Raw genomic sequence first — 68,278 nt, 5'->3', positions numbered from 1 at the left:
AAGATGATGCGGTCTTTAAAAATCGTTATTTAAAACACGTTAATCTGCTTAATTTCCGTGCTGGGGCAAAATTCCACTGTCGTTATCAGGCTGAGAAGATGGGGCCACTTGGAGAGTCTCAGGTTTGGTCTTCATCTCATTATGGGAGGGTGACAGCATGAACCAGTGCAGGGCAATGGGCGGCAGGGGTGAGGAGGTCCAGGAACTTGTGGAGGTTAGGTTAGGTCAAGCGATCCCAGGAAACTGGTTGGTCCAGACAAGGGAGAGGAGAAGAGGACAAGGAGGGCAGACAGCTGCCTGGGAGGCAAACCGGTGGCCAGTCGCTAGGGGGCATCCTCGCGTCAGACACCAGGAGCTCACGGGAGAGTGGCCACTGGGGGGCGCCTGCACACACCGGCCCGGGAGCACTCTCACCCGCACCGGAGACCACTGCGTGCGGCCCATGGGGGGCGCCATCCGGGCGCGCACGGGGGCGCCACAGAGAGGCGCAGTTGCTGCTGACTCGGGATGGTGCCCCGGTGCGGAACACACGCCCACGCCCGCGGGCAGAGCCCAGGGACCTCCGCCGCCACCCATGCCTGTACCCTCCTGTTGTTGTTGGTTCTACGCGCTGGTAAGCCACACCCCGCCCCCCACTCCTCCATCCCGCTCACTTCCTCACTCAGCCCTGTCAGCCTCATCTGATCCACGCTGTATCCTTCCGCAGGTTGCTTGGGCTCAGGGCAAGCCCTTGGGACCCTGTCCACAGCCGACCCCGGGGTCCCCTGCGCTAGCGAAGCCACCTGTCCTTCAGACCCGCCTCGCCTTTCCCAAGAGGACATGACCACCGTCCAGACACAATCACCTGTTTCTGAACCCGACTTTTACCATAGTAAGTACCACAGACTCCAGGGGGCAAGGAAGGTGTCTGAGGAATTTTACCCCACTGTAAGGGATAGGAGAGGAAAGGGCAGAGGAGTGGTGGTAAAAGAGACTTTCCTTCTTTATTGAGCGGTAACTGCCGGCCACTTCCTTGCTCAGCCTAGAGGAACAGATCTTCAGGGATGAGGTAGGAGGAGGAGGCAGGAATGTCAGAGGAGCCTTGTTTGGATGGGCTTCCCGTTCCCGCCTCCATGAGCTGGCAGTGGGGCTGGTGGCTCCTCTAGCCTCAGGTTCTTACTTGGCCTGCCCCTGACCCAGGCTCCCAGCCAGAGACCTTGGGAATCTTCAGCACAGCTTTCAGGTGTCTGTGGGGCCTGTCTGTAAAGACGTTCTCTTGAGCAGTGGCGTTCAAGCATGTTTAATTGAGACTCACATAAGAAATACTTATCCTGGCTCCGCACTCGTAGCTCATTGATTAGGGCACCAGCCACATACACCGAGGCTGGTGGGTTCCAGCCCGGCTTGGGCCTGCTAAACAACGACAACAACAATAACAACAACAACAAATAGCCGGGCATTGTGGTGGGCGCCTGAAGTCCCAGCTACTCGGGAAGCTGAGGCAAGAGAATCGCTTAAGCCCAAGAGTTTGAGGTTGCTGTGACCTGTGATGCCACAGCAGTTTACCAAGGGTGACATAGTGAGACTCTGTCTCAAAAAAACAAAACAAAACAAACAACAACAGCAACAAAAAACAGAAATAATTACCCTGGGACTCCATGCATGCCATTCAGCTGCCACAGATAGTCTCACAAACAGGACCTAGCAGTTCTCTGTGCATGCTGACATCCTCTTTCCTATGTTAGTCTTTAAAAATCTGGTCATAGCTCACTTATGTTGATTTTACAACCCACTGGAAAACATCTAGGGGCAGGACTGTTGGGATGTTGAATGTATGCATCTTCAGTTCAGAACAACTGCTTTCCAAGGTGGCTGCAGCAGGTGACACTCCCAGCAGCAGTGGATTCTGAGTTGCTAATCCTTACCAACACTCAGAATCACAGACATTTAGTTTTTGCCAGGCAGGTGGTACAGAGCAGAATCTTATTACGATTTGAGTCTGAATTCCCTGAGGACTGACCAGGCTGGGCAGCTTCTGTGGTCATTTGCTCCTGGGGTTTCCTCCTTGAAATATGCCTGTTCATATATATTGCCCTTTTTTTTTTTTTTTTTGTTGGGCCATCTGTTTTCCTCTCAGTGAATCAAAGGAGGGGTTCCCAGAGGAGGGAGAGGCATCTGCCTTAGCTGAAGCTGGGTGAGGATGGAACCAGATGGAAACAGATGAGTTTGTGAAGGGTCTGGCTGGAGCTGAGTGACTGCTGGGCAGGACAAAGGGGCAAGTGGTACACTGGGCTGGTCAGCTGGGGATGCTTTAGGGCCCAAGCTATGGGAACTGGGAAAGAGATAGCTGGGCAGTGCTGAGCCCCTCCCGAGGCTGGAGACCCCAGTCCACTGGTGGACAGCATCATTCTGTGGTAACAAGTGGAAAAGGAATACCGTTGCATTGGTGTGGGCTGGTGGCTGGAGAAGTAGGAGGTCAAGTCAAACAGATAGGGGTATAGGGAAGGGCCCATTCCTCAAAAACCTCTTATGTTCCTCCTCAGCCTGCGGCTTCTCCCACGAGCAAGACCCCACCCTCAGGGACCCAGAGGCTATGGCTCGGCGGTGGCCATGGATGGTCAGTGTGCGGGCCAATGGCACACATGTGTGTGCAGGCACCCTCATTGCCTCCCGGTGGGTGCTGACTGTGGCCCACTGCCTGATCCAGTGAGTTGGGGCCCTGTGGGGATGGGTGGGTAGAGAGGCCCGGTCACCCCCCAACCTCCCCAGCTAGTCTATCAGTGGCAGAGGTGGCTGTGCCCGCTATGGAACCCCACAATCCCAGCCCCATCTCACCCTGGCTCCAAGCGAGTGGGGGTGGGTCCTGCAAATTCTTTTCTGGGAGCCAGTCTTTTGAGTGTTCCCACCCTGTGCTTTCCTTATCTGGCCCCCCAGTCTTGTGCATTCATTCCACAAATAGGGAATGGAGGCTCAGAGGCCATTTGTCTGGCTTCTCGCCTCCTCTCCTGAGGAGGAAGGTCCTAGTGCTTTCATCCACCCCCTTGCGTCCCACTTCCTTGTTTCCTCCTTTTTTCGATCAACAGTCTCTGACACTCCCTTGAGCCAGGCCTTGGCCTGTGCACTGGGGACAGAGAGAGAATGGACTATCCCTCTCAGCTTGATAGGGGAGAAGACAGATGTTCACAGAGGAGTTTGGTCTGTGTGGGGACAAAAGAATGGGTATGCTGATGTTCCAGGGCCGGGGAGGGCCATGAGGGTGATGTCTGTGCTGGCTGAGAGCTGACCCTTGGAGAAGCATGTTCCAGGCCTAAAGGTCAACACAGAGACTCTAAGGGAAAGGCAAGGATGGCAGTGAGAGAGCCAGGCAATAGCTGACTGCGCAGGGCCTCTGCTCCTCCAGGTCATGGGGCATGGGATACCAGAAAGAGTCCAGAGTTTGCAACCAGAGCAAACTGGGTCCACATCCCAGCTCTACATCTTCCTACCTGTGCAGCTTTGAGTAGTACACTTAGCCTTGCTCTGAGCCTCAGTTTCCCCCTTGATAGAATGAAAGGTTGTGAGGATCAGACCACACAGTATGTGCAGGGCCTTGTTCATGTCTGTTTTGAGAAGGCTCGGGGTGCTGGAAGCAGGTGGGTGGCCTCCCTGGATTTGTTCAGTGGGCAGGAAGGGAGGGGCTGGAGGCAGGGGCAGGATGCCTGGAGCTGACTGCAGACTCCCTCATGGTTCCCCTAGGCATGACGTTTTGTATTCAGTGAGGATAGGGAGTCCGTGGATTGATCAGGTGACACAGACTACTTCTGACGTCCCAGTGCTCCAGGTTATTGTGAACAGCAAGTACCGGGCCCAGCGGTACTGGTCCTGGATTGGCCGGGCCAACAACATTGGCCTCCTCAAGCTTAAGCAGGTGCTCCAATACAGCAAGTATATCTGGCCCATATGCCTGCCTGGCTTGGACTTTGTGCTGCAGGAGCATGCCCTCTGCACTGTGACGGGCTGGGGACTTCCCAAGGTTGATGGTGAGTCAGAGCCTTCCCAGATTATGATGGGTGGGAAGAAGACTGGGGTGCAGACCAGGGTGCCATCAGGGTCAGATACTTCTGAGCACCTTCCCCAGGGAGCCCACTGCCTCCAGGACTTTCCTGTTAAGCTCGTACCTCTGAGGTCTCCTTTCTCTCGAAGGTTTCAGTAGTGAACACATTACAGCCACTTAGGCTGCAGAGTACTCCGATTGCTCTCGAATCCTCAGCAAGGCCAGGGCATGTAAACAGAACTTCCTTGGAGGCTGAGAGGACACAGAGTAATAATCTGCAGTCCACATACAACCCCAGGGCATCCTCAAATTGCAGTAGAGGGCAGGGTTCCATGTCTGGAGAATGCTTCCAAGCAGTGCCCTCATGGCTCACTAGGGGCAATCTGCATGTAGAGGTTGGGAGTCACTTGGGATCTATTCATGGTTCCTTCCTCCCCTCAGTGGGCCTCAATCCCTTGTCACCCCAATTTAGGAGAGAGCAGGAATATTCTCTCAAACACATCCAATGATTCATTTCCTGATAGACTGTAGGAATGCCCCTCCCTTCAGGGAGCCCCCAACCCATAAGAGAGAATGCCCTGCTTTGTGGCTTCAAGGAACCATCTTTTTATTTTTATTTTTATTTTTATTTTTTGTAGAGACAGAGTCACACTGTACAGCCCTCGGGTAGAGTGCCGTGGCGTCACACGGCTCACAGCAACCTCTAACTCTTGGGCTTCCGTGATTCTCTTGCCTCAGCCTCCCAAGCAGCTGGGACTACAGGCACCCGCCACAACGCCGGGCTATTTTTTTGTTGCAGTTTGGCCGGGGCTGGGTTTGAACACGCCACCCTCGGCATATGGGGCCGGCGCCCTACTCATTGAGCCACAGGCGCCGCCCTCAAGGAACCATCTTACTCCAAACAGCCCATGAGGGCTTCAGCCCATATGGGAGAGGTGGGGGTGACTTTCCAACTATGCTGTGGCCCTAACCCCAGCCCTAAACCTAACCCTGGCATGGCCTGTCCGTGCCATGGAATAGCTGGGAACAACCCAAAGTCTCCTGTCTGACAGGAACTCAGGCCAGAGACAGAGGCACACTGATGGGGGAGAGGAGAAGAGGAAGCAGTGCCTGGGACCCATGGAGGGGGTCTGGGAAAGCCAAGTTTGGGGAGGCTTGAAGAACAGGAGAGATTTAGACCTGAGAGAGGCTTGGCAGGTGTTTGGGATAGAAGGAATGGCAAAAGCCAAGATGTTGAGGTGGGAGTGGAGGGGATGCTAGGAGGACTCAGTGGGTGGGCTCTGCAGGAAGCCAGAGCAAGTCCAGCATGGCCAGGTCACGAGGGCAGCCTGCTCTGGGATCTCTGTATCAAGGGCCCTAGGGGTACCAGGTAGAAGGAGGGTGTGCAAGGAGAGATCTCCATGGCCACTGGGTGGCAAGTAGAGGGGGCTGGGGAAGTGGGAGAGAGCGGAAAGAGAATGAGGATGAGGCTAGTGGCATCTTAATGGGGCCCTGTCGCACAGGCATATGGCCCCAGTTCCGGACCATTCAGGAGAAGGAAGTCACCATCCTGAACAATAAGGAGTGTGATGACTTCTACCACAGGTTCTCAAAAATTCCTTCCATGATTCATGTCATCAATTCCCAGATGATTTGTGCACAGGATGTCAACAGGGAACAGTTCTGCTATGTAAGCACATCTCCCCTGCTCACTTACCTCCAAGGGCACCTGGCCAGGATGGGGGACGGGGGAGCTTAGTGACGGGACCTGAGGGGTGCCGGTCAGAGATGGGTGAGGGGCAGGGGAGGATGCGATGAGAGAGGTGGGGTTTAGGAGTGGACATAGAGGTTGGAGATGGGAGGGTGGAGGGAGATGGAGGGTGGGTGCTAAAGAGGGGAGATGAAGCCCTTCGAGAGAGATCTCCTGGGTCCAGAGCACCTCTCACTTGTGTTGACATTGGGGGGCTGTGGAGGACCTAGTGTGAGGGCAGTTTGCTTGTCCCTGATTGGGTTACATCTGCCTCTGGCCTCACCTGGCCTCCCTGACCCTTTTTATTCCACCTTTCCCGCAGGAGATGTCTGGTGAGCCTTTGGTCTGCTCTATGGAGGGCACGTGGTACCTAGTGGGAGTGGTGAGCTGGGGTGCAGGCTGCCGGGAGAGCAAGGCCCCACCTATCTACCTGCACATCCCCTCCTACCAACAGTGGATCTGGGAACTGCTCAATGGGCAGCCCCTGGCCATGATGGCCCCCTCCAGGGCCCTGCTCATAGCACTTCCACTCCCGCTTAGCCTCCTTGCTGCTCTCTGACACTCTGTGTACCCTCCCTGGTGTGTCCTCCCTGGTGTGTACCCTCCCTGGTGTGTCCCCTCCCAGGTTCCCCTGCCCTTGTGCCCAGCATGCTGCACATGCCGCTCTCACAACCGTACCTTGCAGGGCAGAGACCAGCTGCTCAATTAAACACTTCTGTCTCCTGTGCCTCCTCCTTCCTGGGCCGTGGAGGCCCCTCACTGCCTGGGCCTGCTCTAGTGGGAAACAGGTGAACCAGAGGGGGGTGGGCAGTTTATAAGTGCAGAGCCCCTAGGATCCGCCTCCATCCAGAGGTTCAGGGTGGCTCCTGCAGAAGGTGGAGAGAGTGTGAAGGGGTCAGATGATGGAGGGCTTAGAACATATTTCCCAGGCTGAAGCTGGGGCTGCCAAGAAAAGGTTAGAGGCTGGGGTGAGAGTGTAGCTCTGGCTGGCCTGGAAGGTGAGTGTATTCTTTCTGTGATTCACTGGTGGGAGTCAGGTTCTCCTTGACCAGGGGCTAGAACCATAGTGAACTTTGACCTTCTAGCTCTCTTCTCAGCCTGGAGACTCAGGCAGGTGCCCACTGGGATCAGACCTTACTTTACCATCAGCAGCTTGTCTATCCAGAAAGGGCTGGTGGAGGCCCCAAGATAGAGCCCAGGCCTGGACTTTCCTAGTCTTTACCAACTTACTTCTGTGTGACCTTGAATGGCTCCTGCCCCTCTGTATTTCTGCTGCCTGGGTACAAAGAGAGTTCTGGCCTGTCTGGTAGAATCACTTTTGTCCACCCTTCATGTGGGAAGAGAGTAGCTGGCTGCTATATTCTGGTGGCAGAGTACTTAGCTTTCCTGGCAGGGACTTCTTCAATCTCTCCCTCTCTCTGCCCCTATGACCCCATGTCAGGCTCCTTCCTCATGTCAGCCTGGATCACTCTCCTCCTTACAAAGTGATGATCCAGGTCCAGGTCAGGAGCCAGGTTTGTGTCCCCAGCACTGGGCTCAGACAATCAAAGGCCTATTGAGAGCCATAGGGTCTGGTAGGGGACCATTGAGAGCAGCCTTGTCATCTTAGCACCTAGAGAGCAGACAGCTCTTCTCCTCTCCCCAGTCCTGATGCCTGCCTTGGATGGGCTGAGGGAGCTGCAGCTGCCCCTCAGCCTCTTGGCCACTATTTCTCCCTCAGTCATATTCTAATTCAGGTGGAGAAGCGCCTGGTCTGAGTCACCTATCACCACTCTCCACAAACATGCTCTAGGGAGGGAGCAGCATGAGGGGTCATCTCAGGAGGTGGTTTTATATGGGTCTGAGAAGGAACTCAGCTTTATTTACAAATCTCTTGCAGGCTGTTTTTGCAGCAGGCTTCCCTGGCTCGGAAACCTCTGGTGTCTCCTTAGTCTTCCGGCCCAGGCCTGAGCGTCTCAGTTTGAAGTTCAGTGCCTCTGTGCATCTTCCCTCCCCTAGGCGGTGTCTGGGCCTTTGTCTTCTGGTCAGAAATACTTCTTTTAGGAGCTCCTCATGGGAAATGGTTGAAGAAGCTGCTAGGAAGCTGGGGGCTGTTATATTCAGCTAGCGGGAGGCTAATTGTGCCCCTGTCCTGATTCCCACGAAACCTCCCACTTCAGGGGCCACCAGAATAGCCTGAGGTCACCCTTGTTCTCAAATGTTCCTTGATTTCCAAGAGGAGGCCCAGGCCCTACCTTTCTTCCCTGCTCCCTCTGGCCCACCCCACATCCCCCAGCTTGAGCCTGAGCTCCTGTACCTCATGCTGGGCCTCCCAGCAGTCTCAGCTTCATCACAATGTGTGAAAGAGGGGATCCCATTGCCTTGATCTTGATCTCTGCAGTGCTGGGGGTTCTGTTTCCAGGCCTACCTCTGCTCACTTCCTTGGGCTGGAACCCCTGCCAGGCTTGGGGCAGTGTCCTCACCGTCAGGGCTGCTACCTGCCTTAACTGAAGTCCCTGCTCTTATCACAACTCCCCCCAGCAGGCCTCTCAGCCTTCTTAGGGCCAGTCTGGGTGTGGCCTCACAGCCCAACCCAAGTAGTTTGGCCATCCCCTGCCAGAAGGGAAGCCCACATCCTGTTTTACCTGCTAGCCACTGATGCCCCTAGCAGAAAAGGTAGGAGGCAGGCATATCTGGGTGGGGAGAGCAGTGTGAGGCCATTCTGCATCTGCAGAGGGACAGTGGCCCAAGGCCCATGTGGATGGGGTGAAGGTAGTGGAGTCTAGGCTGGGAGGCAGGACACCCAGTGTGGTCTTGTTTCTACACATGATGGGCTGTGAGGATGTGGCCATGGGCCTTCCCCTCCCTGCTCTGACTACAGCCTCTGTGGTCTGCATATAAACTTGGAGTCCAGGGTGCCTGGACCCTGGCCAGATCTTGAGCTCCAGGGCCTGCCAGCCCCAGTGGCCACCTCCAGGACGCTCCCCTCATTTCTCTCCTTTCTTCTTCTTGGCTGCATTCTTCTCATCTTCCTCTACCTTGATGGCCACTGTGTCCACGCTGTCCTTCTTCTTCTTCTTCTTCTCTATGGGGGAGGGGAAAGAGGTCATGCAGTTGTGTTTTGAGCCCCCTCAAGTGGGTGGGTCCCAGAAGCTTCCATATCCTGCTCTTTACTTCTTCCTTCCAGACCTCTCCTACTGGAGAATAGGCTCATTGTTCTGCTTTCCTCACTCTGACTGATTTCTGTGCTCTGGTATCCTTGGATGGGGCTGGGGCCCCCTCCTGAACCTGTTGTCACTCCCTTATAGTGGAGGGGAAGAAGGCGGAGCAGGTGACTCTGGGCAAGAACGGACTGGCTCAGCAGGATCAGATAGCTGCTGGGTTGGGGGAGTGGGCAGGGCCCGCTTACCTCCGGGGATTTCTGTGAGCTCATTGAGGGGCGGCACGGTCTCTAGCTTGTCTGTGTACATCTTGGCTGCCTTTCGCTGTAGGTACCGGGCTTCAATCTCCTTCCGGGTCCGTGGCACGCGGCAGTTGAAGACACAACACAGGGTGATAACTGTAGGGAGGACAGAGCAGGTTTGGGTGGGGTATGACTTCTGGAGGCTCACCATCTTGACAAAACCACTCTGAACCCTGGGGCTGCTCCAGTGGCTTTCCTGGGCTGGCCTGACTTGGTGCAGTTGGGCAGGGTCCTGCGAATTTTACATTGGCTCTGTAAATTATGTAGTAGGTCCTGGTCCTGAGAGTGTTTTTGACTAGACTGAGAGTTGCCGGGGCGGTAATGCATTGTGATTCAAGCTCTGTAGAGCTTATCCCACCCTGGTGCTCATGTCCAACCCAGGTCTCTGGCTTGCCCCTGGTGTAACCTGAAAGTAGGACTAGAGCTGCCTCAGACTTCAAAGTTCATGGATGTGTCCTCCCTAGCCTCCCTGCGGACAAGGGTAGACTCCTCTGGGCTGGGGAGGGAGCTGGTGAGAGGACACAAACCCTGCCCTGTAGTGTTTGTCTTAGTTATTTCAGAAGCGGGTTTTCCAGGGGAGCCCAATTGCACAGGACATGCCCGTCTAATGATGGGCAGGGCAGGTTAGGGCTGCTAGAACCTGGCTGGACTTAGTTTATTTTTCTAAGGCCTCCACAGTCTGGCCACCTTGGCCCTAGCCCCAGGGGAGGGGGTGGGGCTGGTTCCTATTATAAATCAGATGAGCAGACATAACTTCCTGGCAGACTCCTGGGGGCAGGAAGGCCCAAGCAAGACAAGCCATTTTGGGGAAGATGGATCGGATCTATGTAGCCTGGGCTGGAGTACCCTCTGGGATCATTTTATGCAACCAAGGCAATATCCCTTCAGGCAAATATTGTGGTTCCACTGAGTCTTGCTCAGACTTACCAAATGGAAGAAGAATAATGGCTGGATGAATGGGATGGTCTCAAAAGCCTTGCTGCTAGGAACAGGACTGGAGTCCTGTGTGAATAGATTGGGGAGCCAAGAACATCCACACACACACATTGGGGGTGAGGGGTGTTGCATGAGGGCCCAGCAGTAAATCTGACTGTACCCCTCTCTGTGAGTAGACCTGAGCAGACAGCAGGCCTTTCTTATCCAAAGAGCCTGGTCCTGGGCTTCTCCAGACCTGTGTGTGTGTACCCGAGACCCAAAATTTGTCCCCCACCCTGATCTTCCCAGTTTGAGCCACTTCTTCTAGCTACCTCACTAAGTACCTCCTTAGGGTCATGCTCTACAGGCTCCATGCAGGTGAGTCCCAGGCCCTAGGAAGCAGGGGCTTCACAAGGATCTCAGCAGGCAGTTATCGGCAGCCAGAGCAGGGCTCAAATACTGCCCCTCACTGCAGGTCCGCCCCACCCAGCCTGGCCTGGCCGCTTTTCTTCAAAGAAGGGGAGAAACAAAGTGCTTTGGATTGAGTTCCCAGGCCCAAGTAGAGGCTTTGGATACAAGTCCCCAATAACATCAGAGGAACCCCATCTAGCCCCAGCCCTTTGCTCTGCAGGGTTCTGAGGGTGATGCTCCACTAACAGTCTAAGCCCAGACTGGGAAGTGGGAAAGATGTTTCCTCCCCAGGAGATGTTATCCCCAGTGCCTAGTGCTATGGGGAAAGTAACAACTGCTGACCTTAGGTTTAGAGGCCTTTGGGACTATTCCTTACCCCTTCTAGGAAATGGAGTTAGAGGATGGTCTGCCTGGGTGACAGCCAGGTGCCTTTGGGTCTGATACTGTGCAACTTTCTTGTGTGGTCCCAGGCACTTCCACCTTCTGGGGCTGAGCAGAGCCTGAGAGAGGTGTTATGTGTCTTAAGGCCCCCAGTATCCTTGCCCTTGTTCCCTGGGGTGCCCCAGAGCTGCTCCCTAGCCCTGCACCCTAGACTACTCCTGTGGCTCCTGTACGGCAGGTGACTCTCCATCCCTATTTCTTGGGGCTGTGGGTTGTCTCCCTCTCTGGACACCTGGGCTGAGATTGTGGGCACATCTGTCTGTCTGTGGGGTCTCCTCTACGATGCCTGACTGGTTCTTGGCCTCAGCTGGGAACAAAGGACAACCTCTTCGTCAGATGGGGACAGAGTGTGCAGAGGGGATGCTTTCTCTTGGGAGGGCACTTCTGGTGCCAGAAGAAGCACATGCAAATCAGATGTCATGTCTTCCTTGGAACCTCTCACATCTGGATGGGCCCTCTGTGGGCCACCCAGCCCTCCAGGGGACCTCATCCTGGCACAGCTTCAGCTAGAACTTACTGGTAAGTGCAGCTTTAGCCTCCCTAGGGTGCCCTCAGTAAATATCTAGTGGGGGTCATGGGAGACCTTGTTTGAAGGCGATGTTTCTTCCAGCCTCTGCTCACGTCATCCTCTCTGTCTGGAATGTCTTTCCAGCTTTCCCACCTGCCAAAACCCCACCCCTCTTCCCACCAGTCTTCAGCTCAGAGGACCCTCTTCTATAATGCCTTTGCTGAAGAGTGAGCTGCTGCTCCATTTACTGTCCATATCCTCCCATTCATGCCTGTGCCTGGTGGGAACCTCTGTCATATGGCTTTGTGCCATGGCAGCCTCCCTGATCTGGCTGCATTTCATGTAACTTTCTGTCCCCTTCCCCAACTCCAGATCCCATTCTAGGAGGTGGGCTAAGGGGAGCAGGCTAAGCCTGTTTCTGCTCCAACTTTGCATTAAGAAGCTCCCAGATCCCACGATAGGAATGGTTCTCCTGCTCTTAATTGAGGCACGTTGAGTCATTTCTGGAAAATGGCATCTGACAAGGCTTCAAAGCCTGGGAGCCACATGTACTTGGTGTCTGGGGAGCCCCTGGTGGAGAGTGGCCTTGCTGGAGCCCCTGGGTGTAGGGCTTTTAAACTGACCAAATTGCAGGAAAAGCATCAGGAGGCCAACCATAGGGAAAAATGACATATCTCTGTCCTTGCCCTGATTCAGTAGAGTTCCCTGTAATTACCATAATTGCCATGTGGCTGCCTCCCTGGGTCCAGCAGAATACTTAAGGTCACCACTGGGCTGTCAACCCTCCTTGGGGATGTTATATGGATCAGGAGGTGCCAGAAACCATGGCAAGCCTCCTGTGGGCACCTGGCCTGCTTGCACTGCCCGGAATTGCTGTTCTGAGCCTTTAGGAATGGTGCTGGCAGGGATGTGGGGTCACATCTGGGGGTGCTGTGCTCTCACTGCAGTGTGGCAGAGTGAGCAAGGAGCAGCTACTCACTGATGGACAACACGAAGAGCGAAAAGATGCCCACCACGTGCCACAGGCGCATGTCCCAGAACACCACCGTCTCCTTGGTCAGCGGGGGCGGCTTGGGCTTGGGCGGGGCCGTGCTGGGCTGTGGGTCAGGAAAGAGGGGAGTGAGCCAGGCAGAGGCCAGCAAGTTGGGACAGGGCCAAGAGAGGCCCATCTTTCAGCAAGGGCTCAGTCCAAGCATTTCAGAATTTCCTAAAATCTGTCTTAGACATTCACTACCAACATCTTAGACCTTGGGAAGTTTCAGATTTGGAACAGAACTGAGAGCAGAGCCTCAGATCACAGACCTAGGGACTTGAAGTGGGAGGGTGGTTGATGCTTAGGGAAACAAAGGCCCGGAGAAGCAAATGTGGATGGCCTGTCCAGCCAGGTTCAAGGTGCTATTGGATATCTCCTCCCATTCTAGTCCTAAGCCCCACACAGGCAGGTGAGGTCTCAGGACCAAGGCCAGAGACAAAGGAAGGCCTGTACTGTGCTGGTAGACTGTGTTTGGCTCTCCTGCCTCCCCAGTGTGGACTGGGAGGGGAGCTAGGAGTCAGGAGCCCATAGCTCTGCCATCTGGCCAGACCCTGTGCTGAGAGAGTAGGCCAGGGCAGTCACAGGACTGGACTAGATAAATGTCTGCGATGCAGTGGTGCCACCTGGAGACCTAAAGGTGTAAGTGTTGTTGCCACAAGCCTGAACCGAACCGAACCAGCCACCTACCTCTTTCCCAGCCAAAGGTTACCCTGCCCTGAGGGACTGAAGGACCCTGCCCCAGTGTATAGAGGACATGGCTCTTCCTCAGGGTTTAGGAAACACGGCGCTGCCCTAGGTCTTAGGGGCCATGGCTCTACTCTGGATGTCTAGGGGATGTGGTCCTTATAGCCCTATCCTGAGTGTCTAGGGGACACAGCACTGTCCCAGTCTGAGGGGATATGGCCCTGTCCTGGATATTTAGGGGAGAGGGCCCTGCCCCATGGAATCTGAGAAGACCTGTCTGTGACCAGAGAGGGGTATGATCCCATCTCTGTCATTAAGTTTGTCTAAGAAGCAGAGATAGGGGTTAGTGCTCAGAGGGCGAGAGGATTCTGGGGCATCTGTGAAAGACATTGTCCCTTAATTAACCAAATAAGGACAGGCATGAGGAGTCCCTTCTGGCTCTCTGGGAAGGTGAGGCAACCTATAGCTCAACTGTCCAGCCATTCTCCTCCTCAGTCCATACACATGGATTGGGCATCTATCATGAGCCAGGTGCTTCTGCATCTAATGAACTCAACACTCAGAGAGGATCAGCCAACTGCCCCAGGTAACCAGAGGCTCTGTGCACCTGGGATTGGTACATCTCCCTGGCTCTTTTCTCCCCTCCATGGAGAACTAGGGTGGGAGCCTTCTTCCCTTTGGATCTCAGTTTTCATGTCTGTAATTGGAGTGGGGTAGGTCCAGGAGTTGCTCAGCAGCTCTCTCTACCCAACCTGATGGGAAAAATGACATATGTCCCCTGGGATCGGACACATGTACCTGGGGTTGGGGAACACATAGAGTTTGGCACAGTGTGGTTGGAACACACTGTGTGGTCAGGCACATGTATGGTGTTAGGGTCAGGGCCTGGCAGTGGCAGAATTCCCTAGTTCTAAGGGAATCCCTGGGATTAGAGTGTGTTGGCCCTGGAAGACTTGCGGGCCAAAGAAAAGTCCTCAGATTCTGAGCTATTACCTGCTCCTGGACGATAGCAGGTAATAGTCATCTCCTCTGGTGGGCCCTACTGGGGGCCTGAATTCTGAAGCTTGGAGGTCCCCACGTCCTTCAGAGGGTAATTGTGATGCCTGCAGAGCTGGGTTGGGTGGTGACCTGGACCCCAGCCCTGCCCATGTCTCCAGGGTTTCCTGAAGGGCTAGGGCCTTGCTCAGGCTGTAGGCACATGGCAGGCAGATGGACTCTAATACAATTGCCATTGATGAGCTGGGAAAAGATGGGTTTCTGGGGGTGGGGGTGAAGAAGAGTCCTTGGCTCAGAACTGACTTGACCCCCACACCCAACCTTCTGCCTGTACCCAGGCCAGCTCAGTTTCTGCATCTGAGGGCTCAGGGCAGCCAGTAAGAGGTCCAAGTATACCCCATGGGCCTCAAGCCAGCTTGGCTCCCCTTACAGGGACATTGGAGCTGACACCTGACTCTAGCCCAGCCTACTGATCACACCCCTGGTCAGCAGCATCAGGGACAGCCTACGCTGGGGTGCAGGGCTCTGTCCCCCATTCCCTTCAGACCCTTCAGTTTAGGGCTGTGCCCCCCACATCCTCTCTGGCTCTGTCCTGCCTATCCCACCCTGTCCTCTAAGCACTATCCCTTAGGTGTCCCTGCTGCATTTCTGTTTCCTGCTCTCTCCACTCTGCCCCTGCCTACACAGGCTCCATCCCCACTTCTCCCTACCTCTGGCCCTGACCTTCTCCCTCTGGCCTCACACTACAGAATTGCAGGTCTGGTCCACCCCTCCCTCTGTGGCTTCCCTTCTCTGCTCAGCTCTTCCCCTCCCAGCCTTTCCTGGCCCCAGCCAGGTCCTTCCCTACCTCCCCAGCCATCCTCTTCACCTCTTTCTGGGCTATCACGGCAGCTCCTTTTTCTAAACCAGAGCTCATCATGACTCACCCCTGCTTAGAAATCTTCTATAGCTCCCTGTTACCACAAGGATCAAGTCAGACACCCCCCCATTCCTCAAGTCCCTGGGTCTTGCCCTGCCCACCCTTTCCTTTCTGGAACCATTCTCCACATAGCTGCTCCACATAGCAGCTCCATCCTGCTGCCCCCACCCTTGGAGTGTTCTCACCTCCTTTCCAAGGCTATGTCTTCCCCATTAGACACGGATCTCTGGAGGATTCTTGGAGGTAGAGGCTGTTTCCTCCAGAAGACCCTAAGTTCAGGGTCTATATCTGTTCCATCAAACTAGAGGTCAAGGAAACCAAGGGCTGTGCACCCCCTCTCCCCCACAAGACTAGAGGATAGGGGCTGAATGTTCCCCATCAGTCTGGGCAGGACTGTGTCCCCAATCAGATTGGGAATCCCTAAGAACAGGCTGAGTTTCTCCTATCAGACTAATGTTCCAGAAAACAGGGACTGCTCTCTCTCCCCAGACCAGGGATCCTAAGAATGGGGGCTGAGTCTCCCTCACAGCCTGGCAGCACTTGGGGCAAGGCTGTGTTGCTCCACTAGACTGGGTCTAGAGGAAGAGTAAGGGATAATGCCCGCTCCCGATCAGAAAGGCGCACCCCCAATCCTCTGCCTTGGTGACAGCTACCCCTAACCCCTCCAAGCGGTCTCACCTCCACCAGCTGCCCAGCGACCCCTGCAAGGCAGACCCCCAGCGCGGTGCCGCCCAGCGCCCAGAGGGGCCCTGTGCCTCGCTGCAGCCCTGCCATCTTCCACCCGCTGCGCCTGCTTTCGGGAGCCCAGTGATGGCTCGGCGGGGCGGGCTGCCTGGTGCAGCCCTCTGGCCAGCCAGCGCTCCGTGGCGGTGGCGAGCTTGGTGGTGAGCTCTGGACATTGGGTAGCCGGCAGATGTGAAGGCATCTTTTATTCATCATGAGTGTCAGGTTCCTGGGCCGCCCACCCCCAACACTGTGGATGGAGGGCCCGCCCCCTCCCGAGAGAGACTGGACTCCAGCCTCCTCATCTCCCATCCCAGGGATACTGAGATGGGAGAGTAGGAGGGAGGACAGCTTGGGGTCAGGTCCTTAATCAGCAGGTCCCCTTCCCTTCCCAATTCAGGACTCAGTTTCTCCAGCTAGGAGAAAGGGAGGGGCTGGAATCTGCTGATCTAGAAGGCCCTTCCCATTCTGACGTACTGAATTTGAGAAATGTACTGGACTTGGGTATGGGGGGGCATAGTGGGCAGGTTGCCATGGTGACAGGCGCTTAGGGATGTCCTGGGCTTTCTGGCCTGGCTTCCTGCCCAGAGGCAGCTTTGGTCACCCTGGACACCAGAGCTGGAGTGGGGGATGGGGAGCAGGGTATGGTATGGTTAGAGCCACCAGCTGCCAGTGCTACAGAAGGTTCCTGAAGGAGCCAGCATTTTCTGCCCTGCAGGAGAGGATGAGCCACCCCTGGAAGGGCTAGAGGACCATTTTCTGTCCCTGGCTACCCCAGCCTCTGTCCTTGTTTGAGTCCTGACTCTGGCTTCAGTCTGAGCTAAGACCCCAACCTCACACTAAAGTTGGCCCCCATTGCACTCTGACCCCAATTTGAGCCTTGACAACTCAGGAATAGAGAGTTCTGGGGAGCTGTGGAGACTTGGGGGAGGAGATGAACACTTGGGAACAGGAGCGGGAGGCCTGAAAGGGGGAGACTTCTCTCTCCTCTCCTTCCTTTCATTATTATTATTATTAATCTCTTACCTGCTGAGTGCTAGGGGAAGCAGCTCATGTGTTGGACCACTGCACACTTCATCACCAAGAATATCAGAGGAGACCTGCTGAGGCGGGGGGTAGCCTGGTTCTCCTTAGCAAAGCCTGCTCTCAGAATTGGGGACCCAAGTGGGTCAGGAACCTTGTAGGGCTCCATAGATGGACAAGGTCTAAGGCAGGCTGCATCAGGGAGCAGAGGGCCAGCTGCGGATATCTGCAAGCATCAGGGCTTGGAGATTACAGAGTAGGCAGGAAAATGGGAGAGCTGCTGGCAAAGGATGGATGGCCTAGGGGACTCACTGAAGAGACCCTTAACAATGGGCAGCAAAGTCTGGGGACTGAGTGGGTTGGGCTAACCTGCCCTCCCAGGGCATGCCCTGGCCAGGCAAACAGGTACTTCACTAAAGTCTAAATCACTTGCTACAGCTCTCCACCCACCACTTCCTCATGCCATCCGTCATAGGCCAGGCTAGGGAAAGCCACACTGACCAGCCAGGGAGGTCACCCTCAGGACATGGGGGTCAGAGAGGCCAGACAGGGTGGAGATTAGTAAGCCTGCCAGGAGCCTGGGGCAAACCGCTACTCCTCTCTTTCTATTTCTTCATCTATAAAATGGGGAAGGGAAGCCTCCCGTCAAAGTCCGGTGTGGGGATCACAGGAACTAATGAATGTGGAGGTGCTGGCTCTCAGGGCTGCTCACAAGGCTCCCATTCTTAGCTCAGCCCAGGAGATGGGTATCATTATTTTCTGTAAAGTTCATTGCCTTTCCATCCATCAAGAGATAGGGCAAGCCTCGTGAAGAAATCTGAAAGAAAATACAATCAGGTATGTCCCCATTGTCCCCTGAGATAGCTTTTGTTCTATATGGTTGCTACTTGGCAGACTCTTGAACACAGCTGATATCTCACCATGTATCATTTCTCATATACCTTTATATCCAGAGCTTTTTACCCAAAACAAGACCCTAAATTCACCCTTCCTCTCTCCAATGTCAAATGTTTCCACACAGGGTTCAAAGTCAAACTAACTCAGACCTAACAGGACATCCCAACAGTCTTAGTGCAGCTTTAAGCTTTAATAACCTTAGCAGTATAAAACTACAGATTTACAGAAACACTGCGTGAAAGTTTATTTAAATTTCCTTTTTTGCCATTGGTAGATGGCAAATGTTGACTGAAAAAAAATTAAGTTATCCAAAATTTATAAAACTAGCATAAAGAACATTTAGATAATTAAGCTTCAAAATTATGTTTCTTATAAATCTGTAGCTTTATTCTTCATAACTTGTGAAGTTAGTAAAGCTTCAAACTGCACTAAGTCTTCTGGGACATGATCGTATTGACAGCTGTGAACCCTCAGGCAGGCTGTTAACCTCGCTGAGCTTCAATCCCCCATCGATGTCACGAACCTGCACATTACAAGCCTTCATTAATGCTAGTTGTGATAATTATTGTTGTCATTATCATTAAAGTCTATGTAACGTTAAACTGGATCAAAACCTAACAATAGCACATTCAATCAGTGCTGTGTTGTTGACAACTTGGGATGTTTCCACTTCTCCAATATTAAACAGCATGTTGAGATGAACACCCTGAGATGAACATCCGGAGATGAACATCCTGAAAGCTAAAGTCTTTTCCAGCTTTGAGGATGTTTATGCCATTTGGTGTGACTCTTCCTCTCCTCTGTTACTCATGAGGAATTGAAGCACAGACAAGGGTTGTGCATTGCCTAATATCACACAGGAACTGGGGCTTTCAACTCAGCATTCTGCCTCTAACCCAGAGCACTGCCCTCTTCTAATACTGTTTTTGCTTCTTAGGTGGCCTCTACATCCACCTGCACTCCACCTGCAGTTGGCCACATTACTCCTTCCAGAGTCTCACAGCTCCATGAAGGAGGGACAGGTCTGTGGTGGGCAGCTCAAGACCTTCAGGTCCTCTAGCTTCCTGGAAGATAGTGTCCCCTCCATGCCTGGTGGCATGAATGCTGGACTGCAGAGCCCTGCTTGTCCCTCCTGTGCTATTTTTAGCTCCTGTGTGGTTTTCCTTCAGGGCCTAGACCCAGTCCAGGGGCCCTAGATTAGAAGTTATGGGCAAGGCAGTGAGCAGTGGTGAGGGGAACCCCATGGACAGCTCTTTCTTAGAGCTTGAAAGCCTAAGATGGAAGGTTTAGCTCTGAAAGCTGAGGGTAAGGAGTTTAGATCACTAGTCTAAAAGTTAGGCTAGGAGCCAGAGCATTAGGGCCTCAGCTTGCAGTGGGGTGGGAGTTGGACAGGCTGGAGCCTGCTGGGAACTGGCTGTCCCTGATCTTGTTGGCCCCAGGCCCTGCCCAGAATAGCTCCATGCATAAGTATGTGCTTGTGTACTGAGGCAGTGGCGTAAGTGGAGTGTATGTACATCTTGCACATGGCTTTGTGTGTGTCTGGGCATGAGTCTTAGTGTCTCCAGAATCACAGGCACCATCGACATACATGAGTGTATATAAGTCTGGAGCAGTATGTAAGTCTGTATCCTTGTTGACAGGCACATGATAGGCACATACATATGTGCCCATGAACAGGGGCACCAATGGACTTGTGCAACATGGAAGCTCTGCCAAAGGGTCCAATAGGAGATGGGTCCATATGGCACAGGTGTGTATACACACCACCACATCCCCTGGCTGTGTGTGTGTGTGGAGAGGGGTGGAGTGGTGCAGGTGGGTATGTACACATCTGTGGTGGGACCAGGCAGGGGCCCTTGACTGTGTTTCAGGAGATTGATGGCAGGTGCAGAGCTAGCCCCTGCCACAATGACTTGGAATAGAGGCTGGGCAGGTCTTGCTCCATTAGGCAGATAGTAAAACTGGGCTTGTGATCCTGTGAGGTCTCCCAGGGAGTGTGGGAAAACTGGTCCTGCGCCCAGGGCTCAGTCAGTTGTCTAATTCCCTAGATGTGGCTGAACAGGAAGTCTGGGCTCTGGGGAGGAAGCAGAGGGAGCCCTTCCCTTCCTGCTGCAGTCAGGCAGCACTGTCCTCCCCTCAGCTACACATACAGATGCTGAGACTGAGGTCCAGAGACACCTGGCACAAGTTCAGATGTGTCCTGCTCAGGGCCCTGCCTGCCTGCCCCCCATTTGTCACAAGTGGTGAGGTCATGAACTCTTCATGAGGCCAGGGCCACTCTCCAGCTCTTGCCTTCCCTCCTAAGCCCCAGGGACCCCTGGCTGTCCACACTCATGTTCTCGGGAACCCATCGATCCCCCTGCTAAAACCCTGCTCATTTGTGAAGGAGCTCCTCAAACCCACCAATGCCCTTCCTCCCAGAATCTCAGCCTTGTGGAGGAAGTGCAGGTAAGACCATCCACCAGCAGGAACACTAAGGCGCAGAGAGGTCATACATTGCCCACACACACACAGCAAGAAGAAGGTGGCACAAGGCTCATACTGGGCCTCTTTCCAGAATGTTCTGCTGACTTCCACTGCCCTGCAGGCATGTGGGATCCCCACAGAAAAGATCTCGCGGGGCCTGTTTAGAATGTGAAGGCTCAGTTCCATTCTAGCTGCTGGGGTAGTGGCTCTGGCTGGAATGTAGACCCAGGGAGACCACATGGCCCAGCATATAGTCAAACAGGCCATCTGGGCTGTGAATGGGGGTGGAGGGTTGTTGTCCAGAGCCTGAGGGTGGAGGGTTTGGGGATGCTCTCCCAGAGGGCCAGATGGAGATCTTGGGAGCTAGGACTGACACTAAGTCCTGCCTCCTCTGAGACAGGCCCTCACTTCCCACCCCCAGCAATACCTCTGGTAGGCAGGGGCCAGAGGACTAAGGCCTTCAGGGGATAGGAACCTTCAGGCTGTAGTGGGTGCAGGAGTGGGCAAGAAAGCAATGCTGGAAAGGGGGCCTCAACTAGGACAGGGGCCTTGGCAGTGTGGGGAGGGATAGAGAGAGAGGCAGGGGTAGAGTTCTTCAGAGTGAGAATGTGGGAGACCAATGTGGGGCCAGAGGCTGAGGTCACCTGGGGCCTGTGATTACCCAGGGGAGGGGTGCAGAGCTGAAAACCCTCCCAGCCTGGAGGTAGGAGGCAGCCTGACAGACCTCAAGCTGGTGACAGACAACCCAAGTCGTGGGGGGTTGAAGTTGGGACCCCCATTTCCTCTTCTGGGGCCCTCTCCAGTCTAACAAGATGGCCTGTTGGTCAGGGGATGCTTCCCACTGCCTCAGACCCGAGAGTAGCGGCTGCTGGGACACCCTTTCTGCTCTTCCAGAGCCTGCCTCTGGACGGCAGGCCTCTCCCTTCAGTGTTCTCAGGTAGGAAACCCGCAGAAGCGCTGAGGGAGGTTGCTCCGTCCCTGGTCCCTGGAAACAAGAGGGATGAGTGACAGGGTTTGCTTGTTACAGTTTGAACTATGGTCCCTCCCCACCGGGTGGTCAGTCTTGGACTGGCCATTGGCCACTCTTGCCAAGGTCACAGGCCTTGGCACCGAAGGCCGCTGGCCGGCTTCATGCTCTGCGGGCAGAGGGACTTTCTCAAGGTCACGCAGCAGACTGCGGATGGCCAACCCAGGGGGCCGCAGGGCCACCTCAGTTTACACTTCCGATTCACGAACCCAGCCAGCGCTCTGCTTGGGACGGCCTCTGTGACTCAGAGAGGACGGGGTAGGTCATGGTCATGGGGCTGCCGAGCGTTAGAAGCGACTGGCATCCGCCAGGATGAGAACCAGGGGCCGTTTCCAGGACTCTGCCCGGCCTCCCCGAAGCCTCGCGGGTGAAGGCAGGCGGGAGAAGCTAGCCTGTGTGTGGGCGTGGGAGTGCGGGAGGGCGGAGGGACTGAGCCTCATCTTCGCCCTCTGCGTCCGGAGCTGAGCCTCCGGAGCCTTGGGAGCCCGGAGATGCCAGAGGGAGACCTCGGGCGGCGGGGCAGCAGGACGCCGCGCACCGCCCCCTCCGAGGCGGGACCTGGGTTCCCCCACCTCTGAGCGACACCCCGAGGCGGGGCGCCGGGACGGGGCGGGGCGGCCCAGGGGCCGGCCGGGGGCGGTTTGGGGCTGAGGCGAGTGACAAGCGGCAGGGGCACTCCCGGCGGTGGAGGCGCACCGCACAGGTAAGGACCGCGACAGAGGTCGCGCGTCTGTGGGCGGAGCCCTGCGCTCCACGCTCTCCTGATCCAGGGGGGACTTGGCTACGCAATCGCTCGGCCTGCCGCGTCGCGGTCCCTCCGCCAGTCTTCGGTCCCTGGTGGCTCTCGGGCCATCCGAGTTTGTGGGAAGATCCCCTGGGCCCCAGGAGGTTTCACAGCGACATTCTTCCTGTTCCCTGTCACCTGGCTTGAGTTTAGGGGCAGCGCAAGGACAGCACCCAGGGCATGAGCGCAGTGCTTAGGAGCCTGGCCTGAGCCGCGGTGCGACGGCCACAGGGCCTCAGCTAGCCCGAGAAACTGCCAGGAGGAGGTGGCTCCAGCTGGTCACGGCGCAAGGGCCGAGTGGGAAGCCAAGAAACTGATGCTGCCCGTTTGGGAAGGGAAGGGCGCAGGCAAATGCCTGGAGGCCGGACCTGGGTCGAGTCTTTGGGAGAGGAAGGGAAACTGGGACATATGTATGACTGGAGAGAGGGTGGGGACGTCTAGGACAAGAAGCTTACCCTGTTTTCCCGAAAATAAGACAGTGTCTTATTTTAAGGTGTGCTCCCAAAGATGCGCTAGATCTTATTTTCAGGGGACGCCTTATCTTTCCTGTAAGTAGGTCTTATTTTCAGAGGATGTCTTATTTTCGGGGAAACAGGGTAGATTCATGGAGGAGCAGAGGAAGGGTGCTGGGAAGAGGAGGAGCCTGAGGGACAGGTGTGACAGGTCAGCCCCCCTCCTTTAGGCAGTCCCCCTCTCCACTGTCCACCACCAGACATGTTCAGTTGATTACAGAGGTCTCCAGGGAAGCCCAGGAAAAATCCTTCACAGCAAGCAGAACTTCCTTGTTTACCTGTCCAGACCAGGAAATACCAAAGTGAGTTCCATGACAGGGCGCGGCTGAGGGGCTTGAGGGGCCAGTCCTGGGAGAGGGCAGGAGGGGCCCCAGTGACCCTGCCTGGAGGGACTTAGTGTGGACAGAGACTAGGAATGCAGAGGAGAGAGCAGGTCTGGCTACTGGTTAGATCACAACAGGGACAGTATGCTGTCTCACCTGGGCATGCCAAGACTGGTCAGTTCTGTCCTCACCCTACCCCACCCATGGTGAGCATCAGGGCTGCCTGGGGACAGCTAAGGGGCTGGGCCTTGCCAGGAACTCACTCTGTGGCTCTCTGTGCCTCTCTGAGCCACCTAACTTAGGGGAGCCTGGTGGGGCTGGGAGCCAGACGCCTGGGTCTGAGCCCTGCACATGGTCCATAGGTAGTGTCTCTGGGTACCTCCATCCTTCCTGGTTCTGTTTCCCCTTCTGTACAGTTGCGTGCACCCTGCCACTAAAGAACCCTTGAACAGAAGGGAGGGAAAGGGTGAGAAAGCCATGACCTTGAACCGAAGGAAGTGAGATGGTAGTGGGGAGGGGAGTATTCCTGTAAGGTTCAGCACCTCCTCCTCTTTCCCCACAAATGTGTACACTCATGCACACTCTTGCACTTTCATGCCTGGCCTCACACCTGCACTTATACTCTCCTCATCACTTCCAGGATGAAGCCCAAAACTTTCTAGCCTGGGGACCAGGGCCCCTGAGGCCACCAGACCAGACTCCCAGCCTCAGCTCCACCCTTCCCTCACCCACAACGTCACCATCCATACTTAACATAGTTTACCAGACTTAGAGATTCTTTGGGGACATGAATGTCGAAGGGCCCCCCAGAGTTGGTGTTTGCCAAGTTGGATCTAGAGGACTCACCCCAGTGGTCCCAGCCTGCTTTTGGGAGTTGGGTGGGGAATCTGAGAAGCAGGTACTCACACCCAGAGAAGCTCCCTTCCATCAGTTTGTTCTTTTGAGGAGCAACTAGAATAGTTTGAGAAGCTCTGATCTGGGAACTTTTAGAAGGGTGACTGAAGTTTGGAGAGGAGCAGGGCTGTAGGTAAGCTGAGGCATGGCCAGGGCTGAACAATCAGATGGGGGGAGGGGAGGAGACCAGAAGCCTCTCCTAGGGGAGCAGCTAAGGTGTTGGCCATGGGTTCTGGGGACAGACTGGGCAGTGAGGGAGAAAGGGAGGGAGCCCCAAGTGGAGAAGCTCTTTCTAGGGGCAGAGAGCTCCCCATCTAGGGTGTGGCACTGGCTAGGATGGGGGTACCTGGCCCCCAGGTGAAGATGGGGAATGTTGATGTTTAAGGCGTCCCAGCAACAAGTTATTGATAGCAGTATCTTTTTAACTTGCACCAATCTGGTTACTGGTCTGCACCTCCCATCCTTGCCTCACCCTCCTCCCCATCTGCCCAGCAAACACTGGGTGTCTTCACCCTTCAGCTCAGACCCCAGCTGACTGCTAGCTTTGGGTAGAAAGGTCACCCTAAAGGGTCTTTCCATTCCATCAGTTTCTGGGGACATACGTGAGGGTTAGGTAGGCCCAGACCATGCTTGCTGCACCCCTAATCCCTTGGCTGTGCTCTCCTAGTCTGCCTGAGCTGATCTGGAGCCTCCTGTGTCCTGGGAGGCTAGGGCTGCTTCAGGGGCCAGCAGAGAGAGAGAGTATGGCTATAGCTGGGCGCCCAGAGGCCTCCCCTTCCTGCCTCTCCCTCTAACAGCCTCACCCTCCCGAAGCAGCAGCAGCAGCAGGAAAGGTGGGGCAGGAATGCCTGGGTCTGGGCCAGAGTTCTGAGGCGCCTGCCCAACTCTGCTCCAGAGCCAATTCTCTGGGAGTTGTAGGCTCTGCCTGGGGCCTGGGATACTCCATGGCATCCTTGGAGAGGGCTGGGGTGAGAGGGCTGAGACTCCTTCCTGTTTGCTCTTTGGGATCTGCCCATGTCATTTGCCATTATTGGCTGTCCTGATATGTCCCCTGCCTCACCTAGGTGGGCTAACTCCAAAGCCTCAGAATGTCAGATCAGGGATAGGCAGCCTGTAGCTCTCCACCCTCAGATGTCTTGTCAGATCGTTTGGGCAGATGAACCCTTTTGCTGAGTGACAGCCCCAGAGTCTAGTGGGAGGGGTTTTGTCTGAGTAGAGGCTGCAGCCTGGTTGGGGTGGGGGGTGGGTTTGAGCCTGGACCCTCCAGGCAGGATTCCTAGGTGATCCCTCTCTCCAGGGCAGGAAATCCTAAGGCTCAATCCCATCTGCTTAGCCCAGTGGCCCCCACCTCTTAAGTGGGACCCATCTAGCAGGCTCAGGCTGGTTGGTGGTGGTGGGGGCAGTCCAGGCTCCCATCCACACTGACTCCTGTCTCGATGCCCAGCACCATCTTCTCTGCAACAGTCATTTGCTTCTTCCCACCAAATCTGACTTTGGACTCCACTACACCTCGCTCTGAAGTCCTCCATGACTTTCCATGGTTGACTGAGGCAAGATCTAGCTCCTCTGCTGGCCAGTTAGGGTGCTGCGTGGTGGACTACCCTTAAAGGCTGGGCTGTCACAGCTGTGAGCCTTCAATCTCACGGATCCCCCACCTGCGTGCCATGTCCTCCCTTCCTCTTCATTTCTTGTCTATCCTTCATTGCTCTAGCAGGAAGCTGCCAGATTCCCCTAGCCCTCTCTTTGCTTATACAGCCCTTTTGGGTAAAGGGAGCCCTGAGCCATCATCTCAAAGACAAGGCTGAGTCCTCCGACAGCATGTCCTTGTTCCTAGAGACTGCAGAGTCCCTGTCCCTGAGCAGAGACTCAGTGGAAAGGAGGCTAAGGTCAGAATACCACTAGATATTGCCCTGGGCACTAGGGATCCATGGTGAGTGTTGGGAGCAGGCAATGAGTAGGTCAAAACTGAAGAACTTGAGGAGCATTTACACTTTGGGGCAGAAAAGGCCTCTTCCCTTAGAAGTTCTGAGACCTTTTCCCATTCCTTCAGGCCCCTCTCAGCTGAGCTTTGGCAGAACAGGGCAGGGGTCAGTGGCTAGTCCAGGAACTCCCCTTTGAGGTTACCTGTGTTCACTGCTCAGTTTTTTGTTTTTTTTTAATTGTTTGAGATTCATTGAGGGTACAGGAATTAGATTATACTAATTGCATTTGTTAGGTAAAGTCCCTCTTATAATTGTGTCTTGTCCCCCACTGCTCAGTTCTGATGAGGGTGGGCACTCAGCCAGAGAGGATGGGCACTGACCCTACACCTGCCATTGCCTTCTGGCTGTAACCTGTGTCCTCCTAGGAAGCCCTCAGGAGGGCACCCTGGCAATGTGCAGCCCTGAGGAGGCAGCCCTGCTGCGGCTAGAGGAGGTCTTCTCAGCCACCCTTGCCCGTGTCAACAGCCTTGTTCTCCAGCCCCTGCTCTCTGCCGGTGAGTGAGTCTAGGCTCTCCAGTGGAGAGGGCAAGGGACATAAGAATGATCTCAGGGACAGGAGTCCTGCCTTGTTGGATTGTCTGACACACAGCTTTTTTCAACCTTGAACAGGAGTGGTGATGCTTGGTCTCAGCATCTCCTGATGGAATTGGGGCCCTGGCCTCCAGTTGCTGACTGCTCCCTTCTTAAAGGGACCTTGAGGGGTCAGGTTATGAACCTGTCTTGGCCCCTGCCTATGCGTAGACATGAAATTCCTCCTCTCCCAGGCCACAGGCCTGGAAATAGCCCTTTGCCTGAATTCTCTCTGGCTCCCACCCAGGCCATCTGGTGGTACCGGGAAAAGCCTGACTAGAAGCTGGGGATCTAGGTTTTGCTTCCAGCTTGAGTCTCACCTGTGCAGTCCCCTTGGGCAGGTGCCTTCCACTTGGGGACTCAGGTTATGCATCTGTGAAATGGCAGAGGACTGACTGTGTGACCCTGTGGACTCCGGGTTCTGGATCTGAGGAGTCCAGGGTGAGGAAGCCAGAGATGCAGGGGAAATTAATGTACGGGCTTGGTTCCCTGAGATTACAGGGCTGTCCCTGTGTGTGAGGAGGTGGATGTACCTCCTGTGTACTCCTCAAGGGTTCTGCCCACTCTCCAGCCTGCACTTCTGCTGAGCAGTAGGGTCCTCAGTGATGTGGGACCCTGCAGCAGCCACAGACCTACGGGGTTCTGCTTGCCCTCGTGTGAACACGTGGGACTGCTGTGTATTCCCTGGGAGGTGAAGTGGTCATGTCCCCTGCTCACAGTGTGGCTATGCTCCTGCCCCAGCCCCAGAGCCTTCGGAACCGCAGAGTAGAGAGTGCCTGCGGCTCTTACAGCAGCTGCACCGGAGCTCCCAGCAACTGTGGGAGGTGACAGAGGAAAGCCTGCACTCACTGAGGGAGAGGCTGCGTCACCCCGATTCTACTGGTCTGGAATCCCTGCTGCTGCTGCAAGCTACTGACCACGTCCTGCAGCCCCACATAGAGTAAGATCACTGAGGCATGCCTGGGACCTTGCCTTGGTATCAGAGTGCCAGCTGGCATTAAGGCATACCTGGGGTTGAAGCTCCCCTGGGTCAGGGGCTCCCCTGGGGCTGGCCTGACTTGGGCTTGGGTGTTAGCCTGGCAGCAAGCTCAGATACTCCAGACTGAGCGTTGGGGCCTCCCAGGGCAGAAAGACTTCGTAAGTTAATGTCTTTTTGGTCACTTAGGCCACTTACTGGGCGCTCTGGTCTGCGGCTGCTCAGTAGGTGAGATCTGGGGATGCCACAGACCAAGGATTTAGGTCTGGAGCTGGGGACTGGGTTTTCGGGGGGTCCTCTTTGCTGCCTGCAGGTACATTGAATCCTACACAAGCTGCATAGTGGTACAGGCCTTTCAGAAGGTGGCAAAGAGGAGGAGGTGAGCAAGGGGCTGCCGTAGTGGGTCCCTGGGTGGGTGGAGGTATCTGGGTGAGGGCAGGGTCAGGGAAACCCCATCCCTAGAGCAGCAAGGGTCACAGCCTATGATGCAGCCTGGAGGACTCCTGGCTCTAAGAAATCTATACTGACCCACACTGGAAGAAAGGGAGGGAAGGCCTAGTGAGGCCAAGAGCAGAATGCAGACATCCACTAGCCAGGCCAGCCCTGGGGCAGGGGAGGAAGGGCATTTATACTCAGGCTGTGTTTTATTGCTACTAAACATATGGCGAGGGCAACTCAGGTACTGCGTTGGTCTGATAGCATAGACAGTATAGGTCCGTGGCTGACCCTGGGCTGGCCATGGTGGTGGGTGTGGGCATGGAGGAGGGGAGGGTGAAGGAGGTGTGTGGCCCTCTCTACCCGCAGTGAGCACTGGCGGGGCCAACGGAAGGTGCTGCGGCAGCTCCTGGGTGGCGTGGGCTTGGAGGGTTCGGTGGGCACAGCACTGCTCCAGGCTTTCCGCCAGCCGCTCACCCATCATGTGCAACAGTATGTGCTCCTCCTGCTCAGGCTTGGGGACACCGTCCCAGAGGTGGGTATGGGGGAAACAGCCTGTGGGGAAGTGAGGGAGGGGAGACACGGGCCCAGGCTCAGGGGGCCCAGCTGAGGAGGGAAGACCTAGTGAGCCCAGGAATCCTAGTTTAAGGACCTGGTCGTGCCTTTGGGGCCCAGTCCTGGGGTCGTGAGGGGGACACGGTCCTGCCCTGGGGAATCTTGGTGGGTCAGGTTCTGTCCTGGGGTGTTGGGGACATGGTTCTGCCCTGGAGAATCTTAGTGGGTCATGGCCCTGCTATGAGGTGTCTGAGGCAAATGGCCCTGGTGGAGCCAGCAGAGATCTGGAGAGCAGACGTAGTACCATATGCTGGGTGTGAGGACACATGGTCCCAGGGCCAGGCTTGAGGAGTCGTGGAATAATCCAGACTCCTCTGGAATCACCTTCCTACCCCACCCCAACAATAGAAGAGGAGTTGGCCTAGATTCAGCCCTCCTGAACAGCTGAGGCCAGGACAGAACTGGGGTGACCATCACAGGGTGGGGAAAATTCTGGCAAGCCACTCCCCTCACTGGTTCCCCTGTTGCCTGCAGTGCCACCCTGCCCGGGAGCTGGTGGTGAACGCAGCCACTCTCTTTGGGAACCTGCAGTCCTTCATGAGTCAGGCATTGGACCAGGCCATGGCCACACAGGCCCTCTGGCACACGCTGAGCAGCCGGCAAAGAGTGAGTTTGGGGCCTGACGGGCAATCGGAAGGGGATTCGACATTGCGCATGGGGCTGTTGGGTGGCTTGAGCTGCTCGCTGTGTTCTCCATGCCTTGGTTTCCCTATCTGGAAAGGGGTGGTGGCTGTAAGGACCCTCTGTTTAGCCACCCTCATCCATCTGCCAAGTCCCTCCTGGGGCAAGCCCTGACCTGGCACTGGGGAAGAAGCAGTTAGCAGAACTGACCCTCCTTCTGGGGATGTCACTAGTCACACCCCTGTATCACTGCCCACCAGGGCATGCACTGCCTTTGCAAGGAGGGAGACCCCTGTGCCTTGCAAAGGCAAGTATGACAGGCTTAAGCCAGGGTGGAGAATTGGAATAACAAGCAGAAGGGGTAAGAATTGTTGGAGAGGGGAAAAGGTTACAGGATTCCAGCTGAGGGTTGAAGGGGGCATGGCTGGGGCCACAACATGGAAGTGGAGTGTGGGAGAGGAATGATCCCTATACCCGAGAGCTCTGGTGCCTGTCATTGACCTGGGGGAGGCCTCCAGTGGGTGTCTGGGGTAGCGGGAGAGGTGGCAGGGTTGCTGGCAGCTCCTAGCACACGGATGCCTTGCACCTCCTTCCTTGCCCCACAGCACATGCTCTGCACCCCTGCTCACCGACTCTTGCAAGACAGCCAAGATGTACCTGTGACCGTCACCCCGCTGCGGGCTGAACGTGTTATGCTCTTTGATGATGCCCTCATCTTGCTGCAGGTTGGAGTAGCACTCACCTGAGGTCTTGTGGCCACAACAGGATTCGTGGGGTCTGGTTGAAAAAGGAGCAGGAGGCCGGGTGTGGTGGCTCACACCTGTAATCCTAGCACTCTGGGAGGCTGAGGCGGGTGGGTTGCCTGAGCTCAGGAGTTTGAGACCAGCCCGAGCTAGAGTGAGACCCCTGTCTCTAAAACAGCTGGACATTGTGGCAGGCACCAGTAGTCCCAGCTACTTGGGAGGCTGAGGCAAGAGGATCACTTGTCCTCAAAGGTTTGAGGTTGCTGTGAGCCATGGTTCTGTGGCACTCAACCCAGGGTGACTAAGAGACTCTGTCTCAAAACAAAAAGGAGCAGGAAAGGGACAAGCTGCTGGGACTGAGAACTTGGGCTTGGGGAGGTGGTTGGGACAGAAAGGAGAATATTGGGGTGGGGGCCTTCAGTGGAGCCATCCCCAAAGGGCTATGGGCTGTGGGGACAGGCTGCCCAGGGTGCAGACTGGCTTCAGTCCTCCCAGCCTGTGTCCTTGTTCAAACATCTTCACTTTGGTGTCCTCATCTGGAAAATGGAGTAGTGAGGTGAGTTTGTCTTAGAGTAGATGTCAGACAACTTTTAGTTCCTTTTGTCCTCACATAAGACAGGAACCCTAGGTGGAGGTCAAGGGTGGCCTGTGTTGAGTAGAGAGGCCTCGATGAGAAGGCTGATAGGGAAAATTACCCCTAGATGCAGGGCTCTCAGCCTTACAAATGTGAACAGGGAGGCAGACCTGGGGTTTGGGAAGTGTTACACGGCCAGAACCTCTTCACTGTGCTTAATGCCTCCGAACTCCTGTTGCTCTTGCGAGGTCCACAGTGCTGTCTTCTCTGCCCCTTAGAATATTGGCCTGAATCCCCCTTGCACACAGGGAGGCTGAGGCCCAGCAGGAATGCTACTTGTCTGGTCCAGACCCATGTCCCCTGTAGCCTCGTTTTGGTTCTGATTTAATTTGAGTTCCCCTCTCACTCCTGACTTCACACTCTGTGCTCCAGGTATACTGATGAGATATTGTCCCTTAGTGTGCTAGTGTCCTCTCCCACCTCTGGACCTTTGCATGTGCTGTTGTCTATGTTGGGCCCTTTTTTGTCCCTGGCCTATGTCTGGACCTCATCCTTCCTCCTCTGGCCATGGAGCAGTGATTGACCTTCCTGGGCCAGGCAGGAAGTTGCCATACAACATCTTCCTAGAGCAGCGGTTCTCAACCTGTGGGTCATGACTGTCCTAGAGGAAAGGACTTTGGTCTGGCTCTCAGAGCAAGATGGCATTCCAACTTAGTAGAGGGACCAGTACGGGCAAAGCTCCAAAGTGAGGAGAGTGTGTGGTAAGCTCAGGAAGGTGCTGTGTGGAGTGACCATGATGGTGCGGATGGAGAGGGTGATAGCTAGGAACACATGAGCCCGAAGTGGTCTGTGGGGTCTTGAATGGCTTAGCAGTGGGTCCCAGCCCCCAGGCTGCAGGAGCCTTAGGCAACTTCTAGTGGGGGCAGACAGGGTCTGAGCTGCATTTCCAGAAGACCACTCTAGTGGCCACAGGGGACCAGAAGCTGGTTCTAGGCCCCTGGCCAGGCCCTGGGGTGGAAGGGATGTGGCGGAACTGCCCCTGGGATGGGGAGCAGGCGGGAGTGGTGAGGGACTCAGCATAGGGAACACTAGACAGAGCAGACTCAGGGCTTCCAGGGTTGGTGTCTGGGGAAAGACTGGGGCAGAGGGCAGATGAGCATCTTGTCTAGGTTCTGGAAGATGCCTGTGTTGTCTTCTTCCAGGGCCACAACGTCCACACCTTTGATTTGAAGCTAGTGTGGGTGAATCCTGGGCAGGACGGGTGAGTGACTCCTTCTGCTGAACCTGGGCCTTCTCTCCATCCACCCCCATGGCACCTGCCCACACCCAGGGCTCTAACTCAGACCCCTACACCCTCCTGGACAGAGTTGGGGTCTCCTCATCACCTCCGTCTGTCTAGGTGCACGTTTCACCTCCTTACACCTGAAGAAGAGTTCTCCTTTCATGCCAAGGATCCCCAGGGCCAGGTGAATGTGGGTGAGCTGTGAATTGGGGAAGCGAGTTCAGGAGACAGGGTGCAGCAGGTTAGAAGTCTGCAACCCTGCAGGGCTCCACAGGAGTGCTGGTGAGGGGCTAGCAGGCCTCGGGGGCCAGGGTCAGAGGAAGTCAGGGGTCAGCCTAGGATCAGGTATCAGAATGCCAAGGAGAACAGGGTATTTTTCTCTGCGAAGCCAGAATTGGGGCCTGTGTTGGTCCCTGCCTTGTGGTCTTGTTTGGCCCCTTGGGCAGACTGTGCAACTGCAGAGAAGGATCTCGGGCTGCTCCAAGGACCTCATGGGAGCAGTGTGGAGCAGTGTCTCAAGTGACAGAGTGGAGTGGGAATAGAGGCATGATACCTGGAGCTTCCCAAAAAGACTTCTTAGAGGGGGATGCTCCAGCAGCAGTGACTTGTACTGTGTTTCCCTGTCCCCACCAGGCAGTCTGGCAGTGGAAGGTGACCCAGGCTGTATGCCAGGCGCTGCGTGGGAAGAAGGACTTCCCCGTGCTTGGGGCGGGCCTGGAGCCTTCGGAGCCCCCTGCCTGCCGCTGCGGGGCATACACTTTCCATGCGGAAGGCCGCTTCTGCCAGGCTACCTATGAGGGCGAGTGGTGCCAGGGCAGGCCCCATGGCAAGTGAGTGACTGGGACTCTGGGCTTCCAGGGTGAGGCTCCTCCTGGGGCCCTGAGAGGGCAGACAGCACCATGCAGCTGGTTCCCTCAGGACGTCACACCAAAGGCTGTTACTGTCTGTGGTCAGTGGGACAATTCTTTTTTTTTTCTCAAAGTCTGTTTTAAGTCCTCTTGGACAGTAGGTGCGTGTCAAATAACTTCTCTTTTTTTTTTTTTTTGTAGAGACAGAGTCTCACTGTACTGCCCTCGGGTAGAGTGCCGTGGCGTCACACGGCTCACAGCAACCTCTAACTCTTGGGCTAACGTGATTCTCTTGCCTCAGCCTCCTGAGCAGCTGGGACTACAGGCGCCCACCACAACGCCCGGCTATTTTTTTGTTGCAGTTTGGCCGGGGCTGGGTTTGAACCTGCCACCCTCGGCATATGGGGCCGGCGCCCTACTCACTGAGCCACAGGCACCGCCCTTGTCAAATAACTTCTTGATGTGACACCTGGAGAGTAAGGGGCAGCCATCCAGTGGCTGGCCTGCAGGGCCTGCAGGGCCACCCCTGTCATAGAAGGGTGGGAGGGTAATTCTCCTATCTACATAGGCTTGTCTGGGGGTGGTGAAATGGTTTGCACACATCCTTTCTTCATTGGTTCTCACAAGAACCTTCTAGGGAGTGTTTTTTGCCCATTTTATAGGTCCAGAATCTGAGGCATGGTGTCAAGCATGACTTGACCAAGGTCTCAGTCACAGGTCTGTGTGATTTCCTAAGCAGAAAGCCTTTAAAGAACATGTGGCTCCAGCCCAGGCTACAGTTGAGAAAACTGAAACCCAGGGAGAGGAAGGGACTTGCAAGGTTATACTCAAGCATATCCATTAGTTTTTGATGCCCAGCTACTTCCAGGAAGGGCTTAAGGAGGCTTATGAAAAAACAGATAGAAAAAACAGTGCCATATCAGAAGATGAGAGGAGGATGAAACCCCACTGACTAGCATTTAAATTGATTTTGAAGTTTAGCTTCAAGCTTCCTGTTGGTCAAGGGAAAAGGGGAAACTAGATGTTTCCTGGGCTCTTCTTATAGGATGTGGTGAGTCTATCCCATGAGGCTACTGGTACAGTTGGGTCAGGAGAGAGAAGGGCTAAAAGGGCTTTCTGTGGCGGGTCTTAGAGCTCAGACAAGAGGGCTGGGTGAAGGCGGAACAGCCAGTCCAAGGGGGAAGAGAGGACCTTTGACAAAGTCTGCAGCTGAGGCTGTTGAGAGATGAGTACGGTGAACCTGAGGCCCGTGGACTTTGACTGTGTTCCAGGGGAACCCTGAAGTGGCCAGATGGGCAGAATCACGTGGGAGATTTCCGCCAGGGCCTGGAGCATGGGTAAGGCTGTCCGGGGCTGGTGCTGGCACATGAGGCAGGCATGTGGTGGGCAGGGAGCTCTTTCCTCCCCTGCTGAGTCACCAGTCTGCCCCCACCCTAAAGTCCCTTTGAGATCATCTGGTCCAGCCTCTCACTGGACCGGGGCCCTGAATACTGGGGTGGGTCTCAGCTTCAGGTCCTGGAGGATGTGATATACAAGGCCAGAAGGTGCTCCAGGGCTCACGGGGGAAGAGTGGAGGAAGAGGGATCCTGAGAGGGGCCTTTGGAAGAAAAGGGGAACTGAGTACCTTTCACTTATCTGGAAGGCTCCTTGGGCTGGCAGGGTCACTTCTGGTGGCAGGGTGTGACAGGTATCTCAGGTCGGGGATGCATAGGGAGGTGGCCTGGTACTGATCCGCTTCCTGCCCAACCTCACCGTCAGGTTCGGCATCCGCCTGCTGCCCCAGGCCTCTGAGGACAGGTTTGACTGTTACAAGTGCCACTGGCGGGAAGGCATCATGAGTGGCTATGGCATCTGTGAGTAAGTTACCCTCGGCTGGCGAGGGTGGGGGGTGTTGGGAGATGGCATGTTGTCCTCTGGGCGGAACTCTGTGAGGCGGGGCCAGCTGTTTGTGACCCTCCCCAGGTACGGCACTGACGAGGTGTATAAGGGCTACTTCCGGGCGGGCCTGCGGCATGGGTTCGGGGTCTTTGAGAGTGCCCTGCAGGCTGCCCGGCCCTTCAGATATACAGGCCACTGGGAGAAGGGCCAGAGGAGCGGCTATGGCATTGAAGAAGACAGTGACAGGTGAGTGCTCCTCAGCCACCACCCCCAGCATCAGCTGCTGGGCGGACCCTCAAACCAGATTGTCTCAGGTCACAGGCTCCTGTGCGTCCCCACAGAGTCTCTCTTAAGACCTTCCCTTCATCTCTACTCTCCCAGTTGTTGCTGAGGGTTAAAATGAGGGACCCCAGATCATCCTGACTGCAGGACCACCCCAACTCCGACCCCCTCCTCATGGTGTCGGAGAGGAGTTTCTGACCCTTGACACGGTGCCATCTAAGGACTGCAGCCCTTCAGGCTCTCCAGGTCTTTGGTCTGGCAATTGCAATCTTGCCTGGTCCTCTGACCTCATCCCCCGTGCCTCCTGTGCACCCTGCCAGCCTCTCTGGACCACTGAATGTCCCCACATAGCTATGTGTTATATGCTCCTGCCTCCATGGCTTTGCACCCCAATTCCTTCTGCCCTCCTGTCATTTCCATTGGGAGGCCTCTCCAGGCAGCCTTCCTATATCCTCCACCCTCTGTTACTCTTGGGGGTCCTGACCTCACCTGCCCCATGTCTGAGTTGAGTGATTTAGGTGATATCACTGCTCCTATCCCCCCACCAATCCCATGCCAGCAGAGCACCCAGAGGTGCATGGGAATGATTCTGATCCAACTCTGGCCACACCCCTCTTGCCCCAGGGGTGAACGCTATATTGGCATGTGGCAGGCTGACCAGCGCCACGGCCCAGGGGTCGTGGTCACTCAGGCGGGCGTCTGCTACCAGGGCATCTTCCATGCGGACAAGATGGTGGTGAGTGAGGAGACCTGTCTGTGTCCTAAGCTACCCCTCTCCCTGTACCCCATATGCTCTGGGGTCCCTGAAGCTGAGCTGAGGCTGTTCAGAGGAGGTTGAAGAAGGGGACTGGAATCTGGGCAGGAACCCAGCTCTGCCACTCCCTGGCCTTGGCTAAATCTGTGCCTCATCCAGCCTCAGTTTCCCCATCAGCCACTCAGGTTAATAGGTCTTATAGGGACTCCCTAAAGTAGCAAGAAAGCAATGTATGGTATTGATGATGCCAGTAGGCACAGTAGCTGATATTGGCGGGCCCCTACCTGGATACTTGGCTTTAGCTAAGCCTCCAACTGTGATCTCATTGGATGCGCCCAGGAGCCCTGCAAGTTGATGTCATTATCATCTCCAGTGTATGAATGACAAATGAGGGCTTAGAGGGGCCAGAGAAGCTGCCCTGTGTCACGCCTACTAAGTGGCAGACCAGAGGCCCACCCCTAGGCTCCTGAGCTGGGCTCTCCAGCCCTCTCCTCTCACCTCAGCACCCCTCGCTGGGCACTTTGTACTCATGGGGCACTGGCCTGATGGCTGTGACTGTTGGTTTATACTCCATTTGTTCCGGATGCGATTGAAGGAGGCCTACGAGGGAAGAGGAAGCAAAGGCAAGAGCAGCACACAAAATAGATTCAGAAATAAGTTGGACATAAATTGCATCCCGTTTTGCTCTGAGCTTCCTGGCAGCCAATGTGGCAAGGGAACCTGATCAGCTCAGCTGTTTCCAGGGCTAGTGACAAGCAGGAAGCAGGGATGGTTCAGGAAAAGCCCAGTGCTTCCTGAGCTCCTGGGGCTTCCTAAAGAGGCTGCTGGGGGGTGAGGAGCCAGGACTGGGAGTGTCATCTAAGGACACCCAGGGTTGAGGTCCCTGGCTGGTTCTCAACAGGCCTACTAGGACCAGCGTCCTACTTAGGCACAGCCCTGGGGGTATAACAGGGCTCAGGGACCTCCTCCCTGTGGGTCAGTGTCCAATTCCTCTCTTTTGCCATCCCCACCTCACCCCGTTTCCTGGCCCTTTTTCACCTACTGTTCCTCCCTTTCCCAACTTCCTCCCCAAGGGACCAGGCATCCTTCTCTCTGAGGACGACTCCCTGTATGAGGGCACCTTCACCAAGGACCTGACCCTCACAGGGAAGGTGAGGGCCACTGAGACCCCACTCCACACCTTAACAAGCGTTGGCTGGGACCTGTAAACTCCTCCTGGGACCAAGGGTGCAGGCAGAGGGTGGGAAGTTAGGGGAGGCCCTCTCCTACCTCCGTCACCTCCAAGGCGTGGTCACAGTGACTTCTCCCTGCCATGGACTTGTGATGGATTCTGGAGCAAGCTGAATAGGGACCAGCCCAGTGCACTTGCCTGTGTCCAGAGGGTTATTGGTGGTCTCCTGGCTGAGCCCTCCTAGTTCAGAATGCACTGCCTTTTCTACTGCCAGTGCCTTGGGCAGCTGTCCCTAGTCACCATTCTTCAGCGTCCTGCTAGGGCTTTTGGAAATGTGGGAGCTATTTTAGTTTCATAATGACTGGGTGGACAGCAGTGCTAGGAATGGGACATCCCTGTGCAGCTAAGAGTTGCCCTCCCTAGCCCTCTGCCTGTCTCTGGACTTAGCCCTAGCCCAGCCCCACAGTGATGGTTCTCTCTACTCTTTCCTGTGTGTCCCTTCTCCCTCTCTCCCCTCTCCTGTCTTAGAGGTGAACCCTGGGAGGTGGGCATGACTGTTGAGGGGGGCATGTGCCCACCTTTTATAAGTCCTTCTAGGTGAGGAAGATTGAGTAGATGGTGGAAAGCCCACTCATCCTCCTTGGCCCATATGGATAGGCACAAGGCCTGCCATGATTGGATGGCAGCTGAGCAGACAGACATCCCTACCTCCCTCTCCTGGCTCTAGGGCAAGGTCACTTTCCCCAATGGCTTCACCCTGGAGGGCTCATTTGGCAGTGGGGCAGGGCGAGGACTGCACACACAGGGTGTACTGGACACGGCTGCCCTCCCGCTGGACCCAAGCAGTACCTGCAAGAGGTGAGAACCTGTCTGGGGGTGTGCCTTTATTTCCATCCCAAAGACTCAGGATCTTATCAGAGGAGCTTCTTCTTAGCACCTCAGAGAGTTCAGAGAGGCCAAGGCTTATAACCCTCTAATCAGAGACTCTTTGACTCAAGGGCTATGTGACAGTAACTCCATATGCCATAAAACTGGAGAAAATACTACTTTTAGGCTTTGTTAGACCCTTCTTTTTTTTTTCTAGAAAGGGTATAAGATGGTTTACAAACCAAATACATTAGGAAAAATGGAAAATAAAAGCATTAATTGCCCGTAAAAGAAAGGGATGTACACATGGGCCCTATAAGATTATGATTGAGCATTATCTTGGGTGTGAGTTTCCTGGCAGCCAAGATGAAGAAGGAAACTTGCTAAGTGTGGACATTTTCTCTACCAAGGAGTATTTGAGAGGGAGATAGACTTATTTTCCCATGGGCACAGAATTCTTCCTTGGAAAACTGTAATTCAAGTGGTGACTCTTACTGTATCTATTGAGAAAGAGTTGTTATTTCACAGATGAAATCTCTGTGAGTGGCAGTTCTAATGGAAAGTGGTTCTGGGCTGCATTTCAGATGTAGGGAGGGAAGCCTTCAGATGTAGCCTTTATCTGTGCATGCTGTATCTCCCTGAAAGCAGGATCTGGGGTTAGATGGTAATCCTAGGGGCAGGCCCCAGCCTGGCTGGAGTACAGGTTTACGTAACCTGTGAGTGTGACTTGGGAGGGCAGGGTCCATTAGACAATGTCCAAGAGAAATGCATACAGCCAGGCCTGGCCTGTTGGCCAAGGTGGGATCAACCACAGGAAGGAGGCTATGGGAGTGGGAAGAACAGGGTATCGTGGCAGGGGAATCCCAGACTTTGGGCACTGGTCTGTCTTGGGCCAAGCCCCACTCTCTGCATTTGGCCTCCAGCTCTCCTGATCTTCCCACCTTCTGTATCCATCTTCCTGGGACTCTGTGTGTCTCTGTCTCTCTTCTCCATTGCAGGGTAAATTCTCTCTGTCCTTCTCTCTGCCTGTCTTTCTCCTGGAGCTTTGGAGGTCAGCCACATTTGCTTGCCCTGATCTACCTGCCCTTCCTGTGGCCTGAACCTGGGCCCAGCTGGTACCCCCACACCTCCTCCAAGGCCTCCTGCCCACTGCAGCTCCGTCTGTCCCTGTCCCTATCACTCCCTTCCCCATGGCAGGCAGCTGGGCCTGGGTGCCTTCCCTGTGGAGAGCCGCTGGCAAGGAGTGTATGGCCCCTTCCGGGACTTTGTGGGTGCTGGCTGCCCGGGGGACCTGCAGGAGGCTCTGCTGGGCTTCCAGGTGCAGAGCTCAAGGGAGCTGCGCAAGTCCCAGGATTACCTGTGCTGTGAGAGGTAAGGCGGGGCGGGTGAGTGTGCACCACAGGTCAGAGGGGGCTGGGGAGCAAGGCTCTCCAGAGGGACGGGCTTGCCTCCAGCATGGGTGAGGGACGCTGCATGTGGTGCTGCAGAACCCGCCCTGAGGACAGCGTGGGCACAATTGAAGACATCCTGGAGGAGTTGTTGCAGCACCGGGAGCCCAAGGCCCTGCAGGGGCACCTCAGGAAGGTGAGGGCCCAGGGTGGGCGGCCAAGGGGGTGACATTCTCACTGACCCTGGGGGGAAACCTTCCTATTTCTTATAGCAGGATGTGGGTGGAGGAGATGGGCGCCTGTGGGCCCCTTGTCCTCAGAGGGCCTCAGTGCTCCCATCACTAAAATGGGTGCAGTCTTGGGGCTTGTCCAGGCGAGCTGTGCTCCAGACTCTGGTGCTGAGTGTGTCCTCACTGCCTGTGCACTGGCCCAGGCTCTGAGCAACACATTGCACCCCCTGGGGAAGCTGCTTCAGACACTGATGTGGACCTTCCAAGCTACATATGCAGGCGTTGGGGCCAACAAGCACCTTCAGGGGCTGGCCCAGGAGGAGGTGAAGCAGCATGCCCAGGAAATCTGGGCCACCTACAGGTGAGCTAAGTGGCACACAGGGACAGCCACTGCCCTGTGACCTTAGGTGGGGAGGTGTTGCCCTTTCCAAGCATCAGCTCTGCCTGGCACCCTGGTAAGAATGGTGCCCCTGCCTCAGGTCTTACTCAACAAAGAACCGGAGGGTTTGTCAGTGTGAAGCTGGTGAGCAAAGGGGTTAGAGGGTGGGGAGGTGATAGCAAGGGCCCAACTGCAGCCCTCAGCCAGAGTCCAAGCCCCAACCGGGTCCTGGACTGACTGCTGACCTCAGGGCTGAGCCTGATCCTGAACTCAGACCCAGGCTGAGCTGTGACCCCATCAAACATTATAAATGGAAGCCCTGGGTGCCATAGTTCCTTCTGTTGCTGGGGTTCCAGGATTCTCCAGCTGACTTCCAGTAGCTCCAGCCTTCTATGTGCTGTGGTTTGAGAGGCTGGCCTCAGCATGCCCCGTGCCCATAGCTACCTGCTGTCATCTCTGATGACTGAGAGGTGGCACTCTGGTTCTTTGGGAGGTGGCAGCCACACCCTTCCTCTCCTTGGTTTGCAGGGGTCTGCTACACGTTGCCTTACAGCATAAGGGCCTGGCCCCAGAGGAGGATGAAGATGCAGAGACAAGGTGACCAGCCCAGGCCTCTACAGGTTCTGTTCCTGGGGCCTCCCTCGGGAAAGAGGCAGTTCTGGGAGACATGTAGGGTATCATTGTTTTAACCAAGCATTGTTCATTGATCACTTGTGGATCAGAATGACCCATGACCTCTGTCCGTGAGCAACCAGGGAGAGGGAACTGCTACAGTGTGTTGAGTGCATTTTTGTTTTAAACATGCAATGCCATCCTTCAGTGTGCAAAGGGCGAGCAGCTCTCTGAGGCATCCTTCTTCTCCTTGTGCACAGATAGGGAAATTGAGGCCTGGTGGGAGATGAACCTGAGGTCATATAGGAGTTAGGTGGGTCATTAAATCTGCCTTTCCTAGTCTCTGGAGCAAACCTTATAACTTGCCTTCAGATCCCAGGCCTAGAGATGTTCCTGAGCAGAGAGGGCTTTCTGTCACTGTACTGCAGGAAGCATGGGAAATAGGCTTAGACATTAGGGAGAACTTTCCCCTGGAGTTCTAGGAAACACAGCAAACTAGAAAGCAGACCTGGACTAGCCTGGAAGGGCTGCTGAGAGCTTTGCTGCAAGTTGCTTGGCCCTCTGGGGCCCTGGTATTTGCTTTCAATCAAATAGGGATCACAATCCTGCCCCATCTACCATATTAGTTCTCAAAATCAAATAAGGGAATGAGGCAGCCATGGCTGTCAATTGAATGGATGAATGTTGATGAGAACAAGCTTGCAAAGGGTTTTCTAGGGAGGAGGAGGCTAGAGGTTGGGACATTGGTTATTGTGGGACTAGGAGCTCTTTGAGGGGCAGCCCCAGTCGTGACTCTGCCCCCAGGCCCTGCCCTGCCAATCCCAACCTGTGCCTCTTTCTCCTCAGAGACCTCCAGGTGCATGGATTGGTGCTGCCCCTTGTACTGCCCAACTTCTACTCAGAGCTCTTCACACTCTACCTGCTTCTTCACGAGCGGGAGGACAGCCTCTACAGCCAGGGCCTCACCAACCTGAGCCTCTTCCCTGACACCAAGCTGCTGGAGTTCCTCGAGGTGCAGAAGTAAGCCCTCTCCCATGCCAAGTTAGCCAGCACTATAGCGTGGCAGACAATACAAAGTCTATACAAGACTGTCTTTGGCAAAAAAGGGAGGTGGAGCTAATTGACGCATGTGCCAATGAAGTTCTAGGGTTATGCATTCAGGTATAGCTGGATCTAGGTGTTGAACTGAATGACAAATGGAAAGCACCTTCTCTTTTTCTCAGTCCCTCTCTGGCTCCTTCTTGTGGTGACAAACACTGCACCAGCCACTCAAGGTTTAGACCCTCCTAACTCAGTCCCCACAGGGAGCTGCCATTTCCTCCAGTAGAACCCTCCGAGCCCCTCACTGGCTTGGCTTGTGACTTGAGGCCATCCCTGAATGCTGGCTGCTACTGCAGTCACCAGCCTGAAAGCCTGGCTGCCAAGGGCTTCTCAAGCGTCTCTCCTTCCCTCCCCTCCTTGCTGCTTCCTCCACACTGGCCTCAGGCGCTGCCATTTCCACAATTCCTGCCACCATGCTCTTTCTGAGTCCCATGAGGGCTGCATCCTTCCTGCTCACCACCCTGTGCTAGCCCACCAAGGCCTCCAGAGCAGAGTCCAATCCCCTCAGCTCTCACTCTCTGCCCGGCCACCACGATCTTGCTCGTGCAGGCCCCTGGCCAATAGTGTCACCCTCATCCTCCTCTCCCCACCCAAGTTCAGCTCCTAAAGCACTGCCTTCTCCAGGAACCCTCTGGCCTCCCCTGTCCTTGGGCTCCTTTCCTTTGCCTTCCTGTGCTCAGGGGGGTTGCAGTGGCATAGGGAATTTGCCCTCTGACCTCAGGACCACCCCCTTGTCCTGGCAAAATCTCTGGTCTCACTTTTTCAATTTCAGACACTTGTGGCCCCTCAAGGACCTTACGCTAACGACCAATCAGGTAAGCAGGAGGCCTGAATCCTAAGTGATCAGTCAGTTGCTGGGTAGAGGCTGCGGAGGGGAGGGGCAGGGCAGGGGTGGCAGGCTTACTGTGTTGTTCTGACCTCCCTGTGTGGGTGCGGCTGCGGGTGCTGGCCCACAGTGACCAGGCTCAACACAGGCTCTGCCCTTCACTGGCTGTGTGACCATGGACAGGACACTTGAGCTCTGTGTCTTGGTTTTCCCAACTGAAAAAGGGAGCCAATATTAGAGCTACTTCAATACTGTGAGGGTGAAGTGGCGCATAAGGTGGTTGTTCTCAAAATGTGCTTGTGGGACCAGCAGCGTCAGGGTCATCTGGGAACCTAGTAGAACAGCAGATTCTTGGGTCCACCTGCTGAGTGGACCAGGACTCTGTGTTTCAATAAGCCTTGGACTTGAGAACTACTGATGTAGGCGCTCAGAATTGGGTGGCACCCACTGGCCATTGCAGTTATTATCTTCTTTATCCATTTTGAGCTTCCCAACCTCCTGGAGACCATTTACCCCATTTTATGGTTGTATAAACTGAGGCCCACAGTGGAACAGGGACTTGCCTGGGTCACTTAACCCCCAGGACAGGACTGTGCTGAAGCCAGTGATGGGGAAGGGTGGGTGGCAAGAGACTCGGGCCCAGCCCAGGCCCTGGGAAGGAGGGGTGTCAGAGCTGTGGGGCCTCATCTGGTTGCTCCCTGACTCCCTGCAGAGGTACTCCTTGGTCAGGGACAAGTGCTTCCTGTCAGCCACTGAGTGCCTGCAGAAGATCATGTGAGTCCATGCCTTGGGGAGGGTTGCGGTGGAGGTGGGAGTTTTGGGGGTTCCAAGTTGAGACTGAGCCCAAGGGCCTTGACCTGGAACCAGCTACTTGCTACAGGACCACGGTGGACCCACGGGAGAAGTTGGAGGTGCTGGAGAGGACATATGGGGAAATTGAGGCCACTGTGTCACGGGTGCTGGACCAGGAGCACAAACTGCCCATGGATGACCTGCTGCCTCTGCTTATCTATGTGGTGTCACGTGCCCGGTGAGGCCCCGCTAGGCCAGGAGCTGGGGACGGGCTGGAGCAGGGTCAGGCCTGAGCAGGGTTGGGCGCACCCTGCGACACCCCAACCAAGACATTCTCTGAAGTTTGTGAACATCAGGGTTTACAGATGCTGCATTTCTCAGTACAGATTGGGGAGCTGAGGCCCAGAAAGGGGAGGGTCCTAGCCAGGGTCTTCTGGGTGCCAGAGGCAGAGGCAGGGGCAGGGGCACACCCCAGGCATCCAGCTCTCTGGGCTAGGGCTCCTTCCTCAGCTGAGTGACTCCTGTCTCTGACAATCTCCTCTCCTCTCCCTCGCTCTGTTGGTGTTATCCAGAATCCAGCACCTGGGAGCTGAGATCCACCTGATCCGTGATATGATGAACCCTATCCACATAGGAGGCCTATATGACTTTCTGCTTACAGCCCTGGAGGTGAGGAACAGAGGCTGGGGCCGAGGTACAAATGCCCTGACTGCTAGGTTAGACCCCTTTCCTCAGGCCAAACCTGACACCATTGTGGGGATTAGCTGAAATTCATGGCTTATGTGTCTCCGTGGGAAGGGTCTTCACAGCACCGCTGGTCCTGTGGAGCTGAGGGGCTGAGGAGTGGTCCTACAGTGCATTCCAGCCCTGGGGACCCTAGGGTCATGACTACTGCAGGCTGCATCACAAGCACAGTGGGAGAGGAAAGGCCCCATTTCCCTTGCAGCAGCGGCTAAGGGCTGCATTGGAGACATGACTGGGAGGTGAAGTAGCCACTTATTGGGCCTTAGATGCTGTGCATGTGGCTGGGGCAGGTAGGCCAACTGGCCCCAGCCTTGCTCTCTCTCCCTCCAGTCCTGCTACGAGCACCTCCAGAAGGAAGACATGAGGCTGCACCACTTTCCTGGCCACTGGGGCAACCGGGAGCTCTGGTAGCTTGGCCTCTCCTGGACTAAGTGCTGGTCTGCCAAGAGGGGTCACTGTGCACTTCCCCTGGGACCAGGCGCCACCTGTCTCTCATTGCCCAAGGCAAAGGGCAGGCCCTTGGAGGTGGCTATTGGAGGAGATGGGTGTTTTGTTTCACCCTGGGAGGTGCTGCTGCTGCCCTGACTGGGTTGAGAGTGAGGGGTGATGGGGTGTGGCCCTGTAGCTGGTGGCTTTCCCTTGGCTACTAGGCCAGTCTCCAATGACCCCCTTAACCTACAGCAGCTAACAGTGTGGGGTGAGGAGCCCCCAGCTTCTCTTAGCCTGAGCCTTGCTCCCAAGTTACTGAGCCTCTCTGGGCCTCAGTGTTGCCGTCTGTAAAATGGTGGAGTGGGTGGTCTGTAAAGGACCTTCCACGCATCATGCTGAATTCCAGAGTCCTTTGGAAGTCTCACTTTACTCTGTTGGGCTATAACTGAAATTCTCATGGCACTGTTGTTCTCTTACCTGTTTCTGCACTCCTGGTCAGGAGGCTCTGTGCTGCTAGTGACCACTCTGTTTAATAGGCCCTTTTTCCGTGCGTGGTCTCCTGAGGACCTGTCTCCTTCCCTGCTCTGCCCCAGCCTGGGCTGGCCTCTCAGGGAGAGCTCCTGTTTCACCCCAAACTGCAGGGTGACCTCTGGCAGGCCTAACCCTTGCTGGGTATGCAGTCAATGGGGTGGGCTTGGGGGTCGGTGAACTGTAGTCCACTTATCCATGATGTAAGTGCAGGGCTTAGCCAGCAGCAGGGGAATAAATACAGCCAGTAGGACATGCCTGTGACTTCTACGGGCCTGCGTGTGGGAGGACAGCAGAGGCATCTGAGGCCTCCCTGAGCCCTGACCAGTGAGTGCTTCCAGCTTAGGACCCCGTAGGACATATTTGGGAGGGGAGGACTTTATTTAAATAGTGGTTCTTGCATGGGACCAAGAGCTGCAGGGCCTGGGTCTTACGGCAGCTTCATCTCTGCTGGGCCACAATTCTCTTCCCCACATCAAGGGAAGCCAGGACTGTATCAGACCCTTTCAACAAATCTCACATGGCAGGCAGGGTCCTTGGCCTTAGAGCATGAGGAGATTGGCAGCTGCCGTGAGGGCTTCACTGACAGAAAAGACAGCTATAGTCAGATGGGGCCTCAGGGCAGCTGATGGTCACCTGCAGGTGGGCCTGTCCACACCCACCAAAGTCCTCTACCAGCTGCTGCAGGAACCCCTTGGGTGCCCTGAAAGCACACCAGAGTCTTTATGGACATCAGGGTTGGCAGGCAGGGACCCCATCGGCTTTGGTGACCCTGCCAACATTAAGAGCAGCCCAGCAGGTCCCAGCCCAGGCCCTCGCTGCCCTCCACCTTGCCAGTTCCCGTCTCCTCCAGGCTGGGGATTCTGCTCTCAGTGATGATTTTGAACAAGTGGTAAAATCCTTCATATCCAATCCCAGATAGGGAGGGCTTCACGGTCACCACTGCTTATTTATAGCCTCTGGGAGATTTTGTGACAGCTAAGGATTGAGTCCCTACTAAGTGACCCAAAACACGCTGGCTGTGCCCTCAGATTTGGGGCTGAGAAAGACAGATGCCTGGGGGTAAATGGCCTCTCAGTGAGCAGAAGTGTCCAAGTCTCACAGCCTGACCACCCACTCACTGGGGTGCAGCCCTGGCACTAGAGACCTGCTCACATCTTGTTGACCCTGTGTGTAGTCTGTTATACCACCGCCCCACTTCACCTCCCCTGCACCTACTATGGCCTCCCACCAGCCAAACCCACATGCTTCCTTGTTCCCCCTCCACCTCCTGTCCTGTGGCTTGTTACTTTGCCCTGCAGCCTCCAGTCCCACTAGGTCTCAGGCTAGTTCTCGAAGGCCTCGTTCATATGAAACCTCATATGCCCCCAGGAAGGAGACAGCTCTCCCCACAGGACCTTCCCAGGTCTTACCCCATTCATGGTGAACGGCCTATGGGTGCCTGGCTCCCCTCTGTCCCCTGGGCATATGCCTTTCCCTTGTCTGAGCTGGTGCGCCCCGGCGGAAGCATGGGTTATGCAGACAAGTGATTGTGAAGGGCCTGAACCCTGGGGGAGGTCTGCATCTGAGACCAGGGGCCTCTGGGCAAAAAGAGCATCGGGGTGGCCAAGAGAGATGGGCCACAGGGAAATAAATGGATGTCTGGCCGAATGGGCCAGGAGCAGACAGGAAGTGGACATTGAAGTCTTAGGAGAAGGGAAGAAAAGACCTACACCCTCTCTGCCTGTCTCCAGGATGCCCAACTTGCCCAGGCACCAGGACCTCAGGCCTGGCCTCTCGGATGATGCCAGTCTGATAGGACACCTCCATGCACTGGCCTGCTGCTTGGCATTGAACTCCAGCTGCACGTGTGCCATGCAGCGGCCAGGTCACAGCCATTGTCCCACTTGTGGTTGATAGAGGTGGTGTCCTAAAAGGGAACTGGGCACAGGGTAGCCCCATGAAGTCCCCTGGAGGCAGTGCCACCCTCCCTGTCAACCTCACTGGGGGTCCCCGGGTGCCAGCCCTGTTTCCTGTCTGGGGTACCATCTGGAACATGGTAGATGAGGCCCTGGCCCTCTTTGGATGAAAAGGGCTGGCTCTCCTTTCCCAGATAAGGGGCCAGATGACCTGTGCTTGCTAGGCAGGGAGAAGAGAATCTGGGAGAAGCTGAGTCCACAGCTAATCCACAATGGGGGCTGGCAGATGTCAGAGGGAGCTGAGTGCTGATCAAGCCTCTCTTTATTCAGATCACCCAAGAGGGCTGGAGCCAGTGCACTGCAAGGGCACCACTGTAGGGTCAGAGAGGGATGGAGGGAGTGGAGTGCTGGGGCCAGAGGCTATCCAGAGGCTGCCGGAGAGGCCCTTCACACCACTGCATGAATGCAGGACACACTCATTAAGCAGGCCCTACAAGGGGTTCTGTGGTCTCGGTTGTCCCCAGAGGGACAGCTGACCATTGTGGGGTTAGCAGGGGAAGGGGTTGCCCTTCTGCGGGCACTGGGGAAGGAAAGGTAAGTTTGGGTCAAAGTCAGTGTGAGGGATAGAGTTAGGGTTTAGGGTTAAGGTCAGAGTCAGGGTCAGGTTAGATTTAGGGGTTAGGAGTAGAGTTAGAGTGAGGGTGAGAGTGAGGTCAGGTTGACATCGGGTCGGGGCTCTCCTGGTTGGCTTTGTGAAGGGTTGTGCAGACACACGCTCTGGCATTTCCTCTTGTTGTGGGCAAGAACCCAGGATGAGGTCCAGGCTGTCAGGGTCTTGGCCTCTCCTTGACCTTGGCCAAGTTCTTCCTCTAACTAGGTCCTGTAGAAAAGGAGATGCACGAGCACTCCTGTTCTTCCGTCAACAGCATCCTCTGCTGGGAGAGGCAGCCCGGACTCTGGGTGCTTTGAAGAGGGTGCCAGGCTCAGGCTAAGCACTATAAACCCTTTATCTCCATTTCCTCCTGACCAAAGCACCAGGAATCACAACCCAGGGAACTGAGGTCTTGGGAGTAGGAGGAATATGTGTTTTTTCCCTTGATAAGCAGTGGGCTGAGTAGCTAGGTGGAAATTGGACCCATGCAGTCTCACTCCAGAGCCCAGGTGCCACCTGGCTGGGGAGCCTAGAGCCCAGGTGTCTAGTCCCCTGTCCTTGCCCCCCACCCTTACACAGAAGTTGCCTCTAGATAGGTAAGTCTCTCCCAAAGCAATCTTCATGTGTGCCCCTTGACTGAGGCCTGGCCCTCAGGTCCCGGTGTCTGGGAAGAGTTGGGGTGAGGGAAGTGTGGTTTGTTCCTTGGGGTTGGGTGGAGATTGGCAGGCCAGTGACCAGTTTAGCAGTAGCTGTGGTCTGGGAAAATCACACAAGAGCATGTTTGTTTTGTTTGGAGGTAGTTTTTTTGGCAGTAGAGGAAGATTACAGGGTGCCAGCAATAATACCATGAGGCTGAAGGCGACCTCATCAGTGTCTAGAAAATTAGCCTTGTTTCTTTGCTTTGGTAGGGGCAGTTCTCCCTCCAAAGTCAACAACAGTCCTCGGTCAAAGGTCTTCTGTGAGGGGAGCAGTGATTATCTGGGACAAGGTGATCATAACATTCTGAGAAACAGGTGGGGACAGATGTCCTAAAGGCGACAGGCAAAAAGTGCTAATGATCCAGGCTTGAATCTGACCTCCTGGTGTCTAAAATGTTCTTTCCCCACCAGTGGAGTTGTTCTCTTAAAAGTCCTCACCACTGCCTGGGCCTAAAGGCTTTTCCCTCTAGTCCCAGTTACTGGGGAGGCTGAGGTGGGAGGATCCCTGAGCTTAGGAGTTTGAGAACAGCTTAGGCAGAGACCCAGGAACCTCATCTCAAAAAAAGAAAAAAAAACCCAGAAGGCTGGCATGGTGGCTTAAACCTGTAATCCTAGGACTCTGGGAGGCTGATGAGGGCAGATTGCTTGAGCTCAGGAGTTCAAGACCAGCCTGAGCAAGAGTGAGATCCCCTAGGAAAAATAGAAAAACTAGCCAGGCATTGTGGCGGGCACCAGCAGTCCCAGCTACTTGGGAGGCTGAGGGAAGAGGATCACTTGAGCCCAAGAGTTTGAAGTTGCTGTGAGCTATGAGATCACAGCACTCTACCCAGGGCAACAGAGTGAGACTCTGTCTAAAGAACCCCCCTGCCAAACAAAAACAAAAACAAAACAACATTACCATTTCTAATCCACCCCAGCTGGACTTACCTGTGGGTGATTACTAACCTGTTTCCCCGAAAATAAGACAGTGTCTTATTTTAAGGTGTGCTCCCAAAGATGTGCTAGGTCTTATTTTCAGAGGATGTCTTATTTTTGGGGAAACAGGGTATGTAGCATCCTAGGTGTGTGCGCCACACCAGCAGGACTATCGTAGGAGCTGTCATAGTTGTGATCGTTATCATCTACATCCATAACTGCCCAGATCCAGCAAGTGTAACCAGTAGGTAGGAGAAGCACCAGATTACCATCTGCCACTCCCAGCTCTGCCTGACTGTCTGCAGGTTCTGGTAGCCTGGTTTCCCCAAAGTAGGCTGGGGAGCGGGGGGAGGGGGGTGGGTGGGGAAGAGGGAGAAAGCCAGGTTGTGTGGTCGAGTTTCGCACAGCTAGTGTAGCCCTTTTCTTATTCCCATCCCCACCACATAATTAACCATTTTGTTTAAATGATTGGTACTTTTTTGATGAATTGCCTTGTATTTTCAGGGTTGTTTTTTTGTCCATTTCATTTTTTAATGGCAGCTGGTGGCTGTAGGTGATAGGGAGATGGGGGAGGGGGATGTCCTCAGATAGCAGCCCATTGCTGGCACTCTGGCATAGCTGCTGCTGGGGGTGTGGGTACGGGGGGATTCCACTGATGCCTGCCTTACTTCTTGGATGTCCTGTTGTCATTTGATGAAAAAATGTTTGATGGGAAGTGCCATCAAACTTTAGATGTCTTAAGTCTTATTAAGACTAAAGATGTTTCAGTCTTTTTTAAGACTTTATTGATGTCTTCCCTCCAGACCCATCCTAGACCCATGGGGACAGGTAATGACCACACGGAGAGCTAGTCTCTCAGTGTCCACCTATGCCCAGTTAATTGCCACTTTAGGGGTGTGTGTGGGTGGCGTCTGTCTGGCCATTGGTGTACTTAAAACACCAGGGGATGCCTTTTGCTGGGTGCATTTTTTTGCAACAGGCCCCAGTGGCATAATTGTTTGGTCACGTGGCCTCAGTGGGAAGGTAGTCTGCAGCCTGCCAGATGACACATGGCTCTTCCCCAGATTCCACATTGCTTTGCTGGTACCATGTGGCTGGTTGGCAGAGCCTGGTGTGCTCCCAGCCATTCAGTTGTCCCACTGACATGGTGGCCTTCCCCGTTGGGGGCATTCTTTACAGTGAGGAGTGCATGGTTACCTGACTAAAGGACTCACTGAGTGGGCTGAAGTGCAAAGCTACTCTCTTCTTCCAGGGTCCCGACCTTGGCTCCCCCTTTATCCTGCCCTCAGTTGTTTTAAGAAAAAAATCCCTCTGAGCCCATGAACGCTCTGGACATCAGCAGTGCAATATTCAGTGGCTGGCTTTCATTCTGCCTCTTGCTACTCGGCCCCCAAATGGTCTTTACTAGGCAGGAAGGAGGCACACTGTTCCTCTCCTCTCACTGCCCCGGGTGACAGTCTGCCCGGGGGAACCTGGGTTATGTTTCACATCCCTCAGTCTGGCCAGCATGTCTTTTTCCCCAGAAAGGCACTGCAACCTTCTGGCTTACACTGGGGGCCAACTCGTTAAGTGGCGAAGCAATTCCCAAGTGTCGGTGTGGTGGCTACATCACTGTAGTGGCTGTTGACTCAGCACTCTTCCACAGATCAAGCCAGTAATGGTCGGCGAACCCACACAGATTCAGACAGTTGATTATTTACAAAGACAGCAGAAGCAAGATGAGCATGTCAATCCTAAAACCCTCACAGTCTGACGCTGAATCAGAGGGGCTGGGTGAGAGGCAGCACCAGCGTCAGGTGGCTCAGCCAGGGTGGGGCTGCCTCCAGATGATTGCCAAGCAATTCTGTAGGCTGCAGCTGTACCCTAAGGGTGTGTGTGTATGTTGGAAAGTCCCACCCTCCACTGAAACTAGGAAGGTGAATGAGAGGGGCCATGACGTGGCTTCTCACCAGGCTGTGTCCGTTCACTCCAGGAGAAGTGGTAGGATGTTCAGCAGACCTGTCTGGGTGGTCTCTGTGAAGCTTTGAAAGGTCTCCAGGGTGCCACATGGAGCCATCGCCCGTTTCCGCTCCCTGAGCCCAGAGCTCTGACATCCCCATCTATTGCCTCCTCAGAGCGCAGCTTCCCTTGATGCCCAGTCAGGCCCAGAGAGCATACTTTCCAATCCTGGGAGATCTGTGATTCCTCCCTCTCTGTCGCCACCTGGGTCCCCAGAGCGGGCTCCAGAACATCTGCTTCTCTCTGCCCACACACACCCTTTACTCCAGGCCCTGGTCCCCTCAGCAGACTCCTGTGCTAGCCCCCGCCCACTCCAGCCAGCTCTGTGAAATCAGCCCCTGCTTACAACCCTCCAGTGTCTTCCCAGTGCCCCCGGAATCAACCCTGCCTCTTCACCTGACCCACAGGGCCTGTCTCTGAGGTCAGCCCGAGTTTCCTTGGCGGCCCCTCAAGACCCTTCCCTGCTTCTCTCTCCAGGCTCACGCTACTCTCCCCACCTGTCTTCATGTTCCTGGAGTCCACCAAGCCTCTCCAGCCTCATGGCTTCTGCATTGGTGTCCTCTGCCTGGCCCCTTCTCTCCCCAAAGCAGTCTCATTCTCAGCCTCCAGGTTTCTGGGCTAAACATTGCTCCCTCCAAGGGGCTCCCTGCCCTCCAGTCTGCTGCATCACCCTCTGCCTTCGTCCTCTCGTTGTGCACATTTTGTCCTTACTGACACCATCTCCTCCTGGACTGGGAGCTTACGCAGGGCAGGGAGAAGCTCATGCATGTTGATCATGGACCTGCCTCACCCCAGGGCCTTGACCTGTGCTTTCCACCAGTCCACCAGGTAAATACATGACAGCAAGGAAGCTGCTGGGGTGCTGCCTCTCACCTGCCCCACATCTGATCCACCAATGAGTTCAGTGAATGACACAGCAGGGACTCAAGGCAGCTGTCACTGCACACTGTGTACTAGTCTGGGGTTGGAGGGAAGGGTTCAGTGTGACTCTAGATGGGGGCTTGAACACCTCAGAACACTTCAATGACACCCCCAAGGCTGGGGAGGATGTCTCTGCCCACCCAGGACCCTGCTCCAAATTTAAGCAGTAATATACATTCAGTTGGGGAGAGCAGGGAAAGAGAATGATAAGGGCTCTAGACCATCTCACAGCAAAATTTCCATTGGAAGTAAGAGCCGCTGGCCCCTCGGTACTGGGGATGGATTGCGGAGGGGCAGCACCTGCAGAGACTTGGCGATAAGTTTTCAGGCTTCCTGCCCTGAAGTGCAGAAGGCAGCCAGGAGGCTTTGCAGCATCATCTCTCTCTCAAATCCACACCCACGGTTTGCCGAGTGGGAAATCTCTCAACCTTGACCAACTGACAAATCAGGACACAGGGAGGTGAGGGGTGGGTGTAACATGTGACTTCCTGAGGAGAGGGAAGAGGAGTGGGAAGTCATAGCCTGGGCAATGGAGAACCAAGCTGCAGGGCTATGTGACCCTGAGCCACATGGGATCTGGCTGCCTCCTTTGTCCTCTGGGGTCCAAGAACAGTCCTGCAGTCCTTGCCAGGTGTGTAAAGACAGAGTTATTAATAACTAGGGTACTTGGGGTGCCTTTGATTGGAGCCTGCTTTCAGCTGTGACAGATGAGTCTTTCTACTGGGGACAGTGACATCTTCCCTTGATCTGCTGACTTGAAAGGATCTCCAGTGGTCCATCTTTGCAGGGGGGCATGGAGGCTCTTGCTGTGTTCTGAGGAGTTGGCAGCTCTCTGCACTACCAGCTCTGGAGCACACGGAGTGGCAGTCTGGAGCTGGGGTGGCTGCACCTGGAGCAGGGCAGGTTCTGGGTCTGTGTGAGGGGAAGTTGTGAAAGCCAGCAGTACGGGGCTGGTGGCCTTGCCACCTCTCATCCCAGTCCTTGAACTGTTACTCCAAGGCCTGCCTTCAGAGGCAAGCTCTTTCCTCCCACATGATTGCTGTGATCCTTGTGAAAAACCTTCTAAGGGGAGTTGGGAAGGTCAGTAGGAAGAAAGAGAAAAGGGCCAGCAAGCAGATGGGAGACCAAGCCCCAGGGAACCACTGTTTCATGTAAGAAGGGATCTTTATACTCAGTGTCAGACAGCCAATTCAGGCTCAGAATCAGACCCCAAGAAAACATTACAGCAGCCAGGTGCCCACTGCTAGTCTGCACACCTGTGCACAGTGCAGATGAGCTGCTGCAGGCTGCCCGGCCACCTCCCACACCAGCGCTGTCAATCACTAGTTCATGCATTTCATTTGGGTTTGGCTCTAGGCATCCTCTGGGACAGCACGAGTGACAGCAGACAATGTGCTTATGCAGTGAACCTTGCCAATGCCTCTGAGGCAAGATGACCTTGGTGAGCTGAGTGGTCATTAGCTCCCTGTGCGCTGGGCCCTGCTGGAGAGGGGACCTGAAGGCATGCTGGTCTGTGTGGTCAGGACAGGGGGTGTACAGAGAAGGTCCAGTCTTGGCAGATGGCACTGTGGGACTGGGTCTTGAAGACTGGGTATGGTGGATGGGGGGAGTTGGCTGGCAGGGGAATGGCAGGGTTAGTGGCTGCAGGTGAAGGACTGACATTCCCAGAGTGCCATTGGCAATGCAGAGCTCAGGCAAAGCCAGTGAGAAAGACCTTCAGAACCTGAGGCTTTCCCCCATTCCTGATGTTCAGCCTACAGGACTTTCTTCTCTGTCCTGGTGATGATTTCAAAAGTATCCAATCCACCAATTCTTCCTCACTTGCTATCAAGTTGCCAAAGCTCCGGCCCTCCCCCTAAGTCATGGTGGGTGCAGGAGGAGCCTCTGAGGCTGGGGAGAAAAGGCCACACAGCTCTTGGCAGTTACCCTGGGAAGCGAGTTCTGGGAGCCTGTAGCCAGCACACGGGAAGCCTGACATCCTCAAGCTGCCACGTAGGGACACCACAGAGAGAGACCCAGGAGTCCAACTCATCTAGCATCTGGTGGTCTGGGTGTTCCCACCCCAGTCACTGGGCATGTGAGAATGCTCTGGGATGGTTGCAGCATCAGCCACCATCTGGCTGGCACCTTGGAGACAACTCCAAGCAACAGACACCAGATTTTGAGCAAAATAAATAACAGCAATAGTTCTAAGCAATTGCTTCAGATCGAAAAAGGTAAACAGTGACTCTCCAGCATGCACCTTCAATGGGTTCATTTCAACTTGCTGGTAAACTCTCAGCTTGTGCCTGTTCTCCTTTGGGAGTGATCCTCTGACCAGCCATTGCTGCCAACTTTACCTCCTCTGCCTTTTCTCAGCTCCCTGAATGTCCCTCTTGTGGGAATTTCTACTCTGTAGCAAGAGGATGCTTTTATTTTCCGTGATTGTTTTTCATGAAATCTCATTGCTATGCCAATGGTATTGAGCTAGATGGGAATTTGGAATAATTTAGTCTAAAAGTCAAATCCTAATATATCATTTAAAAGGCATTCAATATCAGATGCAATACTTCTGTTAGAAAAATAATGATGACAATTAATTGTTGTGGGTTAAAAGGCAACTCATTGTCATCTTTCATATTCTTGGCTTCATATCAGCTTTTGGTTAGACTTTAAAAAACAGACTTTATTTTTTTGAGTAGTTTTTAGGTTTGCAGAAAAATAAAGTCCAAAGTACAGCATCCTCATATACCCCCTACCCCAACGCACACACAGCCCCTCCCCTACTATCAATAGCCTGCCCCAGAGTGGTACACTCACTACAACTGATGAGCCTTCATTAACATGTCATTATTGTAATTTAAATTTGGATTTACTTTTGCTGTGCACATTCTATGAATTTTGACAAATGTATAGGCATCCTCTGGGACAGCACAAGTGACAGCAGACAATGTGCTTATGCAGTGAACCTTGCCAATGCCTCTGAGGCAAGGCGACCTTGGTGAGCTGTGTGGTCATTAGCTAGACCCTAGATCCTCTCTGCTTAATCAAGGTGGTGTGATAATGGGACAGACTAGAGAGCCCCAGAGATAAGCCCTGCATATACTGCCAAGTGATTTTTTCTTTTTTGCCTTTAACCAAATTGTAGACATGATTTCTGAAAGGGGTGCCAGGACTACAAAATGGAGAGTTTCTTCAGCAAATGTTGTTGGGAAATCTGGATGTTCACATGCAAAAGAATGCAGTTGGACTCTTACCTTCCCTATCTATTAGAGAAGGCAAATCAAAACTACCCTGAGATATCATCTAACCCCAGTGAGAACAGCCCACATCACAAAATCTCAAAACTGCAGATGCTGGCGTGGATGTGGAGAGAAGGGAACACTTTTACACTGCTGGTGGGACTGCAAACTAGTACAACCTTTCTGGAAGGAAGTATGGAGAAACCTCAAAGCACTCAAGCTAGACCTCCCATTTGATCCTGCAATCCCATTACTGGGCATCTACCCAGAAGGAAAAAAATCCTTTTATCATAAGGACATTTGTACCAGACTGTTTATTGCAGCTCAATTTACAATCGCCAAAATGTGGAAACAGCCTAAATGCCCACCAACCCAGGAATGGATTAACAAGCTGTGGTATACGTATACCATGGAATACTATTCAGCCATTAAGAAAAATGGAGACTTTACATCCTTCGTATTAACCTGGATGGAAGTGGAAGACATTATTCTTAGTAAAGCATCACAAGAATGGAGACGCATGAATCCTATGTACTCAATTTTGATATGAGGACAATTAATGACAATTAAGGTCACGGTGGGGGTGGGGGAAGGGGAGAGCAGAGAGAGAAAGAAGGAGGGAGGGGTGGGGAAAAGAAAAGCAGAGAGAGGAAAGGAGGGAGGGGATGGGGCCTTGGTGTGTGCCACACCTTCTGGGGGCAAGACACGATTGCAAGAGAGATTTTACTTAAAAAATGCAATCAGTGTAACCTGGCTTATTGTACCCTCAATGAATCCCCAACAATAAAAAAGAAAGAAAGAAAGAAAAATCCTTTGAGCTTCACCTACTTATCCCTCCTTCCCTCCAACCCCTGGGAACTACTGAAATTTTTACTGTCTCAATAATTTTGCCTTTTCCAAAATGTTGCATAGCTGGAATACTACAGTATGTAGCCTTTTTGATGGATCTTTTGCTTAGTAATATGTGTTTAAGGGTACTCTATGTCTTTTCATGCTTGATAGCTCATTTCTTTTTAGTGCTGATTATTATTTCATTGTCTGGAGGAGGTACCTCGGGTATTATCCTGCTGAATTGTCTGCTGAAAGACGTTTTGGTTGCTTACAAGTTTTGGCAATAATGGATAAAGATGCTATAAATAGCTGTGTGCAGGTTTTTGTGTTGATATGAGTTTTCAAACCATTTGGGTAAACACCAGTGAATGCAACTTAGATTTTGAATTATATGGTAAGAAAAAGTTTAGTTTGGAAAAAAACTGGCAAACTGTCTTCCAAAGGGGTTGTACCATTTTGCATTCCTGCTAGTAATGAACGAGTGTTCCTGTTCCTCCACATTTTTATCAGCATTTAGTGTTGTCAGTGTTTTGGATTCTGGCCATTCTCATAGATCAGAATAGGTCTACAGTGGTATCTCAGTATTTTAATTGGCCATTTCCTAATAACAAGGATGTTGGGCATCTTTTAATGTTTTTGCTTATAATCTACATGTATTCTTTATTCTTTATTGAGATGTTTGCTCAGTTCTTTGCCCATTTTTTAAATCAACTTGCTTGTTTTCTTCTTGTTGAGAATTTTTTTTTAGACATGAGTTTCACTTTGTCACCTTTGGTAGACTCTTGGGCTCGAGTAATTCTCTTGCCTCAGCCTCCTGAGTAGTTGGGACTAGAGGCGCTGGCCACAATGCCTAGTATTTTTAGAGACAGGATCTTGCTCTTGCTTAGGCTGGTCTCAAATTCCCAATGACCTATTTGTCTATTCTTTCACCAATACCACATTACTTCAATTACTGTACCTTTATACTAAATCTTCAAGTTGGACAGCATCAGTTCTCTGACTTCATTCTTCTCCTTCAATCCCGTGCTGGCTCCTCTAGATCTGTGCCAAACTCTTTAAACTTTAGAATCACTTTGTCAAGATCCACAAAATAACTTGCTGGAATTTTGAGTAGGATTATGTTGACTCTATAGATGAGGTTGGAAAGAACTGTCATCTTGATAATATTGAATGAGTCTTTCTATCCATAAATATGGAATAAGTAAGTACCTCTTCATTTATTTGGTTCTTCTTTGATTACTTCCATTAGCCTTTTTATTTATTTATTTATTTGAGACAGAGACTTTCTGTGTCACCAACAGTAGAGTGCAGTGGCGTTATCATAGATCACTGTAACCTCAAACTCCTGGGTGTAGGCAATTCTCTTGCCTCAGCCTCCAAAGTAGCTGGGACACAGGCATGCTCCATGACATCTGGCTAATTTTTCTATTTGCTTTACATATAGAACCTCACTCTTGCCTCAACTCCTGAGTTCAAGGGATCTTCCTGCCTCAGTGTCCCAGAGTGCCAGGATTACAGGCATGAGCCACTAAGCCCAGCCTCCATGACTATTTTGTGTTTAAAATGTCTTCAGAGACACTCTTCAACTACAGCTTTCCCCTCTGACTCCTTACACTTGATCTGCTAAAGAATCTAGGTGGTTTGATGTCTAGAATCTCCCACAGTCTGGACTCTGTTAATCGCACTAATAATAATGCAGTTCAACATGTTCCCCTGTCTTCTGTATTTCCTGCAGGTTGGCCAAACTCAGGGTCAATCCCTTTGTCAACAATATATATTGGGTGTCTATAAAGTTTGTGTGCAATTGAAAATATGTGCTGCTTTTAAATTGTGCACAACCTTTATGGACCCCTGTATTAGGTGTTGCATTCTTTCATTGGGAGACACATAATGTCTGGATGTCCTCATTTTCTGATGTTATCAGCTATTGATAATTTTTGCCTAGGTGCATGAATTCACTGAGAGTTGAAAAACAGTGACCTCCTGACGGTATCATTTCTATTTCATTTGTGAGCTGGAAACCTTTATAAAGATTTTAAATTTTTGATATATTTTATGCATTTTAATGATTGTGCAGATACTATGATGGATTTGAAAACATGGCCAGGATGTTTTGTATCTTCTCCCATCAAGAACTGGAATTTATTTCTCCACTGTCATTGAATCTGAACTGGCCTTGGGACTTGCTTTGGCCAACAGAGTGTGATAGAAATAAAGTTTTGCAATGTCTTTTTTTTGTTGTTGTTTAATTGTTTGGGCTTCATTGAGTGTACAAAGAATTGGGTTACAATGATTGTATTTGTTTGATAAGGTGCCTTTTATAATGTGTCCCACCCCCAAGAGGTGTGCCATACCCCATGACCCCCCAACTTTTGCAACTTCTTGACCTAGGCATTAAGAGGCTTTGGGGCTTTTGTTTTCCATCACTGTGAGTACTGTTGAATCCACCTGATGGAGCTTACTGGAGGGTGAGAGAGGCCTCTGAGGAAAGTGAGGACCTTATCCATACTCTAAAATAACCACTCACCCTGTCAGCAAGGCCATGTTGAGACATCCTGGCCCTGGTTGAGCTACCAGATGAGCATAACCACAGTATATAAGCTCAGACTAGACCAGCAGAACTGCCCGAGTCTTCTACAAAATTGTGAGAAGAACCGTTAAATCTCATTGTTCACAGAAGTTATGTTCTATAAAGTTATCACAAGCACCCCATTAGTGAACATGATACAATCCAATTGCTCCTAGAGGAAATATGGGGATAGGTTCCTGTGAACCTCTGATCAACATATACTTCTCAAACATCAACATATGCTTGTTTTGCGTGTATCCCAGTTTAAAGGCACTGCGTCTTGTATACCGTTGATTCACTAAGTTCCCAGCCAACAGAACGAGGCCTGCCTGAGCAAAGCTTATCTAGCACACCTATTTTCTTTATAAGGCACATCTCAACCTTGTTGCAGTTAGGAATACTAGGTAGGATTTTGGCAGTACTCTTGGGGAGCTTTTATTTTTTATTTCTTATTTTTTTGGTTTCATTTTGTTGCCCTCGGTAGAGTGCCATGGTGTCACAGTTTCACAACAACCTCAAACTCATGGGCTTAAGTGATTCTCTTGTCTCAGCCTCCCAGGTAGTTGGGACAATAGGCACCCGCCACAATGCCTGACTCTTCTTGGGAGAGACGGGATCTTATTCTGGCTCACTCTGGCTCAGGCTGCTCTCAAATCTCTTAGCTCAGGGCAATTCACCTGCCTCTGCCTTCCAGAGTGCTAAGATTACAGGCATGAGTCACCACACCCAGCCTCGGGGAGCTTTTAAAAAGCAAAATCACCAGCATCAAGTAGAAATGTAAAAACATGACAGTGAAGAGATGACAAAAATAAAGCTTGTTTATGATAAGACAGCTGAAAGCAGCAGGCAAAAAATCATGGCATGGCTCAGCCTCAGCTAGGGACCTGTGCATCGGCCGCTCCACGTTTCCCACTGCTCTGTGCATGTGCACAATGACCACAAAGCCACTTCACGTCCCGATTATGGGGTTAAAAATAAAAATAAAGATCAGCAAGAAGGGGAATTTGCAAATAAGAATCCTTGAATAGAGGATTGACCATAATATACTGTGTTGCTGTAGGTCACTGGGTGATCTGTTACACAGTAATAAATCACCAAAACACTTCTTGGAGCTCAAACTGTCCCATCTCTTTCCAGGCATGGTGTCTTAGACGGGTTCCCTGAACAAGACTCTGAGACAGAATTCTGTACGATGGTTTGCTGTGGAGTTCTCTTAGGAGGTATGCCTGCAAGGGAGCAAGGCAGGCAGCATGGGGAAATGGGAGAAGCCGAGCTACAAGGCAGTTGCAACTGATGTCTCAGCTGATCCTACAAAAGCCCCTTCCATGTTGGCCAGAGTGAGGGAAGGAGGCTGAGCCTTTACCGTGGTGCATACCAATCATGTGCTATGGACGGTCCCTCCCTATGACAGCTGAAAGGACTTTATCTTGAAGGACTCGGTTCCGTGCAGCAGACTGAGCTTTTTGTGAGAGTTGAAGCCGTCAGTATTTTCAGCAGCTAGGGGACAGGTGTGATTTCTCTGCAAATGGGATTTAATGAGAATGCCACATGGTACTACAGGTGTGTCTTCCAATGGATTCTGAGTCCTTTAGTAACAATCCCAAATTTTAGGTTCATTTTATGGATATCCTGTTGCACATGTAGAATTCTTCTAGCCATTTCTCCAAGAAACTCTGGTTCTTTTGGTGACAAATGGTACTTTACAACCTCAATCTGGGCCCTAGAAATGCTCATTGCTTTATCTCACTTGCCTCTGATGACTATAAACCCACAGGCCTTTATGTTTGGTTGTTTACCTTTTGTCAAAGTCCAGTATTTTCACTAAAATAGATTGGGTGCCACTCAACTCCTCTCCCTGCTTGTCACTTTCAGAGGGTGGTCCCTCAAACCTAAGAGTCCTTCCAAGGCCCATCTCTGCCATCCTACCTCCCATCCTCACCTTATTTGTGCCCCCACACTGGAGCCTGTTTATAAAACATAATCCACAAATATTTGTTGTAGAAATGACTGTCGTTTCTACTTGGCACTTAGTGTTCCTTTCTAGGGTGGCGTGGGGCCGTGCTTCCCTTTCTTGAAAGCAGAGGCTGCTCCTTAGTAACCAAATGCTTGAACTGAATTCCCCATCTCCTACTGCAGGAGCAGTTCTCAACTTGTGGGTCACAACCCCTTTGTAACAATGAAAATACATCCTGCTTATCAGATAGTTACATTACGATTCATAATAGTAGCAAAATTACAGTTATGAAGTAGTAACCAAAATAATTTTATGTTGGGGGTCACCACAACATGAGGAACTGTATTAAAGGGTCATGGCATTAGGAAGGTTGAGAACCACAAGAAGCATGCTCTATCCCTGGCCGACCAAGGACACTTCAACTGGAACCATAAACTTCCCAGAGCCAGGGACTTTTCCTGCTGCAGGAGCTATAACCCTTGCCCACCCTATCCTGATTGTTCCTCTCTGCCAAGACCACCTGGAAAGGATCAGGGAGACAGGGAGACAGAGCAATGAGCTGAGAGAGCAGTGGGAGAAAGGAGTAAAATGACAGGAGATGGGAGTATTCATTCATTCATTCATTCATTCACTCCCCAGTCGTTCCTAAACTCCCACTCTGCTCCAAGCCTAGAGCTGGAGGATAGAAGATAGAGAACAGGCAGACGGAGCCCGCTGGTTTGAGGAACAAAATGTGAACCCGTGGGAACAGAGAAATAAGCAGGCGTGGGGCTTCCAGAGTCCAGAGAGCGTAGTAGGAAGTGTGTTACATTAGACAGCCCGGCAGAGTCCACAGGGTGGCTCGTGTACGGACGGATGCTTACTCTCCGTCTCAGCTGATGCGGAGGAAGAAGGAAATGAGAAGCCATCCTGGCACTCCCAGAGGAGGGGACAGCATGGGAAAGGGCCAGTCAGCCAGAGTTTGATGGAGACCATGACTATCTTCCTAAAGTAAACGAGAAACAGTTCTCCACAGAGTATGTTGCACACACCCTCACGCCCCAGGTGGGCAGAGCTTGAGAACACACAGGAGACTCTCCAAACATTTATTCAGGTGATTTCTGAAAAATCCCCCCTCCATAACTACCTCAAAACAACAAAGGGTGTCCACAGATACGGCCACAGATGGGTCCACTGTGGGGTGCAGGGGACCTTCTCCCGCTCCAGACAACTAGGCCAGAGGTGGGAGTCCCAGGCCTTGTGCCTCCTCAGGTTCTCGGAGCGATCACCGAGCTGACGGGTTTCATAGGCTCAGGTGAGGGAGGCCCTGAGCCCAGGACCAGGTCTAAAGCTTGCTTCACGGTTGATGCTGTCTCTTCTTTGGTAGATGTTCTTCAGGATGGTGACGAGTCATCGCACCCACCTAGCAGGTGTACCGGTCTCGTAGCTGGGATCAGTTCATTCCCTCCTTCCCACAAGGCAGAGCATAGCCCAACTGGGGTGACCAGAGCATCAGGCAGGGACACTTTCCAGGCCCCAGTCTCCCTGCCATGCTCACATGTGTGGGCCTCCAGAGGGCCAGTGCATCCAAACAGGGATTTGAGGAAAGGGCACTGAGACGGAGTGGGAGGTTGGTCAGAGGAGACCCCTACGTGGGAGACTCCAAAACAGGAGGAGTGGGCTGGGGCCATCATGGTGTCACCAGGATGTCCAGAGGCAACACCAGACATAGGAATAGAACAAGGAAGCCTACTGAGTCCAGACAGGACGCTTGACCCACGTGAGCAATGATCCAGTCCATGTAGAAACTAACTTCCATATAAACTCCTGGAAATTCTTTCTTCCCACAGCCAAGGCCCCAACTCACAATCCCGACCTGGACCCAGGTCTCATTTAATTCACAGACCAGTGGTCCCCCAGAATCTCCCTGGAGAAAGAGAAAAAAACAAACTGCAGGAACAGACCAGGTCTGTGGCAGAGCAGGCTGATGGCACCGCAAGGCCTTGGGAAGGCAGGTACACTCGGACTTCCCCTGAAACCTCAGCCCTGGGTTTCAGCACATGTGAGATTTGAGAAATTGAACATATTTAACAAATAAAAACTGGCAATCTACTAAAAAAAATTGCATTCCTGGTGGCACCTGTGGCTCAAAGGAGTAGGGCGCCAGCCCCATATGCTGGAGGTGGTGGGTTCAAACCCAGCCCCGGCCAAAAACTAAAAAAAAAAAAAAATTGCGTTCCAAAGGTGAATATATAAAGAAAACATACCTATTCTGAGATAATAATGAGTAAAGTACTTTGGCTGTCACATTGAGGGGCTCAAAACATGGAATCGGTATTTGGGTGGGTGTTTGGGTTTACAGACTGGGGCCCAGATTCACCCTGCACCACTGTAGGCGTTTTAAGGGGCTTGAGCCCACGTGAGCTGTGATTGCTTGTCCTCACCTCCCGTTACTGAGAATAATGGTAAATGGAGACATAAGGAGATAAGCTTGGTCCTGTTGACTGGAGATGCTAAAGCTTTAACAGGACACCTTGATGCTGAGGCAGCTGCACCCATGAACTGACCTTGCATGAACCTTTTCCCTGGTCATCATAGCCACAGACGGACCCTTCCCTGATGGCTTGACGCCACCAAATCTTTTTCTTGAGTATCTCATTACATTTCTCATGACGAAGAATGCGTATCTTGACCTCCTGAAGCATAGATGGCCCTCTGTGTGCTGGACCAACAGAGACACAATTTTTGACTGAGTAGATCTGCATAAGTTGGACAGGAAAGTGTACCCCATACTTACTTGGGATCTCAATACAGTGGGTTCACACACAGACACCTCTTAGGCATTGGATACTATCCTCATATGACACAGGAGGAAATGAAGGCCACAGATGACATGGGGAGAGGAGGATCCAAAACAAGGCAGAAGAAATAGGAGCAGATCAGGAGGGCCCAGCACAGTGATTCATACCTGTTACTTCTAGCATTCTGGAGGCTGAGGCAGGAGGATCCTTTGTGCTCAGGATTTGGAGACCAGCCTGAGCAAGAGTGAGACTCCACTAAAAATAAAAAACTAGCTAGGCATTGTGGCAGGCACCTATAGTCCCAGCTACTTGGGAGGCTGAGACAGGAGGATTGCTTGAACCCAGGAGTTTGAGGCTGCAATGAGCTAGGCTGATGCCACGGACTTTCTACCCAGGTGGACAGAGGGGGACTCTGTCTCAAAAAAAAAAGAAAAAGAAAAGAAATGAAAAGAAAAGAGAAGAGAACACATCAGGAGAGAGAAGGCAAGGACTTACCACCATGAGAAATCAAAGCCAAGGATCTAGCACCCTAGCCACCAGTAGTAATGGTGCATCTATGAGGCATTTTTCCTTTCTAGAGCAGGACCACAGACTCTAAAATCCACCCTCTCCCTACACTCTACTGAGAGGTCTCTGGCCCCTGCTCACACTGAGGAAGCTCCCTATCTACTAGGAAAGGTATTTCTCAGGGGAGACAGTTTACATGTCAGGCAACTCATCACCCCCTGAGCTAAAATCCACCCTAGAGAGAACCCACCATGCCTTACACCAGAGCCCCCAGTCCGGACAAACCCACAGAAATTCACAACCACTTGTTAAAGTACTCCCCAGCAGCATATTCTCCATCCTCCTTCCCTCCTTACTGTGCAATCAGCCTCCCTGTCCCTCCCTTTGGCTCTCTGGCCAACTTCAGGGCACCAGGCAGCCTATTTTCTGGTCTGACTCTGCTTTACTCTTGCTTCATGGTCTCACCTGTTTCAGTGAGTCTGCCCCATCCAGTCACCCAGCACGGAGTATCAGTTTTCACCTTGAAAGTCTTGTCAGGGAGGCACACAGGCTGGATGTGTGTGGAGTACTTCACAGGGAAGGCTAGCAGAGCAAGGGCAATGTCATTTTCAATTCTACCAGGATCATAATCTTGGTGGATAACAAAGTCTTCAACTGGGACCATGACTGCAGATGTGGACTGATAATGCACATTTGTGTCTCCCAATATCACCACGTATTCCAGAAGTCTGCAACGACATCCTCCAGGGTCTATATCCTCTGATTCCACACCATAAGGTGCTTCCCAGCCTGGCCCCATCTTCCTACTCCAGCCATCAGCCACTTTCCTCCCTCCAAACCACATCCCCTTCCCAAACCACTCCCCCCCACCAACCCCACCATAGTTCTCTGGCAGTCCCCAGATCAGCAGCAGCAGCACCTGGAAATGTGCTAGAAATGCAAATTCTCAGGTCTCATCCCAGTCTGGAAAAAACCTATGGGACTGCTCCCCCTACCCCCCTTTTCAGATGAGGAAGAGGAAGCTCAGGGAGGGGACAGGTTGGGTCCCGGTCACATTTCCTGTTCAGGCCCAAACGCTCACCCATGTACACAGTGGGCTGCAGTCATCACCCACCGACTGGCGATAAGGGAGCCTCCGCAGCGGTGTCTGTCCCTGACCTGCAGGCTCACCTGCCAGGGCCACTTCCTCTCTGGGGCAGGACGTCCCCCAACTATCCTCATGCTCCTCTGGCCACATGCTGGAGCAGGTCAGTGAAGGAAAGGAACGCAGAGTAAAGTTGCTGCCGAGCTTCCTGCAGGGATCATCCTCAGCCCCTCAGACGGGGCCCCTGGGGTCCCCCACACTCCCCGGGCAGGCCTGTGTCCCTAAGACCCATCTGGCAATGGCTGTGTCCTCACATCTCAAGGACGGGCTGAGCACGGGCAGCACAGGAAGGGCCGTGCGCCCCGAGACCCCTCTCCTCTGGGGCAGGGTCCCTTCCCCCTCAGACCAGGCCACTTCTCAGGGCAGGGAATGGCCCAGAAACATCACCTGAAGGAAATATCGTCGTGGCCCCTGCTGGTGTTTGTGTCTGAGCCTTTACCAAAATGTCGGATGAAGAATGAGAGGGGCCTCGGGCAAATGTCGCCAAATGGGGTGACACTGTGCTTCCCCTGGATCCGGGGCCTGCGGGGAACCCTGGATCCCCGAGGGGAGGCGGCAGCGGCCTGGTGGGTCCGGGGTCGTGGCCGCCCCCTGAAGGGAAAGGGGAAGGTGGGAGCGGCGCTGGACCCCACTGCGGCCCTGTCCGACCGTCCCAGGCCTGGCAGAGCCGGGGCTGAAGTAGCAGCAGCCAGGCCAGGAGGCCCAGGGAGCCGGCGCGCGCGGACGCCATGGCTCCGCAGGCAACCTCGGCCGCCTCGTGGCGCCCCCTCGCGGCGGCTCCGCCCCGCCCTGGTTCTGGCGGGAACCTGCTGCTAATTTTCCTGAAAGGTGGGAGGGTGTTGTGTGGAGATTGATGTTTTTGAATGTGGATGTCGCGTTGTTTTAGCATAAATTGTTGAAGGGGATATCTTTGTCTCCATTGTAGTGCCTTTGCTCACCTGTCTAATATCGGTTGACTAGATCTATGAAGGTCTATTTCTGGCCTCTTTTTTTTTCTTCAACATTTCTGGGCTCTTTATTCTGTCCCAATGATTTATTTGTCTATTTACCAATACTACATTAGTTCAATTACTGTACCTTTATAAGTCTTAAAGTTGGACAGACTTCATTCTTTTCCTTCAATCCCACGCTGGCTATTCTGGATCTGTGCCAAACTCTTTAAACTTCAGAATCACTTTGTCAAGATCCACAAAATAACTTGCTGGAATTTTGATTAGGATTATGTGAACTCTATAGATGAGGTTGGAAAGAACTGTCATCTTGTTAATATTGAATGAGTCTTTCTATATGTAAACATGGAATAAGTAAGTACCTCTTCATTTATTTGGTTCTTCTTGGTTTCATTCATTAGCCTTTTTTGTTTTTGTTTTTTTTTGAGACAGAGTCTTTCTCTGCCTCCCATAGTAGAGTGCAGGGGCATTATCATAGCTCACTGTAACCTCAAACTCCTGGGCTCAAAGCAATTCTCTTGCCTCAGCCTCCAAAGTAGCTGGGACTATAGCCATGCTTCATGACATCTGGCTAATTTTTCTATTTGCTTTAGATACAGGACCTCACTCTTGCCCAGACAGGTCCTCAACTCCTGAGCTCAAGAGATCTTCCTGCCTCAGTCTTACAGAGTGCCAGGGTTACAGGCATTTGCCACTGAGCCTAGCCTCCTTGACTGTTTTTTTTTTTCTTCACACATTAAAATTTGCTTTAATAATTCCTTGGGGAAAAAAATATCACCCGTTAGTGAATGAACAAGAAATATTTTTACGCTACTATTTTTATCTACCATGCCATGAATTCATAGGGAAGAGGTTCCAGTAGCTCAGGGAGGCACCTTGCCATTGAATGTGACAAAGTGTTGATTGACTTTTGAATTCATGGGAAATAGGTTCCAGCACCTTGTATCACTGTTACATGGGGACTATTGGTTATCCTGTGTGCTATGCTGTACACCTATTATGCCATGAGCTCATGGGGAGTAAATAGGTTCTTGCACCTAAAAACATGGGTCCACTGGTGCTCCTGTGTGCTATGTTATATGCTTATTATGCCATGAATTCATAGGGAATGGGTTCCAGGAGCTCAGGCTCCTTTCTGTTAGTTCTCACAAAGTGGGCTTCTCTGGGTGGCGCAGGCTGGCGCTTCAGTTGAACCCAGATACCTTTCTCTTTGGCTTCCTTCTTTTTCTGATCATTTTCCTTCACACATTTCAGGAAGCTATCTCGGCTCTTAGAGTGCTTAATATGCTCAATACGAGCATTAATCCTCTTCGCAAGCATCTTGCCCTTGTTTGTTTACAACAATGCCAACAGCATGCTGGGTAACATTGTAGACTCTTACAGTTGGCCATGGTAACCTTTGTGTGCCATGCCTTTTTGAACATGCCTTGATGTCTATAATATCACCTTTCTTGTAGATTCGCATATATGTGGCCAAAGGAACAACTCCATGTTTTCTAAAAGGCCTAGAGAACATGTATCGGGTGCCTCTCCTCTTTCCCTTTGTGTTTGTCATTTTGGTGAATTACTGGAAGATGGCATCTCCAGCTGAAAGGGTCCATGACTGTTTTGTGTTTAAAATGTCTTCAGAGACACTCTTCAACTACAGCTTTCCCCTCTGACTCCTTATAATTGATCTGCTAAAGAATCTAGGTGGTTTGATGTCTAGAATCTCCCACAGTCTGGACTCTGTTAATCGCACTAATAATAATGCAGTTCAACATGTTCCCCTGTCTTCTGTATTTCCTGCAAGTTGGCAGCCAAACTCAGGGTCAATCCCTTTGTCAACAATATATATAGGGTGTCTATAAAGTTTGTTTGCAATTAAAAATATGTGCTGCTTTTAAATTGCGCACGACCTTTATGGACCCCTGTATTAGGTGTTGCATTCTTTCACTGGGAGACACCCACTGTCTGGATGTCCTCATTTTCTGATGTTATCAGCTATTGATAATTTTTGCCTAGGTGCGTGAATTCACTGAGAGTTGAAAAATAGTGACCTCCTGACGGTATCGTTTCTATTTCATTTGTGAGTTGGAAAACCTTTATAAAGATTTTAAATTTTTGATATATTTTATGCATTTCAATGATTGTGCGGATACTATGGTGGATTTGAAAACATGGCCAGGATGTTTTGCATCTTCTCCCATCAAGAACTGGAATTTATTTCTCCACTGTCATTGAATCTGAACTGGCCTTGGGACTTGCTTTGGCCAACAGAGTATGGTAAAAATGAAGTTTTGCAATGTCTTTTCTTTTTTTTAATTGTTTGGACTCCATTGAGAGTACAAAAAATTAGGTTACAGTGATTGTATTTGTTTGATAAGGTGCCTTTTATAATTGTGTCCTGCTTGTAAGAGGTGTGTCATATCCCGTGACCACCCAACTTTTGCAACTTCTTGACTCAGGCATTAAAAGGCTTTGGGGCTTTTGTTTTCACCTTCTGAGTCCACGTGATGGAGCCTACTGGAGGGTGAGAGAGGCCTCTGAGGAAAATGAAGACCTTATCCATACTCTCAAATAACCCCTCACCTGTCAGCAAGGCCATGTTGGGACATCCTGGCCCTGGTTGAGCTACCAGATGAGCATAACCACGGGATATAAGCTCAGACTAGACCAGCAGAACTGCCTGAGTCTTCTACAAAATTGTGAGAAGAACCGTTAAATCTCATTGTTCACAGACGTTATGTTCTATAAAGTCATCATAGGCGATCCATTAGTGAATATGATACAATCCTATTGCTCCTAGAGGAAATATGGGGATAGGTTCCTGTGAGCCTCTGATCAACATATACTTCTCAAGCATCAACATACGTTTGTTTTATGTGTGTCCCA

General features: G+C 53.0%; 3 protein-coding genes across 10 annotated transcripts; 2 read left to right on the top strand and 1 right to left on the bottom strand.

The window, feature by feature from the left end:
* The first annotated feature begins 507 nt into the window (after window positions 1-507).
* On the top strand, window positions 508-6,306 carry PRSS50 (serine protease 50). Its single transcript, XM_053598838.1, has 6 exons — window positions 508-613; window positions 707-871; window positions 2,523-2,685; window positions 3,715-3,998; window positions 5,515-5,681; window positions 6,064-6,306. The coding sequence occupies exons 1-6, from the start codon at window positions 508-510 to the stop codon at window positions 6,298-6,300; spliced, it is 1,122 nt and encodes a 373-aa protein (XP_053454813.1). The 3' UTR covers window positions 6,301-6,306.
* Window positions 6,307-7,538: 1,232 nt separating this feature from the next.
* On the bottom strand, window positions 7,539-15,961 carry TMIE (transmembrane inner ear). 2 transcript variants are annotated; one of them, XM_053599699.1, is made up of 4 exons: window positions 15,769-15,961; window positions 12,438-12,555; window positions 9,130-9,279; window positions 7,539-8,805 (listed from the first exon to the last, which is right to left on the bottom strand). In XM_053599699.1, the coding sequence occupies exons 1-4, from the start codon at window positions 15,862-15,864 to the stop codon at window positions 8,708-8,710; spliced, it is 462 nt and encodes a 153-aa protein (XP_053455674.1). In that variant the 5' UTR covers window positions 15,865-15,961; the 3' UTR covers window positions 7,539-8,707. The 2 variants fall into 2 exon arrangements, with proteins under 2 accessions (XP_053455674.1, XP_053455675.1); XM_053599700.1 differs by having other exon boundaries at window positions 7,539-8,800.
* Window positions 15,962-20,945: 4,984 nt separating this feature from the next.
* On the top strand, window positions 20,946-48,809 carry ALS2CL (ALS2 C-terminal like). 7 transcript variants are annotated; one of them, XM_053599694.1, is made up of 26 exons: window positions 20,946-21,136; window positions 26,087-26,215; window positions 27,033-27,231; window positions 27,581-27,646; window positions 28,072-28,237; window positions 28,792-28,923; window positions 29,544-29,663; window positions 31,458-31,516; window positions 31,655-31,721; window positions 32,171-32,367; window positions 33,657-33,722; window positions 34,144-34,242; window positions 34,348-34,509; window positions 35,170-35,281; window positions 36,373-36,450; window positions 37,198-37,328; window positions 38,535-38,708; window positions 38,825-38,921; window positions 39,159-39,316; window positions 39,863-39,931; window positions 40,793-40,966; window positions 41,820-41,862; window positions 42,586-42,647; window positions 42,754-42,903; window positions 43,238-43,334; window positions 43,740-48,809. In XM_053599694.1, the coding sequence occupies exons 1-26, from the start codon at window positions 21,031-21,033 to the stop codon at window positions 43,818-43,820; spliced, it is 2,994 nt and encodes a 997-aa protein (XP_053455669.1). In that variant the 5' UTR covers window positions 20,946-21,030; the 3' UTR covers window positions 43,821-48,809. The 7 variants fall into 7 exon arrangements, 6 of the variants coding, with proteins under 6 accessions (XP_053455669.1, XP_053455673.1, XP_053455672.1 ...); XM_053599693.1 differs by lacking the exon at window positions 20,946-21,136 and adding an exon at window positions 21,285-21,484; XM_053599695.1 differs by lacking the exon at window positions 20,946-21,136 and adding an exon at window positions 21,537-21,929.
* The last annotated feature ends 19,469 nt before the right edge of the window (window positions 48,810-68,278 follow it).

Source organism: Nycticebus coucang, chromosome 8, assembly GCF_027406575.1.
Source record: "Nycticebus coucang isolate mNycCou1 chromosome 8, mNycCou1.pri, whole genome shotgun sequence".
Taxonomy (NCBI): Eukaryota; Metazoa; Chordata; class Mammalia; order Primates; family Lorisidae; genus Nycticebus; species Nycticebus coucang.
The sequence above is the reverse complement of the archived record's forward strand: the minus strand, read 5'-3'. Positions and strand labels throughout refer to the sequence as shown.

What these genes read in the sequence shown, in the direction of transcription:
- PRSS50 (XM_053598838.1), top strand. Translation starts at nt 508, where the DNA reads ATGGTGCCCCGGTGCGGAACACACGCCCACGCCCGCGGGCAGAGCCCA. An exon ending in GTGGCCCACTGCCTGATCCA is followed by an intron (nt 2,686 to 3,714) that starts GTGAGTTGGGGC and finishes TGGTTCCCCTAG; the next exon opens with GCATGACGTTTTGTATTCAG. An exon ending in GGGACTTCCCAAGGTTGATG is followed by an intron (nt 3,999 to 5,514) that starts GTGAGTCAGAGC and finishes CCTGTCGCACAG; the next exon opens with GCATATGGCCCCAGTTCCGG.
- TMIE (XM_053599699.1), bottom strand. Translation starts at nt 15,864, where the DNA reads ATGGCAGGGCTGCAGCGAGGCACAGGGCCCCTCTGGGCGCTGGGCGGC. An exon ending in TCGCTGGGCAGCTGGTGGAG is followed by an intron (nt 12,556 to 15,768) that starts GTGAGACCGCTT and finishes CCTGACCCACAG; the next exon opens with CCCAGCACGGCCCCGCCCAA. An exon ending in GCTCACAGAAATCCCCGGAG is followed by an intron (nt 8,806 to 9,129) that starts GTAAGCGGGCCC and finishes CCTCCCCCATAG; the next exon opens with AGAAGAAGAAGAAGAAGAAG.
- ALS2CL (XM_053599693.1), top strand. Translation starts at nt 21,331, where the DNA reads ATGCTCTGCGGGCAGAGGGACTTTCTCAAGGTCACGCAGCAGACTGCG. An exon ending in AAGGTGGCAAAGAGGAGGAG is followed by an intron (nt 27,647 to 28,071) that starts GTGAGCAAGGGG and finishes CTCTACCCGCAG; the next exon opens with TGAGCACTGGCGGGGCCAAC. An exon ending in CGCCAGGGCCTGGAGCATGG is followed by an intron (nt 33,723 to 34,143) that starts GTAAGGCTGTCC and finishes CCTCACCGTCAG; the next exon opens with GTTCGGCATCCGCCTGCTGC.